Consider the following 72,089-nt stretch of genomic DNA (forward strand, 5'->3'; position numbering starts at 1 on the left):
GATCTCTAGTTCTTTGTACGACTGAGTAAGGCATTTACTAGAATAGTATATTTAATTTACACTGTATCTATACACATTATTCTAACTTTTAGGACTGTACACAGTACACTGATAAATACACCTGTCAGTACACCTGACAAATATTTTGCGATAAGAACAGGGACATCTGGGGAGGAAAGAGGGACTGTCACTCCTAAAGAGGCACACTTGGGAAGTACGTCTTAGATGATCAACTCCATGTACAAGCTGGCAGTTTTAATGTCCAAAGGGTATCCTTGAAAGCAACAGGTAGCAACAGAAGCACAATACTTTCCACTGCAGGACGTGTCACTCTGTAGAAGCAAATAATAACAGGCATGTATTATTTATCGTTTGATTGCTTTCTATAGCAACATTATATTCCACAGTACAAGGGATGACAGGACATAACAAGTAGTGCATCGCACACCAGTTTGGACAAACAGAAGGTTAGGAGGGTCCTGCCAAAAAGAGCTTACAATCAAGCATTTTCTTTTTGTTATATTTGAGGGTTCAAGAGATTCTTGCTGATGTTAAAGAATTTAGACTGCAACAAACAAATAAAAAATGTATAGTGTCTCCTATGAAGACACGTTCTACCTTTTTTTTAAAGTTACAATCATTTGAAATATCTGCACTGCTACTGTAACCCACATCAAGTCAATTCTAACTTGCAATAATCTGATCCACAATAAGTAACTGGAGGCAAGCGTTAGAGTTCCTTATTCTATGGAATACGTGGAAGCCTCGCTATGTTCGGAGGAATTATTGCCCCAACGAATCCCTGCTGTGAGTAATATTCCTAATAACTTTATATATGCTGCATGACGTAATACAAACCCACTCGGCAAGATCCGGAACCATCACGCAGCATCGCTAACATAACATAGAGGACAGGAAGTAGACATGTGACGAGGAAGGGGAGGGCTGGCAGCTGTCAGGGAGGAATAAGTGGAGCCCGGGCTCTCCGGGACTTTTAATGTGAGCAGCACGGGAGGATGGACAGAGGCCGCCGGCTCCCGCTGGATGTATGTAATCGTGCGTGTGTAGTCTGACTGCATAGGGGCCTGCATTATAGAAGAGGCCCCTGCCTGTGTAAACCCTGCATTAGGGGGCCCCCTGCCTGTGTAAACCCTGCATTAGGGGGGCCCCTGCCTGTGTTAACCCTGCATTAGGGGCCCCCTGCCTGTGTAAACCCTGCATTAAGAGACTCCTATCTGCATTCAGAGGGAATGACAGACCTTCCGTCTTTTGAAATCCGTACATCGAGAGGGGGCAGCAAGGCTTCTTGTCTGCTTAAACTGCATTAATTAGCCCAAACCCGAGAGTTAAGTCCCATTGATATTTATCTTGATCACTTATCTGTGATTGTAAGGGTTAATGTGTCTGATAAGACAGCCTAGCCCTCCCTCCCCAATTCTAAAGAAGAAGTTGGTTTCATTTAGGGCCATGTTGACTTAACTAAAAGTGCTCCACTCTTTTCGCCTTTTGTTACATAATACATGTAGAGATCTGCTATTGTACATTATAGTGATCCATGTTTTAGGAGATTATTACAGCGAAAGGGGTTACGTTGTGTAGCTAGCAGTGGGTGTAATGAAGGAGTTAATGGTGATGCAGGTGCTGTAGTATAACTGTCTCCTATTAGGTGAGGAGATGCTTGTTGTGATCACGTGACTAGCTGAGCTCATGTGACTGCTGAACTAGCTGTGTGTGTGCACGCAATGTGGCTGCCCAGCCTGCACTGTGAGGCTGTGTTTGTTCTGCTATGTGTTAATAATACAACCACAACGCGGCGTGTAAAGATGGTTTACGTGTTTTAAGGACCGACGTATGAAGTAGCAGTCATGAAAGCCATCTCTGCTGCAGAACATTTTCAGTAGACCAATGTCTGCTCTTTAAACTGAACAAAAGTTGCCAACACATTATGCAGATTTTTTTTTTATTGAATATTTATTGTTCAATAAACACATTATGCAGATGCTGGAGAGAGATGGCCTTCTTACCATTACTCTGATATGCATCTCTGGTACAGAACCTGGAGAGGATTCACGATAGTTCCCGTAAAAGCGGGGTGTTAATTGCTAACCAACATTAACCTACATACGTGTAACCCCCCTAATGTTTTAATAAATAAAATCTATGTATGTCTAACCTTTCACGGTTATATATATATATGTCACATTTTCTGGTTTAAGCCAACCCAAGATTTGATTGGTCATGTGAATGTAGTGAGCTACTCAAACACGTACATATAGAGCCAACACGCTGTATGTAATAAGTTACTTAATGACTCAATCGCTTTTGTGTTCATATATATATGTGTGTGTTTGTGTTCCATGTACATGAGTTCTACCTATTTGCTTGTTAAACATTAACAAAGATACACCATTTTTTGTGCTGTCAAAGCAATTAATACTTTTATGTACCTCCTGGACAACTGGTTTTCAAGTAAGAACCCTGTTTTTTTTTACTTGCAATGCAGAACTATTAAAATATATATATATTTATATAAAATATACATATAGCCACATTGTGGCTTTCATTGGAAACATACTGTCAATTTGCTGCACTTTTTAATTACTTGCTTGGGAAAAACCTATAGGATTGGTGAAAAAAGTCCATCAAGTTAAACATATCCACAATAGCCTAATAGATCCTGATGAAACAAACAAAAATAGTCATTTTGAAGATTGCCCTTCTCTGTTATAGTTGGAACGCTTCCCCTTTTACAGTAATAAGTGCTTCCTTGCCCTGACCCTAGCAGGAGCGTTTCACCTGCATGGGTGTCGTATGGACCTCATTGTACATTTGTGATGAAGTTTCCACTTACCTGACTGGTAATAATGAGGCGGTTCTGGCATTTTAGGGCCAGTGGCTGCCAAATGATGTAAGTGCAGCCGACTACAACATATGACAACCTGAGCATTATGGCTTTATGCTTACATACTAGCCAGTGGCCACACACATATACTACAGCACTAGATTTGACAATTAACTTTCAACAGACATAATTTAGCTTAGGTACTTCTGTTACCAATTTGTGGAAGTGTAAACCACTAACTTGCTAAGTTATGGAAGGAATTTTTCTCCTGAATACTAAAACTGTTTTTAAATGGACACTGCAGCCATCAAATGCCCTTTAAGGCACATGATAACCAAGTGTCTCCTTTAAATTACTTCCTTCCCATTTCCAATAATTCTTCACAATCCACACCCAACCCAACATGGTGCTATCAGTGGCCTACCAGGCGTATGGCCAGAGAGGGCCTACTTCGGCCAAACACATCTCTTGCTTGTGAGTGTACATTCTCCACCAGCCGGCTCCCTTGTTGGCTTGTGCAAGAGCTCCAAGGGGTTTATAGCTTCGCACCTGTGTCTGTGTCAAAAGTGCGCCCATTGATTTTAATGGGGATAAAACCTTACAGTGGAGAGGTCAGCGCACAGATACTCTTAAAGTGACTCTTATTTTTTTTTTTTATTTTTTTACCTTATGGGTAGAGAATGTTTGTTAAAATACTTTAATACGCCTTTTTCTCATTGACGAGACTACATGGAATGTTACGGGACCGGCCAGTTAAATAATATTCCTGAAATGGGGAATATTTACTGACCTCTTGTGGAATTAATGAGTATTGCATATATAATGCACTGTTCCTTGTGAAAGGTACAGAAAACCTTTCAAATGCCATTGTTTCTAAACATGAACAAGTGCCAGCATGACAGTATAATGAAATTCAGGGTAATAGAACTTCACAATTATTTCATTGCTGAATAAATTGGCCATTGGATATGGGGCAACGTACGTGGACCCGTCACATCATTTGACAATGTTTACCCTACATAACTCCTCTTGTAACGTCCTGTAGTTTGTTTCGAATTTCAGTGGCTTTCTCCATGATTATTTTTTTCCCCCTCTTCTGCAACCTTGACCCCGCTTTACTTTCACCTCCTACTGGCAATAACCTGCTAACCGATAAAGCCCTGGTTCATGAAATGAAGTTGGATTCAGCTCAGGTTCCAATATTATGTCTGCCCTTTATATTCAATATTTATAGCTCTGGGCTTTAATCGCTAAAGTGCTAACTGGAAAGATGGTTGTGTGTTCAACTGCTCAAGTTCTCTATGCATCATATGGCTTATCCATGGCTATTTCTATACAAGAATGGCTAACATGGCCTTTCAGCCAGTGAGAGGACTAAAAAAAAGAAATAAAAAAAAAAGAAATCATTGATTTAAAGGTCCATCCACGCTATATATGCTCACTCGGGTTGAACCTTTATAACCTTTATAATGGATGAAGGTGAAGTTGAACAAATTAAACTGCAACTCCCTGCCATCTTGTTCGTTGAGGAATAAACTCTGCTGAACTAAAATGTTTTCTCTCGCCTACAGCTCATTGCGTTTAGTTAATGATACCCAGAGCTTTAGTGAGTTCTGAGGCCTGTCTTTTAAAGCTTGGTATATGACGTCAGGATTGCCAGTGTCTGTATTTTAATGGGGTAATGTTCTAGCAAGGTGTTGGAAAATCATTTAACCGTAAATCCAGAATCGCCAGTCTGAACTGGTATTCATGTGGTTTGTGTCAGTATATAACTTGCTAGTTTCCTTTTGTTATCAGTAGAAGCGCCACACTTGTAAAACAGGTCTGAACCAGCCATGTGATGGACGTGTTAATCTGATGAAATTTTAATTTCGAAAAAATGTTTAAATTTACTTCGGTCATGAGAATCTGCTCTGAGAGGCAGAAATAAGCCAGTCATTATATAGTGAGTATCTAAAATATTTATTAATAATAATCTTGTATCTATATAGCGGCAACAATTTACGCAGCGCTTCATACCATGCATATATTCAAGGGGTATGACAGGACTAGAATTGACAGACTAAGACAAACCGGTACATAAGGTAGAGAGGGTCCTGCTCGCAAGCCTACACTCGAGAGCAAATGGGATGGGGAAACATAAGGAACAGAGAAAGGTGAGAGGTAGTGCAGTGGTTGTATAAGTGACAGAGAAGGTCTAGTAACTAAGGTGGTGCGGCTACTCTGAAAAAGTGGTCTTTGGGATTTTCCTGAATGTTGGGAGGAGGGTGAAAGCTGAAGGTTCGGTGGAAGAAGTTTCCAGAGATATGGGGCAGCCCGAGTGAAGTCTTGTAGATGTTATAAGTGAAGAGGAGAGTCTTAGCCCATGGGAAGAGCGTAAAGATCGAGTAGGGCAAAAATGTATGGAGGAGCAGTGTTATGAAGGGCCTTATATGTTAGAATGATTTTAAGTTTAATTCTAAAGGTAATGGGGAGCCAGTGGAGGATTTCACAGAGTGGGGAAGCAGGAGACGAGTGGCATGCAAAGAAGATAAGCCTAGCAGCAGCATTTAGGACAGACTGCAGAGAAGAGTTGAGACAGTGGAATGTTGCAATAGTCAAGATGGGAAATAAGAGAATGAACCAGAGTTTTTGTGGATTCTTGGGTGAGGAATGGGCTGATGCAATGCAATGCGTCAGGCCTGGTTAGTAGGAGAGAGATAGTTGTGTTGTTAATGGAGAACTTAGGTAGTGGAGTGGAGATGGAAGGAGGGAAGATAATGTTTTAGAAAGATTAAGTTTCAGGTAGCACTGTGACATCCATGAAGAAATTTCAGAGAAGCAGTTTGTAATACGGGACATGAGAGACAGAGAGAGATCAGGAGAAGACGGGTAGATTTGGATATCTGCATATAGAGGATACTGGATCCTTCCTGTTCTGTATTAAACAGTAACGCTACTCTTGAGAGCCATTCTACTTCAGTTAAAGACCCAGGGAGGAGAGAAGCTTGCTGATTGGTCAGCATGCCGGGGAAAAAATGGAAGGATGAGCTTTTGTGTACTACAACCTCCATCATTGTAGCCAGAATACTAATGAATGGGACTAGAAGCTCACAAAAGTTTATTGTGACCCATATGGGCTTTGTCTGCAATCTGCATGTATGTACATCCATATGTTTACTAAGGGGAGTGGAATCTTTTAAGAAAATGTAACCTTTACTCTGCTGAGAGGGTGAGGGATAAGTGGAATATGTGGTAGACGTGACTATAGTGAGTGATTTTAAACATGCATATGGGTATCCCGAATGGGAAGATAAGGACAAAAACAAGCAGACTAGATTGGCTGAATGGTTCTTATTTCACTTCAAATTTGACTTTGTTTGTATTTTCCTGTTTATTTACTTGTATTATTTGTTTTGGAATTGATATGTAAATATTGGGGGGGGGGGTTACATTTTAGGGTGAATTGTACATCACCTAACTATTAAAACTAAGCAAAGTATTCAGAAATTGGTAGCTATTGATAGCTTAATTTTATACTGAAAAAATTGCTTTGCTAAGTAAAGTGTAAGCAGTTTTTAGGCTATCATGTACTGCAACTAATGTTTAACTATAGAAAAACTCAAACAAAATTGCCTCTGCCTCCCAACCCCTGGCACACAAAGGGTTAAACTATACCCTCCTATCCCAACTTTTCTATCCAGACTCTCCTGAAACCTCTGATGATGCACAGAAATTCTGGGTGTCGTACGGCCGCAAGCACAAGCAACAGTTACTCTATGATGACGGACAATGCCTTAACGGAAGTTTGGATGCTCTCCGCCGGTAGTGTCAGTCTTGACACTGCCTGAAGCTACATTGAAAATGAAAAGTTTCCTAGCGGGACTATCCAGGCCCCCCTGAAGCCTCTGATGTGCGCCCTCTGCTGGCTGATCACAACTGTAGGTCTTAACTGTGATCAGCAATGCTGGGCAATGGAACCCTGCTTACATTGAAACATAGAAAGGATCCGCAGATCAGAACCATTATGCCCATACCGTCTGCCTGATTTCTGAATACTTTGCTTAGACCATGACCTTACCTTAGTCCTAGCCTTATGCCTATCCAATGCGTGCTTAAACATCTTCACTGTATTAACATCTACCCCTTCTGCTGGGTATGCTATTCCATGCATCCACTACCTTCTCGGTAAAGTAACATTTCCTAATATTGCTTTTTAACCTTTGCCCCTCTAATTAAAGACTATGGTAGTTTTTCTTCATTTAAATATACTGTATTTGCTACATTATAAGACTATTTTTTTGAGGAAATGCTCAGAAAAATGAAGATTGTCTTATATTTGAGATCGTCTTCTAATCTAGACCTCAAATAGAGGTCTGACTATAAGACTAAGGTCCAGATCCCCCAGAGCGCTGCAGGGGACCTGGATCCTCCTCTCTGGCAGCCGGTGGAGGTCTGCGCGATGCGTGCAGACAACCTCCGCTGCTGCCGGCCTTTCTATGACAGAGCGCTGGCATCACATGACCTTCCGATGCTCATTCATAGAAGGGCTGGCAGCAGCAGCGGAAGTTGTCTGCGCACATCGCACAGACGTTCACCGGCTGCCCCCACTACACACCAAGGAATATGAAGCACGGGGAACAAGTCTAGGGAAGCACTGGTAAGTCGGGGGAGGGTAAGAATGGCAAATGGGGGGTTAAAAGGAATGTCAGGGAGGCAATGGTATATAGGGGTTAAAAGGCATATCAGGGAGGCAGAGTGGCATATGTGGGGGTATAAGGAATATCTGGGAGGCACAGTGGCACATAGGGGGGTATAAGGCATTTCTGGGGGGCAGATGCACATACCTGGGGGCAGGTTGGCAAATAAAAGGAAATAAAAACAAAAAAATGTTTTATTAAATTAATAATAAAAATTAGTTTACATGTGAATTAATATTTACTAGTAATTTTTTTTTTTTTGTATAGGGTAGTCTTATATTCAGGCTAAATTAATATTCAAATTTTGGGGGGTCATCTTATAATCGAGCAAATGTGGTACTCTCCTCCTTCTATTGTGTTGATTCTCTTTTATGTATCTAAATGTTTCATATACCCCCCTGTCAGGTCTTTCTTCCAAGCTATTTAACCTTTCCTGGTAAGTTTTATTCTGCAATCCATGAACCCTTTTCTGAACTCTCTTGAAAGTATCTTTATCCTTCTGGATATAGGTCTCCTACATTCAAGGCATTGCATCTTTCCACCAGTGCTGAAAATGAATGCACTTTGTTTTGTTTTTGCATAAGCCTCTAGTTGTCCAGCATTTCATTTATTGTTCTTCACTATTGTATACAATACTCCGAGAGGTCTCACCAGTGCTCACCAGTGCTCTGTACGACATAAGCACTTTTTATACTGCCTACCTGCATTGTCTGCCTACCTTGTGAAATAATGACCCCCAAATTTCTTTCCTCAGATGTTCAGGTTAGAAATATATCAAGTGAAGAGCCCAAACAAAACAACCTATGCATAGGGGATGTTCTTCTCAGGGGATGGGTTTTTTTTAAATCACTGACACCTAATTTGTCTAACTCATCCTAAAATTTGATTTTCCTTTCTAAATTTATTATAAAATATTATCGCATTCAAAAATGATTTCAAGTCCATAGACTTGCTTTAGTTCCTTGTGACGCTTTGAGGCTGAATGCAGCATCGATGTGCCGCAAGGAGGCCATGTGGCAGCTGTGATTGAGCTAAGGAGAAAATCATAACTTTTAAAATAATACTATTTAATGCCATTGTCATCTGTTGATGTGGATTTATTGACGTTTGCACTGTTTATAAGGAGTTTTTCATGTTCTTTTTCATAGAGTTCTGGAGAGCTGACGCAGAGCGCCGATGATGAGTGCTTCCTCGATGCTCCTCTTCTGCCCTCACAAAAGCTTCAGCCGGAAATTAGGCCAACGTTTCGTCCTGTCCCTACAGTGACTGTTGCCATTTTGCTAGCTTTTATACAGGTAAGCCATTCTTTTTATTACATTTTGATTAAGATTCTTTTTAAAAGGCAATAATTGCACTTTTCCTGTGCGTGTATACATGTGACTCCTAATAATGTGACTCGGAAGTTAAAACAAATTGTGTAGCTACAGCCAAATGGTACAAAAAGTATCCATTTCAAAATTCTAACAAGCTTGTTACATCTACTTTTTTTATATGTTATAGGCAATAGACTTTAGTGAATTCTTTAAATAATTTTGGTAAATTTGGCGATCCATATGAAGCCATAGAAACGAGACAGGACCCCCATGAACTGGACAAAAACTAAGCAAAAAGCACATTTACTCTCTCCTTCTTGTTCTCTCTCATGTTCTGTAAATGCTTCCCTACCATCTCAGCTGACCGCTTCCGCATCTTTTTTTTCTTCATCTGTTTTCTGCATCTCAGCGGGAAAAAAACCAACGGGAACTTCCGCCAAAATGGTAATGTTTGCAGTAATGTCTTCTCCCAGAACCTCCAATGGGGGAAGGGGACGTCACCGCAAGCACAACCATATTGAAGATCGCTGCATCGTTGGCTACAGCCAATCACTTGCACGGATATAGTCAGATGACAGACAAAGTCCTTACTCCTTCACTCCTGGAGAGAGAATAGAACGCTAGGAAACAGTGATTTTTATTTTAACCTGAACCTAAGGGGTTATATTTTAATTTTTAAAGTGTACTGGGTAGTTTAGTGTGGTGGGGATTAGATAGGGGTTAAAAATGTAAAATGTGAAATAATGGTAAAATTATATAGGAATATATATATATATACCGTATTGGCTCGAATATAGGCCGCACTTTTTTCCCCCACTTTAAGTTTTTAAAGTGGGGGTGCGGCCTATATTCGGGGTCTAGCGCCCGACGCCCGGGACATGCAGTCCCGGGCGCCGGGCAGGCAGCGGGGTTAGGATACAGATCCCCCGCAGCGGTGCAGGGGACCTGTATCCTACTCCCCGATACGCTCAGACAGCCTCCCCTGCCAGCACTTCCCACGGGGGGGGGGGGTGCCGGCACGGGAGGTTGTCTAAGCGTTTTACCTCTGCCCACCCCCGACTTACCGGAGCAGACTCCCGGGTGTCTTGCGGGGCCGGCGGGAGACATCTACGCAATACGCGTATGCAACTTCCGGTACCTGAAGTTGCATACGCGTATTGCGTAGATGTCCCTCGCCGGCCCCGCAAGACACCCGGGAGTCTGCTCCGGTAAGTCGAGGAGGACAGTGGCAGCATATCTCGGGGGGGGGGGAGGAGGAGGACAGTGGTAGCATATGGGGGGGGACAGTGGTAGCATATCGGGGGGGGGGAGGAGGACAGTGGTAGCATATCTCGGGGAGGGAGGACAGTGGCAGCATATCTCGGAGGGAGAGGACAGTGGCAGCATATCTCGGGGGGGGGACAGAGTGGCAGCATGTTTTTTTTGGTGCTTTTTTAAAGAAAAATAACTTTTTCTTTAAAAAAGCACCAAACTTTTAGGGTGCGGCCTAAATACGGGGGCGGCCTATATCCGAGCCAATACGGTATATATATATATATATATATATATATATATATATATATATATATATATATATATATATATATATATATATATATATATATATAATTAATTATTTATTTTTTTAATTCTGGGCAAATTAACAATTATAAACAATAAAAAAAAATTATTAATTTTGGATAATTTGTATACAACTGAATAAATGTTTAATATTTTTGTCACACATATATACATACATATTATGTGTGTGTATACATACATACATACATACATAGATGAATATCACTCTGGTCCTATAGTGTGTGTGTGTGTGTGTGTCAAAAAAAAAAGTGCCTAAGGGGTTAATATATGAACTCCCTCTGTAAAATGCAAACACAGGAGGTAGGTTGATTTTCATGCTGAGGGAACCATGCAGAGGAAACTCATGTCTGCAATAATAGATTATTTTATTGATCATCCCCTTCTGCAAAGCAGATATCCACCAGAGGAAAATAGAAAGTGGAGGGTGAAACATCAGACGCATTTCCCACTTAACAGCGCTTAATCCTAAACTTCCACTGAACATAAATATATTCACCAGACTCGCATAATACAAAAGTTTCGTAATCATTACTATACACATGTTATAAAAATGCACTTGCTGGTAAAATGCATAGACCGGAACGATATGACCCAAAGTGACATCATAATTAAAACACACCTGTGAAAACAAATTATATGCAAATCCAATAAAAATCGGATTGTTATAAATAGATGGCAAATTAATTCAATTAATAATCAATGTATAGTCACTGTGCATATTTATAGCAATATAGGAAACATGCGTGATACACCCTATTTATCTAGCATCAAAATACAAGGTTATCTATGCGCCATCTTGTGGTCAGAAATATACTGCAGGTGACATAACTAAATACCCAAGTATTTTTTAACCCTATTCAAATAATATATAATTGCCAGCTCATAGAATACAATATAGCACTAAAGTTTTGGGTGTCTATTCGGTGGTTTATCACATCCCCTGTAAGATGAGCATTAAAAAAAAATAAATAGGTGTATGATGGCATGTGGTAAGTGTAAAATTAAAAGTACTTCTGTTTATAAAAAAAGTTAGCCTACTCAGAATAAACATGGTGTTATGCTAGTTGGGATATAAGAATGTTTTTGGCTATAAGGTAGCAACTATATACTGTATATTCTGTAGGGGTAAATAGATTTATTTTGTTACCTGCAGTATATATCTGAAATACGCTTGGATTTTTGATGCTAGACAAATTACATTGCATTCGTTTAAATAGCGCCAGCAGATTCCGTAGCGCTGTTAGAACAGAGTCAGTTGAATTACCGTATTTGCTCGATTATAAGACGACCCTGATTATAAGACGACCCCCCAAAATCTGAATATTAACTTAGGGAAAAAAAGAAAAAGCCTGAATATAAGACGACCCCAAAGGAAAAAAGTTTTACCAGTAAATGTTAATTCATGTAAACTATTTTTTTTAATAAAAGCTATGATTGAGAAAAATATTTTTTTTGTTTTTATTTCTTGTATTTTCCAACCTGTCCCCCAGTTACGCACATCGGCCCCCAGGCTTGCCACCCCAATATGGCACTGTGGCCCATGATATGCCTTTTAACCCTCTATGTGCCACTGTGCCCCATGGTATGCCTTTTGACCCCCTATGTGCCACTCTGCCTCCAGAAATGCCTTATACCCCTATATCCCATTCTGGCATTTAGGGGGTTAAAATGCATATTATGGGGCAGAGTGGCATATAGGGAGGTATAAGGCATTTCAGGAGGCAGAGTGGCATTAAGGGAGTTAAAAGGCATTGTATAGAGCACTCTGCCTCCAGAAATGCCTTATACCCCTATATGCCACTCTGGCATTTAGGGGGTTAAAAGGCATATTATGGGGCATAATGGCATATAGGGAGGTATAAGGCATTTCAGGAGGCAGAGTGCTCTATTAAATGCCCCCTTAACGCCACTCCAGAAATGCCCTATGCCCCCATTTAACACACACACACACCCTATACCCCCATTTAACTAACACACACACACACACACACACACACACACACACTCTCTCTCCCCCCCTTCCCCCTCTCTCACCCCTCTCTCCCCCCTCTCTCCCCTCTCAGCCCTCTCTTACCGGTGCTTCCAGCCGGGGCAGCGGGTTGACGTCGCCTTCCGCTGCAGCCGCAAGGAGGTGGAGTTGGCAGCGGGGGTTTGTATGCGTCCGTCGCGTATACTTTCCCCAGCTGTCAGAGGTCAGAGATCAGAGTTCCCCGCACCGGTGCGGGGAACTCTGGTCTCTGACAGTCGGGGAAGGTCTACGCGAAGGACGCAGACAACCCCGCTGCTAGCCACACCTCCTTCCGGCTGCCGCGGGCGTTATACACATATACGCATATACACATACACTGCCCTTACACACACCTGTCCATACACATACACACACACTGCCTATACACGCACACACACACACCAGCTTAAAAACACTGACCTTACACACTTGAAGACCAGTCCAGGGGAGGCGGCTTCTCCACTCGCCCCTCCCCTAGAGATACGTGGCTTCGTGGGGAATCTTCGGCTCGGTAAATTTCAGTACCCGGCGTATAAGACGACCCCCGGCTTTTGAGAAGATTTTCACGGGTTAAAAAGTCATCTTATACGCCGGAAAATACGGTATATTGATTCTCGGCTGGGACGCTGCAGGTTGCTTCTGATCCGGACGCAGAGCAGGGTGATGTTGCTCTTTGGATGTTACGTTTTTCTCCCTCTGTAATACCCATTCTAACCCTCAGTAGTAGACTACAGTCCTGCTCTAAATGTAGCATCTATTGTTGAAATAAATATTAAGACGGTTACCAGTTTCAGACTATTTGTATTATATATAATATAATATCTCACACAAAAGTGAGTACACTTCACATTTTTGTAAATATTATCTTTTCATGTGACAACACTGAAGAAATGACACTCTACTACAATGTAAAGTAGTGAGTGTACAGCCTGCATAACAGTGTAAATTTGCTGTCCCCTCAAAATAACTCAACACAGCCATTAATGTCTAAACCTTGGCAACAAAAGTGAGTACACCCCTAAGTGGAAATGTCCAAATTGGGCCCAATAAGCCATTTCCCCTCCCCGGTGTCACGTGACTCGTTAGTGTTAGAAGGTCTCAGGTGTGAATGGGGAGCAGGTGTGTTAAATTTGGTGTTATCGCTCTCACATTCTCATACTGGTCACTGGAAGTTCAACATGGCACCTCATGGCAAAGAAAACCGAGGATCTGAAAAAGGAATTGTTGCTCTACATAAAGATGGCCTAGGCTGTAAGAAGATTGCCAAGACCCTGAAACTGAGCTGCAGCACGGTGGGCAAGACCATACAGCGATTTCACAGGACAGGTTCCACTCAGAACAGGCTCACTATGGTCGACCAAAGAGTGCACATGCTCAGCGTCATATCCAGATGTTGTCTTTGGGAAATAGACATATGAGTGCTGCCAGCATTGCTGCAGAGGTTGAAGTGGTGGGGAGTCAGCCTGTCGGTGCTCAGACCGCACACTGCAACAAATTGGTCTGCATGGCCGTCGTCCCAGAAGGAAGCCTCTTCTAAAGATGATGCAAAAGAAAGCCCGCAAACAGTTTCATACAGTTCATAAATGTACAGAGGAGCTTTTAGGTTCTAATATTTCTGGTTTATTTTATTATTTGGTGATATAGATATGGAGGAATGGAGAAAATATGCTAATTTCATTTGTACCAAATAAGATGTAAGGAGATGGGGCAGCTCTTATTTATCGAGCACATATGGCACACTTACAAACGGAATCTTACTCTGTCTTAAAGATCCTCTGTCAGAATGTGAAGATTTTGGTAGAAAACATGATCTATTTACTATCAGCGGTAGCTAAGCTTTGATCCCACTTTATCATAATGCAGCCTATTTTCAATATTTCGCTTTCATATTAAGCTCATAATCTATTCTTTCTTCTTCCTAGTTGGCATTCGTAACTCTGGCGGTCGTCTCCGCTTACTTTTGTACGTATGCTGGGGATGAAGTAAAATGCAAGCCGTACATTCAACCTTTTAAACTGAATACGATTGTGGTCATTGCCAAAGTTGTCCTGTGGATACTCCATGTGTTGAACGAGAGGTTTGTTCAGTATCACCACTACAAAATCCGAAACCGCGGCTACCTTAATGTCTATCGGTCCACCCGGCATCTCAAAAGTCTTTCTTTAATGATTCACTCAACAGGTGAGACATTTACCATTGCCGAGTGAATAATGTTCATAATGTGGAATTTGTGGGGTTTCATGATTAGGAAATGTCTAACGATAATGTTAACAGATTTCTGTTTGATGTGGATACCGTAATTTGTCCAGAAAAGTCATGAAAGCCCAAAAGTTGTGTATCCCAGGGACTTCTTTGTGTAGCCACAAGGTGTAGCTGTAGCTTCATACATGGCGTTTTAGCACTCGCTTATATCCTTATCGTTAAATCAGGAAAAATGGGCAGAATACATGGGCCGAATGGTTCCTTTCCTCTTTCAAATTCTGTGTTTAGAAGAGCTTCGCTGGCCCTGTATAATGGCAAATTAATAAGACCTCTCCAAATTCTGCTCACCCATTAAATAATGCATTATACAGGATCAAGTCAGCCCTTTTTTCTGTAGAAACCTGCCCTACGTGATAAATAAATAGTGAAATGAGGGTGTTAAAACCACAACTATCCCTTAAGTGAATAAACCCTTTCTTACAGATGCACAAGTGGGATGAAATATCTCCTGTCAGCCATCTTGGTCTGCATTATAACAGGATATGTGGCCCTTAAACCTTTGGTAGACTAACATTTTTACTGATGGGATCACCAGTGGCTGAAAAACTATTCTTTTTGTTTGTGTTTATTTAAATCATTTTTTGTCCTACATTTCTCTTTAATTTTTTATGAAAGCCCCATTGCACAGTTGTCGGAATGAATGTACCTGGAAGACTTGTGTCTATAACCCAGACCTCCTTTTGTTAATGTGTGTTTTCTTTGAAGTGGCAGTGGTGCAAATGATGAATACAAATGGAAATAAAGTAATTGTCGCTTCCAACGCTGGGTGTAATCCATCAGCTTCACAGATGTATAGTTTTGTTAATTTAGTTTCATTTAGTTTGCTCATAAAAACTTAGTTTGTGCCAATTCAGCACATTGGGATGAAATAACCCCCAATATGTTTAAAATGATTTATTTGGTACATTTACATTTGCTTCTATACTTTTCCAAACATCTCAAGTGTGCCTGTCGAGGAGACAGATCCCTTTAATTGGTTCCTGTATCTCTCTTTCTTTTTTTTTTTTCTTTCTTCCATCCATCCATCCTTCCTTTTTTTTTTTTTTTTTTTTTTTCTTTCTAGGAGCTCAGAATGTTCGCTGGGTATAAGTGTGTATCACAGTGTTCTGCACAATGTATGAATGCATCAGAAAATGGGTTTACATAAAATATTATATTTGGATCTATTCACTAAAGGGAGAGTTGAGACGAGAATTTTCAGGAGACCCGTGGTATCAGCTCTTTGATGTTGGTGTTCATTTTGAAGATCTGACACTGCCGAGTTTAACCAGCAACAAGGCTCGAGCTGGCTCTGAATAATGCAAATTAATGGGTGAGAAGACTTTTGAAGAAACCTCACTGATTTAATATGCATTTATACAGGACAAACCAAGTGCATCCTGGAAAGATCCATGGGGTTGGACCGTCATGGAACTACAGCTCAAACCTCAGTAGTTTTCTTCCCTGGACGGTTTATTTTTATAGGCAGCACCGATCACCTTTATGCAGAAAAAAACAAGCAATTGGGACCTACATAGACAGCTGCTTCCCTGACCGCCATTTATCCTGACTTGCTTGCATTGTAATTACATTTCCCGTCAAAGTAACATCCAAGCATGTTTGGATTTTTTGGGCTGCTTGGTTAGTCTCCAATCCTAAATAAATGGTGATGTTTTCTTTTTCTTACGTTCAGAGCATTTGCTTGCATGATAAAACCAGGGTTATTTTAGTAATGGGCAAAAAAAAAACCCCACTCCGGCAGCCACCTTAAAAGGAAATGGAATACGGATGCAATCTCAGAATGGTTTCTTCAGATTATAAAACATACAGCGTCTGGAGAATGAAGAGATATTTCTTTATACTCTGTCGTACGTTATGACTGAGAGTTATTCTATTTAGTTACAGGTATTTTGTGTGTAAGGTGAAAATCTTACATGACAACAAAAAACAAACTTGAAAAGTTTTTCCTGTGAAAAGTTGCTAGTTTTACGAGTTCATACTATACTTAAGGGGTGGTAGATAAGTGGAACAGCTTCCCTGCAGAAGCAGTAGAGGCTAATCCAGTAAGGTAATTTAAACACTCATGGGATAGACATGCGGCTATTCTGAATACAAGTTCAGTTCTTGCAGCAGGAAAAATGGACAGACTCTGTGGCCTGAGTGGTTCTTATCTTTGGTCAAATTCTATGTTTTTAGGTGCTTCAAAAGTTTGTTGTTTTTTTTTTCTCTTCGTTATACTTTTGATATGCTTAATGGGGTGGGGGGTTTATTTTCCTATCCCAGAAACCTTGGTTTGACAACAATCTGTGCCCTTTGTTCCATTCTCTTAGGCAATGCAGCTATACTTGTGATAATCTCTGCACAGGACTCCTTTAAAAGCAGTGCTCACCTGTATCTCCATTTAATTCTGAGTGTCCTGATACTGGAGTTGATCCTATCTCTGGCCTGTCTTCTTATGTATGCAGGTGAGAAGTACCATCATTGCCCTGCTGGGAAACTTACTAACCTACTATGTTTTCTTTCTTCTATTTCTTTACAATGTGTCACAATACCAGAGAACGAATTTTACTGCTCTTACAAATGTACGGGGGGTTTTTTTTCTTAGCCTCAACAATAATAATTGGCAATCTTTAAAGTTTTAGTAAAGAAAAACAGGAAATGTTAACAATTGAAAGTACATCATTAAAGTTACATTGTTTGCCTGGAACTCAAAATACCCAGAAGCATGCAAAGGAGGAATTCTCCAGGAATGCCAATCACCTTTAGAATTCTCCCTCTTCCCTTTGAAGTAATGCAGCGTCGAGATATGCCCTGCTAGGCAACTTACAAAAAAAGATATTCGAAAAATCTTCCATATTAACGTTGTAGCTGCTGGTGTTCAGTTTCTTTCACTTTTTTGGGGTGTGGGTTTCCTTTTGTTCTTTCTACTCTGTTCTACTGAAACAATGTAGTTTTTTTCCCCAGTGGGTTTTATCTGCTAGGAAGGTCAGACCATTCTTTGCAATCCATGGAATGAGAAGTGTTTCCTCCCTTGTGACCCTGTGTGCCTTTGATGTTCTGTTTGCCCTCTCGATGGTGTTATCTGTACAGACCAAGCTTTCTTGCCCTTTTCTCCTATTACCTGCATATTATGTGTCCCTCAGGCTTATTTAACCCCTTCAGGACCGGGATTTTTAAGCTAGGGTGTCGCTAAAGGACCGGAGCCGTTTTTGTGTTTTTGCAATGTCTTTCTTCAACTGTAATTTTTCTCTTATCAAGTGGTGCACCCACACAAATCATATATTGTTTTTTTCAGCACAAGTAGGGCTTTCATTTGAAACCATATTAAGCTGGGTAGTACATTGTTTTATTTGAAATAAACTGGAAAAAGTGGGGAAAAAATGAAAAAAAAGCATTTTTTTACAGTTTTGTATACATACAAATTGTACACACATTGAACCAATGGGAAAAAATTATCCCAAATATATTCATTAAGTTGTCCTGATTTGGAAACCACCCAACATGGCCAGGATTTTTATCTATTTTGACCAGTATAGGGGAAAATATTGCAAGGCATGCATTACGTTTTTGAAATGTAATTTTTTTCAAATTTGGCATGGTAGTCTAATAACTGCAATAGTTGTCACAGATACTGATTATCCCCCCAAAATTATATGTTTATGAACAGTAGATAAATCAAGGTGTACAACTAGGGTCATTTTGACACTTTTCAAACAGGGATTTTATCGCCAATTGCTGCCAAATTTTGAGGTATTTTTATATTTTTATTTTTTTTTTTGCATATGTTGCAATGTTGCTTTAGATTTTATATTATATTTTGTATAGAATATGTGCAACTGCAGAAAAAAACACCAAATTGTGTTCACCAACATCCCCCGGTTCCAACAAGGCCTCACATGCATGGTTCATGCAATTTTTGAGGAAGCTATGAGGGCAAAACTGGAACATGCGCATTTTCGTTTTCACATTTGGAATTTTCAGAAATTGGTTTCCTGGGCCCATATCCCATTTGGGAGATTTTGGAAGCCCCCCCACTGTAAATTACCCCATAAAAGTATACATTTATGAACAGTAGACGAGTCAAGGTGTTCAACTAGGGTAGTTTTGACAGTTTTCAGTTAGCCATTTCTTCACTGATGTCTGCCAAACTTCACAGGGAAATTATTTTATTGCGTTTTTAACGCATACATTTCAATGTTGCACTGAATTTCTTGGACACCATAAGTGCAACAGTGGAAGAAAGCACCACATTTTGTTCACCAACATCCCATGAGTCCAACAAAGCCTCACATGCATGGTTCATGCATTATTTGAGGAAGCTATGAGGGCAAAACTGGAACATGTGCATTTACATTTTTTTAAATATTTTTTATCAGATTACTTGTGACAGGTTTAGGCCGCTGACATCAATCAGGGAGACCGATCAATAATCAGCGACTTAAAATGTCACCGACAAGTGATCAGGTAATAATTATGATTTTTTCATTTATTAATAATTTGTTTTTTCATAATTACCCTAGATGACCCCTCTCTCTTTGTAGAGCAGGGTCATCCGTGGGCTGCCATAATGATCCGATCACTCCTATTGGCCAGGAGCGATCTGATCAGCCCAGCATTTTACCTGGAAGCACTCTGGACTTTCAGGTCAGTGCTGTTATTTTTTTTATTATTATTATTATTTTATTAATTTTTTTAAATTAATTTATTTTTTTAATTTTTTTTATTATTATTTTTTACATTTTTTTTTTTTTAACTCTTTCAATGCTGATGCTCCATTGAAGCACAGCATTGACTGGTATTTAGTCCCCACAAGCTTGTGGGGACTAATATTAACCCTTGCAATGCTGCGATGGGGGTCATACACAATCGCAGCATTGAAGGGGTTAATTGAGGAAGAGGAGGGTAGGGGTTAACTGAGGAAGGGTGAGGGTGGGGGGGCTGGTCTCCACACTCATGTGGAGACCAAAGAACCCTGTCTCCCTGTCCCTGAAGCTGCCTCTGGCAGCTGGGACACAATCTCCAACAGACTGGAGATTGTAGGGGAGGAGTCTCTCTGATCAGTCCTACAGGACTGATCAGAGGACTTCTGGGGGCTCGTTTTTGCTGTTGCTGGTCTGCCTGGGTTTCCAGGCAGACCACCAGCAGCAGAGCCCCCTACAAAACGGGAATTAACCCCTTCAATGCCGCGATCGCGGCATTCAATGCCGCGATTGCGGCATTGAAGGGGTTAACGCTGCACTGACGCTCTCATGGAGCGATCAGGCAGCAGGGGGGTGTTGGGTCAGGTCCCCACACTTGTGTGGGGACCCATTCAACACCCCCACCCCTTCCCTGAAGCTGCCTGTGGCAGCTGAAACCGCGATTGCAGATCTTTCTGCAATCGCTGTTTCTGCCTACAAAATCACTCCGTGGGAGTGATCGTAGGCATGGGGGCGGGCTTAGACAGGCTGTGCTGTCTGCCCAGGAGTCCTGGGCAGACAGTAGCAGCAGCGCCTCCACGATCACCGCGATCGTGGTGATGTGGGGGCGTTTTTTGGAGGAGACGTACCTGGTACGTCCCGGTCTACCGGTGACCAGTAACCAGGAAGTACCAGGTACGTCCCGGTGCTGAAGGGGTTAAGTGGCCCAGAAGCAAGTTCTCCGAAACGTGATGACAGATGCCCTACAATGATTGTACTGCTCATGTAATCATATCACTGTCACCCTCTCATTTCATTTATGAACTTGTTCCCATACTTGAGACCTTAAAAAAAGGGCTAGCTACTGGCTTCCATTTTATGGGTTCATAAAAGTGACTCTATTACTAAAATTAGATACACTGGGTTTCAAGACTCTATTTAAGGAATTGAATGTTAAAAGTTTGGAACCAAATGTTGATTGTCAAGGGTCCTTGGAAGCCTGTTTTGTGAGGTTGTGGAAGACAGTTTCTGTGTCTGCAGGGGGGTCCTGAGACTTAGCACGTCAACATGTAGGACTTGACACTTCACTTCATGTAATGCCAGGGTTCTAGTTTCACAGGTCTAATTCTATTTTCCTTAAATGGGAAGATGTCAGGGTTTTAATTTATGTCACCTTCACTTTCTTGCCATTTACTGATATACTGAAACACTTAAAACAAGAAAAAAGGTTTTACTTTAAGGCTTAAATATATTTTTAATATGATGAGTATGAACACGGTTTGCTCAGTCTCTTAGAATTGCAAGGACTGCAGGTAAGTCAGTGGAAACATAAAAAGAGCCCCTTGCAGTTCAGATGTATCATCCAATTATTTTTTTTCCTTGCTGGAATCCAATTGAACCTATAACTTAAAACATTTGTGAATCCAAAGTCTCATTAACAACTATAGCAAACCATAAACCCTATTGAATTATTAAACTGATTAATTTGTCTGCATCAAAGATTTAACTTGCTTACGATTTTTTTAATGTCTTGCTCGTTTTGAAAGAGGAATGCAAGGTTTGTATGCTTACAGACTATGCTGACAAATAGTCATAAACAGGCTTGTTTATGACTGCGTAGCTTGGTGATATATTAATGGAAGTTCAGTTGCACAATTCAGTGGGATAACCGGAGGGGATACAGATCATCAGCGGTGCAACCAGTGTTATGGTCGCCCAGGCCAGAATAAAATGTTGCGCCCCTCCCATGTACCACTCCCTCATCCACCCTGTCCCTGTCCATCTGATTGTAAGGCTACAGCCTGACCCCCATATATACGCCTATACATACACACACATGCCTGCCCACACTTGCGTTTGCAGCACCCCTTTCTCCCAATTTCTTACCTTTCTCCTCTTCCATAATCTCCATTCCATTCTGTCGTGGGAGCACAAGATCTGTCACTCTAGAACCCTGCTTTGGTGCTCCCTAATCACTATGCACAGGTGACAGACTCATCGTGCAGCGGGTGCCCCTGTGAGTGCCTCCTACCTAGACTATCGATTGTGGTGCCAGTGTGCACACCGCAATATCCCTTGTAGGCCAGTCTGGTGCTGGCCCCCTGCTTTGTGCGTCTGGAGCAGCCTCACCACTTGCCCCTCTATAGATGCGCTACTGCAGATCATGCTGCTGTGACCAGGTCTCCAGTATCAGAGGGCCCTGCTGCACTGTGCGCCCTTTTGGAGCGGTAGGCAGCATTAAGATTTCTACCTCTGTTGGCATCGATATTTCTCTAGCTCCAAGAGTAATATTCATGCTAATGCCATACTGTAACACACTTATGAACAACATATACACACTAACACTATACTTGTATTAATATGCACACATACACACTGAATATGGCACTACAATGCAGTGGGCATACTGACTCTTATCAGTATACATATGCACACTGAGTCTGATAACAGTATACACTCACATACACTAGCCTCTCTCATGGTGGAGACCTTGCACGTCGCTGCCTATCTTATGCCATCCTGAACAAGTCACCCTACGCTTTCCTGCTTCCTACTATACCACACCCTTGCAATAAAGTGTAGGGTGCTGGATTCACGGTTGTAGCCCTGGACAGTTTTTACACCTTGTCCCGCAAAGCCCTTGGCCTAGAAAGTGGTTTTCTCGACACCCTAGTGACCTGGCACCCGGGGTTTGTCAAGCCCTGGGTTGTATGGTGTTGTAAGAACAACCCTCCTGCCACCAAGGTAATATGCTTTCAGAAGTTCCTTCAAAGATAAGGAAAATTCTGTAATTGGTCTTTCTGACTCAGAAACCTACCTTGTTCAATACTGTCTTACAGTTTTTGCAAATTATTTCTTGTCTAGCCTGTTGAGTCAATTAGGATGAAAGGATATTTCCACAGACTAGATCAAAACACTTTAGTCAAGCTTTGCAGAGTCTAGTGGGGATAGAACAAGAGTGTTTCAATCAAACTTTTCACAAAATCTTGGTTAAACATCCTTGTAAATTATTAAGGACTCTAAAGTGTATTTTAGGCTAGATAATAAATACTCATTTTGTTTATATCAGATTGCTTAGAAATGTAAGTTGCTATCCTGTGCAATTGGCTGCTTCCTATAAACCAATACACCTACCTGGGGATTTGCCAAGGTAGTTTACCTGGGGCTCTTCCTCTTCTAGGCGAGAGGCTTCATGAAGAGGCGGAGCCAGCTGCATATAGAGCACCACCTCAGATAGGCAGTTGCAGTGAAGTGGGTGCAATTTGGGCGTGGCCAAATGCCACACCCTTGCTTGGAAGAAAAAGAAGCTGACATGGGGAAGGAAGTCTACAACCCAGAGAGTTCCCATGTATTCTAATCCACTTCAACCAAATTTGTGGAATAATTTACTTGGAAAAGGGATTGTTGAGATTCTAGCTTTCACGACATACACACAAAAAAAATCTATTATACATATATTGTGATCTGCACACTTCATAACATTACACGAGATGACCAAACGTATGTACCGGACCATCATGCCAATATCAGTTTGTTGGACATCTCGTTCTAAATGCCTATAGATTTTAGTATAGAGTTACCCCCAACCCTTGGCAGCTATAACAGTGTCCACACTTCTGGGAAGGCTTTCCGCAATATTTTTGTATGTGTCTGTGGGAATTTCTGCCCATTCAGCCAAAAGAGCATTTATGAATGCAGGCATTGATGTTGAACTAGAAGACATGGCTTGTAATCTGTGTTCCAATTCATTCCAAAGGTGTTCAAAAGTCAGGACTCAAGTTCCCCCACACCAAGCTTGTCAAACAATGAGCTTTGTGCCCAGGGGAACAGTCATTATGTTACAGGAAAGGGCGTTCCCTAAACCAGTGCCACAAAGTTGGAAGCATGCCGTTTTCTAAAGGTCTTAGTTCCAGTGAGAGCTAATGTTAATTCTACAGCATACACAGGGCTCCAGCCCTAATCCTGAAAAACAGCCCTAGCCAATTATCCCTCCTCCACCCAACATTACAGTAGGCTCTGTGCAATCCGGTAGGCATGATTCATCACCCAAGAGAACATGTTTTCACTGCTTCAGAGGTGATGTGCTTTACACCAATGGAACTCTGTGTTGAGTGATGCTACAGAGAACAGGCACTGTTCCCTCGCGACTCACATAAGCAGTGTGCCGGCCCACCCTGTGAATGTGCGTTGGTTTACAGCTTTTGTGGTTGAGCTGATGTTACTCCTCGATGCTTCCACTTCACAATAGTACACTGGGGCATACCTAGCAGGGCAGACATTTTACAAACTGACTTGTGGCGAAGTTAGCATGCCTTGTTTAAAGTCACTGTCTCTCCAATACGACCCAATCTACTGGCAATGTTTTTGTCTATGATCTGCTTGATCTTATACACCTGTTAACAATAGGTGTAGTGGAAACACGAACTTTGTATTTGGGAGGGGAGTCCACGTACTTTTGGTCATATAGTGTATATTTATAAAGTGGTAGGGTTTCAGTGACTTGCTACAAATTGAAAACAAGTTGGCCTTTTGACCATTTTGTTTGAGAGCAGTGCACTGGGTCTGCTGAAATAGCATCCTTTATCTTTTGGCTTCATCCTTTTGATAATCTTTTGTTAGTGCAGCAATTTTCTTCTTCAGCACAGTGGTACATGTTGAATCCTCTTAAAAGAGAATAAAGGCAAAGAACAATAACTACTATTTTGTCTTAAATTATATATTTATATAATGGATAGCTTTTTTATATACACCTTATTGGCAATGTTACCCTAAGTATAAAGAGGCAGCACAGAAATGTAGTCAATAGATGAAAGTCATTATCCCATCTAAACATGTAAATACTGGAACAGAAAAATATTCTCAGGTGTGAGGTTTATCAATATGTGCGGACTTTTGGATATGATGTAATTGGTAAAAAGCAGCCATCACTGCAGGTTTTGTAACAGTTATACTTCCTTTAGGTGCTGCATTCAAATGTGCTAAATGTTTATATTTTCACCTGCTTTGCAAATTTAGTCTTACGAAAGGCTAGTAAAAATGGTGGATTATGACACCTTATATATGCAAAATATATTTCACCATCAACAAAGTGAGAATAAGATTTGCAAATGTGTAAATGAGCCGTGGAAGCAAAACTGGGTCTAAAGTTTAGTTATGTTTTCATGAAACTTTCCCTCTTATTTTTTGTATTTTTTTGCTCTCCCAACACAGGTCAGGAAGAAGCCGAGCCCTGGGATGATATTATCCCATGGTTTTACTACAAGTGAGCACTGACGCTGAATCTCGTGGGGTGTTCCCAACTGTGTGGCTCAAGTTGGGAGCCCTGCTTGCCCCTGCGTAAAAGAGACCATAGTTGACTTGAACATACATTATTCACTGATTCAAAAATGTGTTAAGTGCCCACTCATGCTTGTTGTCATTTGACAGCAGCAAGACACCACACCAAGGCCACAATCCCCCCCTGTTAATGTCAAATGCAAGTCCTGCAGGCTAGTTACTCAGAGTGTATGAGAATGCTGTGTGTTTATTTACCAAGGGGAACAAACATCACTAATTTTCATCATTTTGATTTTCCTACCCTAGCCTTATTTTTGTAAAAGGGATTCTGCCAGTATAATGTGAATTTTCAGTGGAACAGTGAGAACATACAAAAATAGAAACAGAATTTAATGGCATATAAGGACATATAACAGTTTGTCCTACCTAGACTTCCCATTTGTTACCGTAAAACCACTTATACGGTCCTTGCTCTTCCATTCAGGCTAAAAGTTTCTCTCGCTGTACTTACCGCTATTACTTCAACTGGTAGGTTGTTCTACTTATCTATCATCTTCCGGTGAAGTAAAGCTTCCTAACATTACAGCTTGACACCTTAGTTTTCGGTTATGACCCCTTGTCCTAACGTGCTCCTCCATTTTGAAAAAATAAATCCCTTGTCTACTTTGTTTAATCCCATTATATAATTTAAACGTTTCTATCGCACTCCCTCTCTGACTATAGATTGAGATCCTTTACTCTTTTATGATAGAAATATATAAATCTTTGTGTGTGTGTGTGAACTCTATTTAACATGGCTATGGGGTCTAGGTGAGATCTGACCAGCTACCGGCCATAAGTACCTCCTTTCTGCTAGTAATGTGTCTAGCTATACAACATAATGCAAATGCATAGATTGAATCAGTTAAAGGGAACACCCAGCTATCCTATACGTTACGGCACACATAATAGCTGGGGTGTCCCTTTTTACGGCATCGTATTAAGAAATGCCTCACAGTACTTCCTGCTGGCCAGCAGCCTGGCTACTCTGTTGTCTTTTCACATGTACAAATTAACTTTAAGGTACTCGACATAATAAAAGTAAATTGTCCCAACTGCCCTCATTTTTTTTTTAACACTGCTCTCCATTCTCTAGAGCACAGTTTAAAATTGTGTTGTTTTTTTTTGTTTTTTTTTATTCTCCTTGTGCAGTAAAGGCTGATAAAGACAACAAGTGGTACTTGGAAATCCTGGCTTTTTGGGTCGCCTTTTTGTTTTCAAAATGTCCCTAATATGTAGCATGGCAGGCACAGTAGGTTCACTTGTAATGTAAAAATGCATTAGGGACGTAATATATAACCTTCATGTTTAGCATCGATGTGAACTTTATTTTTTTTTTCTCCCTAATTATCATAGCTTATCTTTTTGTATGTTTATTACCCTTTTTTATTTATTTATTTTTTTGTCCCCCCCCACGTTTTCCTTGAATCTCCATGATTTACTTTGATGTGTATTTTACTCATTATGAACTTGTGTCTATAGTATTTGACTTGTAAAGGTTTTAGTTTGTTGTTTTGCAACTGAAAACCAAGTCAAAAGATTTTTCATTTTATTCCGTGTAATCCCTGACATCAAAGAGTTATAGCTCTTTTATTTTGGTTTTGTGTCCTCACATCCTCGGTGCTCAGAGTGCAGATGTCATTGTGTCTTTTCTTCTGTGGCCCTGGCACCTTTCCTCCTTCTACATTTAATTTGGATAAACAGCCCACTAAGTAGTTGTTGGCTTTTGTGATTTTTATGGTGTTTGAAGTACAGCCTCCCTTTTTTTAGATTTGCCTTGCTTGATGCTAATATGCATTTAAAACCTGATTCTTCACACCTGCTTCAGATAGGAATTCTTTCCTCAAGTGTAGGTTATGTATGTAGGCCCAAGCTGTTCTGCAATGTAAGGATTAAACATAGAATTAAAGAAAAAAAAAACATCTAACAGAGATGACTGGTATCCCCTTTGCTGTCCGACAGAACGCATTGATCAATGTGGACACTTCTGATTCTGATCTGAATTGTTCTATGTCCTGAAAGCATGGATTTAGAGATTTGTTTTTGTTTAAGAAATCCCTTTTGTAAACTTCTTTTGTTGTTGTGTGTCCACTTTAATTTTATATATACTTACACACACATTTGTGTCTGTAGGAACATTGATTACACATTGGCAAGTGCACCACTGGTCTTTTGAGAAATATGACAGCGTTTCTATAATTCTCATTCATAAATGCTGCCGTTTCCATGCTTACTGGTTAAGGGAAGTTCACTTCTTTCTAGCACCAAGCAAGAATGGGCAGACTAGATAGGCCTGATGGTTCTTATCTGCTCTCAAATTTGTGTGTTTCTTTTGAGTCTGTTGGTGTGGAAGTTTTTGACTAGCTAGGGCGTTGGAGGATTTGAGCCTTTTCACTCATGACCTCCTGACTATAATACAGTAAGAACACCAGATAGGAAGTGTTAAGGAGTATAGAGGGTGTATTCCCTAATCCAGGAGACAATTATGCAGGATCAGCTCAATGCTTCTTGCAAGAGAAGCTCCCCACCATTGGTCCTTCATATTTCAAAATGAAGTAATTTAAATTGGCCTTATCACCTGAAAACTCCCTGTTCAATGAATAGACCAAGATTGTAAGCTTGCGAGCAGGGCTCTCTCCACCTAATGTATCGGTTTGTCTTAGTCTATCATTTCTCGTCTTGTCAGACCCCTTGAATATATGTATTGTATTAAGCGCTGCGTAAATTGTTGGCACTATATAAATAAAAGATAATAATAATAGACCACTGAGTGATATAATAAGTTCTTTCCAGAATCCTTGTCAAAATGATTGCTGTTTTTATTACAGTAACTGTAATGATATGTAAACTTTGTTTAACAGTATTTGTTTTTAAAACCATTGCCATTATATTATAAAAGTTTCTTGAATAAATTTGTAGTCATTTACCAATGGCATGACAATGAGCATCCGATTTTGTCTCATCTCTTAGAGACTTCTTTCAGCTTCTTAGTGAATGGGCTAATAGAAAGTCATCCACCTGTTCTTACTCTGCACTGCACCAGGCTTATAATTACCCCTTCTGCTCAAAGCAAAATGCATTAGGCATGTGGCACATGATGACAGGTGTTAACAGCTTGTAGCTGCGGTGCACGTTACTACACCCATTTAAGCTGTCACAGATAGCTCCTTATAGTTTTAGGTTTTCACATAGCCCATTGATTAAAGGAACATTCCCGACCTTGTATGCACTTTCATTCCTATGATGGTGTTATCTTCTCTTATAATTAACTTTTGCTTCTCCAAGATTCATTAGGTTCATCTCTATGTATTTTGTTTTGTTTCTATACCCCTCAGCTGCTTAGCAGAAGATATGTTCAACTGAAAAAAAAAATCTGATCCTCAGCATTGCGGAAGCGCATCATATTCTATCCGTAACTCTATCCGGTTAAAGATTCTGCAGAATGCTTTAAACATCCGCTTTGTGTGTATTCAATATCCCCTTTAAATCTGGATTAGACTGCAGTGCTTTTGGAAATTTTAGTGTTTAACTACTTTAAATTAATAAAGGAAAACCGACCCCTTAGAGATAACATGCTAGAGATCTCAGTGTTTTTGCCCTTTTCACTTTTCTTGCTTATCTTGTATTTAAAATGTAACTGGTTAATCGCATGTTGACGTGTTCAAAAATATTGTCTGTTTAAAGTGTGCTACGGTTGGATTAAGATAATATTATTCCACACAGTCCAAGTAAATCTCATCCAATCACTTGGGGATTGTCTATTCACGTAAGGTGTCAATTGTTTGTAAATGTAGGTTCTTTATACTGTTTATTATATTTGTTTCTTTATATTGAAGTCTTCTAACTACATTGCTTTGGATGGCGGAGGCTTTCTCACATAATACTGTATGGTGTGTCCTGTACACTTTATAGTGTGCCATGTGTAAACGTCATTATTGACACTTATTGGAATGTCGGCTAATTCCGCTTCATAGATAACATTTTCTAATTAAAGGGATTGCGCTTTTATTATTACCACCAAATGAACAGCTTCCCAAACGTATGTGGCTTTGTCCTGGTTTATGGCTGCGTTTGGTTTGTTTTCATTTTCTTCCTTGAATGGCTCTGAAGTACCCTGCCATCCTGCTCTAAAACGCAATGTTGAATGAAGGAGGTTGGGATGGACCACCAACAACCTATCTGATGGTGGCCTGTCTGATTACTTTACAACCCGCTGTTTGATATTCGTGTGCTTCTGTGGGGTACCATTGTGGCTGGAATTGGTAAAGCCATATACTCTGTCCTTAAGCTAGCAGGTGGTCTTTAGAAACAAAAGAGGGAGAACCTTGCCTTTTGTATGCAGTGGGACAATAGTACAATTTAATGGGGGCGTTGTGTATGGGCAGCTATGTAGTTGCGTGATCGCTTGGAAGACTAGGACAACCAATAATATGGATATTTTTATAGATTGGTGTTTTTGTTTACTGCAATATCTGCTTTTTTTCTATTGGGAAAATACCAATGCAAAGTATTTAAATTTAAGAATCAGAGGAGAAAAAAAGATTTAATTGGGACCATCTAATCTAGAGCTACAGGCTCTGAGGACAGTACGTTATGTGGCAATAATTAACTAATTAAATGTTTATCGGCTAAATCCTAGCTAGTTCTAAAAGTCCGCAAGCAATAGCCACTTCAGTCCCTGCTTGCCTACCCTTAAGAGAGGAGAACTAAAGGCTTCCTCTGCTATTTTGGTTGCACGGCCCTATGACAACCTTTTTATTTATTTCTTTTTTTTTTTCACATTTTTGTATAGTTCCTAACCCTACTTAAGACACACTTGTTAAATACTTACATGGTTTAATAATCTTTTATTTAATCCCACTAAAATAGTGTTAGTGAGTCTATGAAACAATTCATTTAAAACAAACATATCTGTATGATTTGGTGCAGTAAACATGATATAAATGCCCCAGTTAACAACTATCTGTTATGTTTTAGTGCAGAGGATTAAGACTGATTTTATTTCACACGTGTCCTTTGCAGATGAAATTTGCCACTTTTTGAATGTAGCTTCTAAACCTTCACTACACAATGCATTATTAGTGGCCAGCCCTGCAACTTTCTGCTGCTAGAAGCACTGAGCTGGCCCTGAATAATGCATACTTCAGTTAGGGTGGTTGCTTTCAACAAGTGTACTTTATATTAGGCCAATCAAACACTTCTAGTTGGACAAGCTTACTGGAGTTGGACCTTCATTATACATTGTGAAGTTAGTGTTGAAAGTGACACCATACAGCAATGTTTTTGTTTCATGAATAAACCCCTTTCAACAATCTGTTTTTATAGTTTATTTGAAATGCATATAAATGGGGCAGGACCTGCGTTAGACTTGGAAATACCAAGGTGCTGCTCGCCCAGGATTTAAGTCCCTAAAAGTACAGCTAAACTTCCCTCCATGGCATGGTTTTACACAGACATTTAATTTCTTTATTTCACTCTCCTAAAATTGCTAGTGCACTACATTCACTACAGAGACGCGTCTTGAGTAGGTTGCCTGTCTTCTGAAACTCAACAGCGTTGCAGCCATTGTGCCTGACTCTCCTACAGGCTGTCGATATGGCTGTCAACCATTATCGGAGTTTATGTATAAAAAGTCGTAATGTCAAAAATGGAGCAATCATCAGAGATGCTCCACTGTGTCTAACGCTTTGGTTTTTGTAGACTGGGGGCCTTAACCCCTTAACGACAATCCACGTACATGTACGGGGTTGCCGTGCAACGGGTTAACGACAATGCCCGTACATGTTTTCGCCGCGATCGGCGGCTTTGCAGCATCCACGGAAGCCTCCCAAGTGAGGCTGACCGTGGATCCGGGGAGGGCAGCCCTTGGCAGCCCTCCCCGGAAGAAAAATGGCCGCCGCCGCACCGATCATGAAAGATCTCGGCGGCGCCCGGCTAAAACAGCTTAGGAAGCGATCTGAATCGCTTCCTAAGCATAAATGGTGTTACTGACATGCCTCGATATCGAGGCATGTAGCAACACAACCCCCCGACCCCCGATCGCCTTGTGATTGCTCCGAGGAGCAACCACAAGTGCCATCCTGTAAATGACGTTGCCGTCATTCACAGGATGGCATCAACAATAGAAATGAGTTCATAGAGGGTCTATCCAGACCCTCTTGTGAACTCTCGAGCTCCTCCTGCAGGTTGAATGCAGGTACTGCATCCAACCATGCAAGGTCAATGGAGCCCAGCTCACTAATGAGTGATTAGTAAAAAAAAAAAAAAAAAAAAAAAATTAAAAAATTTTTTAAAAAAAGAAATTTAAAAAAATGTTTAAAAAAATAAAAATAATATGGTAACATATAAAAATCCCCACTGTCACCAAAAAAAAAAAAAAATTAATAAGCAAGTCCTAAAATTCTTTATCTTTACAAAAATTCCAGCATGGAAAGAGTTAAAATATTGGCATTACAAATGCCCATAGGGTGTCTCGTATTACAAAATGCATGAGTGGATGGGATAAATTGAATTGGCCGGGTTCAAAGATGTCCCAAATATGGGACATGGGGGCAGTAGGATCAGATGTCTAAATGGCCAAAAAATACACACCTCACAAAGGCGGCCTTTTACCTCCCAAATAACCCAACAAACCCATGCATGTGGGGTATCACTGCGCTCAGGAGATGTTACTGAACACATATTGGGGTGTTGTTTGACACGGACATATACCAGGAGCGATAAATTTATACCTGAAGTACAACGTGTGTGAAAAAAATACAAAAAAATTTACTACCATAAAGTTTCACAAAGGCTGGTGGTAAAATTAGTGCATGGAAAGGGTTAAATTACCAGCATGTGAAATACTTTGGGGTGTCTAGTTTTTAAAAATATATGACTTGATGGGGTAAATTGCATTGGCCGGCTTCAAAGATACCCGAAATGGCACATGGGGGGAAGAATTACCAGATTTGGAAAAAAAGGTTTTGAAATAGCAAAACGCTACCTGTACTTATTGCCCCATAACGTGCAGAAAAAAGCAAAAAAACATAAAAACATTGGGTATTTCTAAACTCAGGACAAATAGTAGAATCTATTTAGTAGGTTTTTTCATTAGTTTTTGCAGATGAGTAAAAGTTTTTTGTTTAAAAAGTGAGAAAAAGTAATTTTTTAACAAAAAATCCCCATATTTTATCATTTTTTTATAGTAAATTAGATGATATGATAAAATTAATGGTATCTAAAGAAAGCCCTGTTTGTCCTGAAAAAAACAATGTATAATATGTGTGGGAGCGCGAAATGAGAAAGAAGAAAATCACAGCTAAACAGTAACACCGAAAAATGTTAAAATAGCCATTGTCCCACAATATACTACGAGTAATAACCCCTATTGTCCTTAAGGGGTTAAGAAACCTGCTCCTTCGTAACTCGTGATCACATGTAGCGCTCATACATGAGTCACATAAGGACTTAAATGTTTTGGTTTTATTTTTTAGGCATAAGGTCATAAGTCCAAAAACCTAATCCAATTTTTTTTTTTTTTTTTTTTTTTTTAGTGAAAATATATAGATTCAACAGCAGTATGCCTCGGCCAGATATCATTGAAGAGGAGAAGATTCATGCATATCAAAGTCATTTAAATCCAGAAATTGGATTCAGGTAACAAGCTGGAAATATGTAATAATGGCATCCCCCGCCCCCCCCACACACACACACCAAAACATGCTTCGTTTTCATGGCGCTCCAGTGCTCCATGCAGCCCCACCAATAAAAGAATACATATTAAATCACTATTTTGATATATTTTTTTTTTTTTTGGATGGTCAGTGCCTGTGGCATGTATGTTCTCTGTTGCTAGTTGCCTCCATAACCTAGATGTTGGTTTTTAACCAGTGGCTTAGTAGATCAGCCACCCTTCAAAATTGCTCTGAATCTAAACAGCCCAGCCAACTTGCTCTCTTTATTAGACTTCTCCTTGATGTTCTTAAAAGTTGTTAGAATTCTGCAGAAGTAAAAAAGGAATACCATGAGTCAAGAGTTGTGTGGCGTTCTTCCAACATGCTGTCTTGTTAACTGCTCATTTTTATTTGCACTTGCATATACTTTTTTTTTTAGTAATTAGTTACAAAGCTATTCTAGGATCTAAAGGGAATACTGTAAATTTTCTATTACCAGTTTATCTAGAAGGGATGTTTTAGACAATTGATAGATTATATTCGAGGTGATGTGTGAAATGCAGCATGATGAAGATATTTTCCAACGATTTTTGGATAGCAAGGTAGACTTATTTGCATAATAGTGATTTAAAAAAAAAATACTGAACTACCTTTTTTTTTCTTTTTACAGGGAAGGGACAAGCTTGGAAGAAGTAATTGAAAAACAGGGCGATACTATTGAGTATCTGCAGCGGCACAATGCTGTACTGAGTAAGCAGTTACTTGCTCTGACGTCACATCAAAGTTAGGATGTGCAATACGGTCACATGCCATTCTTGTTGACTGATGAAGCTCTGCACTTTACAAAATGTTGGTAACAGTTCATTCTGTTTCGATGATCTATTTCCAATAACGAATAACTAGCCTTTGGATGACTTAAATATATATTTAAATATATATATATTTAAAAAAGAATGTCCTCTGATTAAAAAAAGAAATCCTTAATAAAAATGATTTGGTGTAGACTTTTTCTGGTAATATCTCCAGATATTTATATGAAGATTTCAGGATGAGTATACAGCGATCTGAGTTTAGTTTCCACATGTAAATATAAATGGAGAACTGCAAAATTTAACCGATTTTTCATTGGGCAAAAAACGTCATACTGATTTTCAAATTGTTTACTAAACCATTTTAAGACATCCTGTATCATATATTTTTTATCTATTTTTATTCACTAAATTAGCGTACCTAAAGCTTTTAAAGCCAGTGTATATATTTTATTTTAAATCTAGGTAAAAATCTGAGATATATTGTTCATGGACCATAGATATACTTAATAATATGAAGGATGCACAAAAGCCATAAATATTGATGGTAATCTCTACTGACCAGCATTCCTTGAACATTAACAGCTTATACAGTCATATCTGAGGCTTTTTTTTATTAAATATTTTTAATAAAAAACTCCCAATCATGCCCTTGAAATGTTAGGATTTCATTGCTAGTGGTTTTTGCAAGTGGCAAGTTCTCTGTTTTTTTTGCTTTGATGTGCCAATATCCTACTGTAGTGTTGAAAAACTGAACACTTTTCAGTTCTTTGGTTTCTTTTAAGAAGCTACTTGGATTGTTTAAGTGTGGCTCAAGTCTTTAGTTGAAGTTGATACTTTAAGAAAAAAAATGGAAGTTAATAAAGTTTCTGGGACCTCAGCGGTCTCTTCTGCAGATGGAAACCATGGAAGTCACAACCTCTGAGCTCCTGAAAGCTTTGTAACTCTACATTTAGTATTCTCGTCAAATAAAGGGTATCAACTTAACCTATCAATTTATTATTTACGGCTATATTATATTAATGTGAGATGTCCTGCAACTGTAGTGAGATTTTGGACTTAAAGTAATTAAAAGTACTAAAAAAAAAATAAAAAAATAGTCCTGGTCCAGTAATAGGGGATATTCCATGAAGTCTTGGCGTCAATGTTGTTGACTGATGACATGTGGTTGATTGAAATTTTATCACATGATGAGGTATAATGAAGCATTTCTACTTTTTTCTTTCCATGAAGCCCATATGTAACCTGCAGGACTCCAGTACTACACCACATGAACTAAGACACTGCCTGTGTTTGTACTTTCCCATTCCTCTTTAGTTAAAAATTAACATGTACTGTCTGCACCTTTTGTGAAAAGGTCTCACCATGTCTACCAAGCAGACAAAGATCTCAAAGGTCTCACAAAGACTCCTCTAACTGATGAACCTACTGAAAGGTAGATTTAGGAAGTGATAGTTATCAAAAGATCTTAAATACTCGAGGTTTGTATAATAATGGATAGGTATAGTATGGGGAGGACCCATTGGTGGGGTGTAGGTTTCAAGCAGGGGAACATCATATGCTAAATGCAAAGTGCGTTGTTGCAATATTTACCAATGTCTTTTTCTGTTTTGATGTGAATCTACGTGCATTTGACGTGATGTTTGACTTTGATTATTTCTTTGTTTAATTTGGACCGGTATCCACATAAGTATTGTCTTGCAGTTCACTAAGCTATAAATAGGGTTTATATAACCTTTTTTATTTTATTTTTTTAAGGTGTTAAGATCTAAAGTGGTTTTGTAATTATTTGCCGTCTTTTACACTCTGGGGTGAATTAATAATGGCAGCTTCAGGCGTTAATCAACCTAAAACTGTGACTACTTAAGGTGTCTTTGACCTTTTTAACAAAACAGTTGTATGGAGTTGTATCTCAAAATGTAAAAACTTTAAGGAGAGAAGGAAAAAATGATTGGCAAGGGCCTGGCTCTTAACTAGGCATACTGCATGTAGTGATATACTTCTGATATTTTCTTTTGTTCTATGTATTTTTTTTTAAATAGTATATAATGAATTACAGTGGAAAATACTGGCATGTTTGTGTGTGCCCCCCCAGGAGTCACCCTATATTTAATGAATTCTTAAAGTATTATTCAAGGTTAAATATTGACACTTGACCTCTCTTTATACGACATATTTTTTTTTTACTCGTTATTAAATGAATACCTTTTGCAGTTAGTAATAAAGGATTTATAAATACATGTTTTCTATTGTATTTTTTTTTTAATAGAACAAGCAAATTGCCTATTTAAGGTTATAACGTATTTCCAAAAACCTGCCAAACTTGGTGGTCACTCCATTAGTGATCAGCTTCAAAATCACGCTTTCTCTCTTACGTGGCAGTGTGATGTGATCTGTTCTGGACACTTTTCCCAAATCCTATTTTTTACAGCTCGGACACTAAATAGATCTATGTAATTGTTCGCAGCGGCAGATTAACCGCTAGACACATGCTTAGAGATCTAATGATAATCTGCTGAGACACCACCACTGAATATTATTAGCAACATTATCCTCCCTCTGGTATGATAGTTGCTTGAAAAGGAGATTTCTTTTTTGTGTGTGGGTATGGACACCCTGGGTGCCCAGAGGGTCTTAAAATGCCGCTAATGCTGGCCCTGGCATTTAAAAACACAATACTGGCTCTCTGCATCAACAAGGTGAACCTTATAATCTAAATTTATAATGGGACAATGCGCACACCACCTCACATTTTCCCATACTTGCCCAGTCTGCTCCAGGTTGGGCGCTGCATTGTGCGACCGCTGGCTGCATGTGTCTGGCCGCACGCTATGCGAGCATAAAAACGTAACGTACTTCACCCTGTAACATCCCTTAAACCACCAGGGTCGCCTTATTATCCTCAATCCAGTCCTGATGAACATAATAAAATGTCATGTCTTCCCCCATTAAAAATGTGTTCTGATTAGGATTATATATTCAATAACTATACAGTTTATTAAAAAAGAGAATGTTTATTACCATAATAGGTTTTCGGAAGTGCATAGTTTAAGAAATATACATACATAAACTCAAATAAAACGGCTCCATAGGACACAAAACTTACAAAGAATAAAATGTATGCAAAACGGTTAATCTCAAAACTATACTATAAACAGATCAATTTTCATATGTACACATTGTAATGTATCCAAGTCTAGAGATTGTTGGCTAAACACACTACTATAGTTCATGGATGATGGGAGACGTTGAAATATGTCTCACCGATGTAACACTGAATTGAGTATTATGAAGGGCCAACACTGCAAGTTTCTCCTGCAAGGCCTGAGTTGGCCCAATATGATTCCATAGATACATTTCTGAAGATCTGATAACTATGAGTTATGTACACACATTCACACAGGAACCTCTTTTAGAGGTTGTTCGTTCATGACGAAACGGTACTCCCCAATTTATCTATAAGTGACAGTTTACTGAATAAACCCTTACATGTGTTCCTTTATCCAGGGCAAATACTATGATATGTACAAAATTGTATATCCTCATATTGTGTATACATTTCAAAATTTGCCAATGGCTAATTGGTGTTAAAGATCCAAGAGGTGGTGTGGGGTGTTCCTACACCTCCTTTACATAACAATTTGACTTTTCCTATTCTCTCCTCTCAATAAGGTGTTTATAGGGACTGTGCAAGATAAACATGGTTAAAACTCAAGGCTCTGTTCCACCTGCTAACATCTAGGATTCTTCTTCCAGGAAATACATTTACAGGGTAACTGATACATTTTTCATTCTTGCTTGGCAATCAGTGTAATTCATAGGATGGGTTTGCATTAAACACAAGAGGCTACTTTACTTTACGCTAACTGGGCCACATGTCAATACTAGCATATTAAATAGTCAATAGATTAGTAGATCTGGTTTCATTGTATACAATATTATATACATTTGTAAACAACATCACAAGGGTTAATTTAGTGATTTGAACTTTAATATAAAAAAAAATATGTCCGCTTTAATATAAAAAAAATCATGGAGGGTGCATAGATGGAACAGACTAAACTTTTAAATCGTGGTAACTCGGCTCCTGAATCTACCTAGTGGGCGGCTTAGTTGAAGCTTATTTAGACATCCTTTACTAATGTTATACGTGATGTTTTAATGAACTTACATTTTTGTAGTTTAAAAAGTGTTTTCTAGAAAAAATATGTACTTATCTACAAAGACAGTTTTCAAAACATGTACCTTGCAGTTTGCTACATGCTTGCATAAACATTTTTTATACATACATTAATATATACATAAAATATTATTTACAAATTTTTTCCCCTGAATACTGAAAAGTACCGGCAGGGTGAAGTTTAGCATTTGGATGATCAAAGTTTTATAAGCTATAGTCCTCTGTTTAACAAGAATGTAAAATTGGGGTACAAAGTAGCCAATCCTCCCTGGGTGAACCCATTCTGTCCTACCATGGTAAACTGTTTAATACTGAAAAATATAAAAAAAAATTATTTCATGCAATCCTATATTTTTGTTGTCCAGGCACTTGTTTTATGCTCTCTCCATTGGGTATTTAGGCAGTCTGCATTACTGCCCAATTTGCATTTTTGCTTTTTCTTGTCCAAGTCTCCAAAATAATTATTCAGGTCAAGCCTGGTCCTTGGCAATGTTCCTGAATGTCGTACAGTTTCTCCCAGACAGTGGGCGAGTTAAGGGAAGCACGGTGTTGGCCCATGTAGTCAATATCAGCGGTTTGGATCACCGATGGAAGAAAGACGTTTTCTGCAGATGTTGCACCTTGCAGAATCCTGGCACACATTCTGTAAAAACAAGATAGCAAATTTGAATATTAGGTAAAGCTTGTCAGGGTTTGTATTCAGGGAAAAGGCAGTGCCTATTTATGGTCAAACGCCCAATAAAAAATGCCAGCGACAACTCATCCTTAGTGACAAACAATCCTCATTGCACACATACATACAAGGTGCCCATCGGGTGCAAACTTGTTTAGTTTTCTGGGAAAAGAAAAAATGTCGGTGCGCTAAGCTAGTCACAGGCTCAAATAATACAAATGTGTAATATGAGGCCTACCAAACAGGTGTAAGCATGCTGCAAAAACAGTGTATTGGCTGTACAATGTATACAAGAAACAAAAACTGTCTGCGCTTCTTACCCTAATAAAGTTGGCAACAAATATATAAACATAATATAACCTCTCATTTATATTATGTTTATATATTTGTTGCCAACTTTATTAGGGTAAGAAGCGCAGACAGTTTTTGTTTCTTGTTTAGTTTTCTCTTCAAACACTGTGTACAAGCAAGTTTGAACTAAAATGGAAAGCTGGAGAAGAGTTACATTTCGGTTGGCTTTGGCAACGGCCTGGGTTAAACCTGGTTTCCTTTGTCTTGATAAAAAATGGTGATTGGTTTGAACAAACATTCAAATGACTATGTAAATGTTTTATTTCTTTCAAGGAGCACACCAGCCTTGGTTTCATATTAAATGCATAGCGGAATCCTCTGGTGCTACAGAGCATGTGCAAGAAGTGTATATGCTAATGGTTTAGGTACAGGCAACCAGGGGAGGACATAAATGAACCTCGTTTTCTACCTTTAGTAACTAAACAATGTGTAAACCAAGTTGTGTGCAGTAAAATGCTTGGGAACGTGGGCTCTAACATTCATGAAAAATATAAATACTGCTAAGGGAACTAGATTGTCCCTTAGCAATTCATTAATTTGGTGTTTCATGGTAATGTAATACATTCTATTTTGTTTTTTTTATTTAAACTGCCTTTTTTAAATCAGCTCAGATCGTGAAATTCTATGTTTTTAAACAATTTCCTTTGATTCTTAAAAGACATATAATAATGTGAATATAAAACTGCATTCCTTTGCTGCATTCCTCAAGCTGCTTTTTTTTCTTCTTTTTTTTTTTCTCCAATACCTGATAATGGCAGACAATGGTGTTTATTTAAACAATGATTTCTTACTGCGGGCTATTTTATTTGGACTAATGGGGTGGGACGTTTACAGTGGAAGTTAAATGCCCTCATATGCATTTGATATGGGTTATTTCTACTTCACTTCAATGAGGGCCAATGGTAAATACGTTCTGTTACTCTCAGATAAATTATCAGACCACTCATTCATCATCGCTTTCAGGTTTTCAATAGGATTGCGGAAGCCCTTGAGATAGTAGTGTTTTAATAGGCACAGTATCAGTCAATTAGTGATCGTGATATTTAACAAACAGAGCCCTATCTTTTCAATCCAGTGCAATAATGTATCACTTGATCTGGCGGCTAAAGTGCTGTAAGGAGACACTGTGTAAATCTAACGCCAATTTTATGTTCTTCTGCTATTAAGGACAATGTAGATAGCGGATTTCTGCTGGTAAGTGATTTTCATACCATACAGAGCAAGCAATCTATTGTAGTAATAATAACTGCTCGTGTATATCTGCAGCAGTGGCAAAAGAAACAAAAAAAGATCTAAAGTTATAACACGACATTACATTAACAAATTGATATTAATCTTCCTTATCCAGAGTGTGAATGAAGTAAATGTAATTATTCTAATCATATTCTTATTTAGCCGTGCAACTAGATACCATGTTAATTTCATAATTCCCACAATTTTGTACTATTATGCTTTATGTACCTACTGTATATGTTTATGTATGGTGTACTATATTATGGTATGCTCAGTTCTCTACAAGTAGGTTGTATGTGTGGGAGTGTAAATAAGTATGTTAGTGTGTGAAAGTTTGTTGCTGTATGTGTGTGTTAGTGTATGTGTGTAAGTATGTTTGTGTGAAAGTTTGTTGCTGTATGTGTGTGTTAGTGTATGCGTGTAAGTATGTTGCTGTATGTGTGTCTGTTAGTGTGTGTGTGTGTCCGTACTGTTATGTTAGTCAGGAAAAAGGAGAAAGAATGTAAGTGTACAGTGTTACAGTGAGTTTGCATGATAGTATATATGCGTTTTCATTATAGGGGGCATTGAAGAAATGCTGCACCCAGAAGCCACTAACCCTATGCTTTCCCCTGTTCTTATAAGATGTGTTTAAGGTGGAGTGATTGGTGGAGCAATGTGTGGAACAGTGGGATGGACATGGGGTAGGCTGATGGGATGGGGCATAGGGACCCAGGCGTTAAGCAAATCCTGGGCCCCAAGATTTCTGATGGTGGCCCTGCATGCCTTCAATGCAAAATTAATATTTGGTGGTCGCCTCGAGGCTACTAGTCCTGCTCTAAGGGCTACCACTAACCAAATTGTGATAGCTGACAACTATATATTATATATAGATTGCCATCTTAATAGTAGAAATATGTCTGCTTTTTCAAATTAGCCTAGTCTAAATTAATGAATTTCTACATTCTCGTTTTCCATTATAATTGCATAATCTTGATTTTGTGTTAATTTCTTTGTGCATAATAGAAAAATAACTACATTCTGTGCTGTCTTCCTTTTCTTTTGGCTATTAAGCCCCAGATGACAGCATTCAGGGTGCCTATTTCCCATGGGGACAGATAACATCTGATTTATATGACAACAATTATTTTTCCATTACTCCTTAGCCAAATAGCATATTTCACATTGAGTAATGGTTCTGCCTTAAAGAAGCAGTTACATATGGCAGTGACAAGGAGAAAACATTCCTGAAAGGTCAAATACACATATCACTTTACTGAACAGCAGGCTAAGAAAAAGAGAATTCTGTGCACAATAAAAAGTATGTTTTATATCCTTTCACCATTCAAGCAGAGTAGTCTTTGTCATCCCGTACAATACTCTGCATGGAAAAGAGTAAAAGGAATGTTACTGGTCGTCGGATATCTAACTTTTAGTTATCTGATGTCTATGCACCCTTGAAAAATTATTGACAGCAAAACCTGATTCAGTTTTGGGATTTCAAGGTGCATCCCCAGGGTCCATAGGGTACTGAAGTACATCTTGTATAAGATACACTGTTCTTCTAGTATAGATGTATTTTGTATTAGCTAATGAAGTCTAAATTTATTGCTAACTTGCCCAGGATGTGTTCTCAAAATATTCTGTTCTGTAGAAATCTGTAATATTACGGTAATAAAAAAAATGTCTCATTAATTCTTGTATAAGTGAGTGATCACTGCAATTTAAGGACCAAACACACTATAAGGTAGTTTTGGATCTCTATGCGTCTTTTCCATAGCCATATATTTACTGGTCTGGGAGAAATACAGAAGCTTTATGAAGCTTGAAAAATGGAATAGTGTCCCTAAGTGACTCTTAACTAAGTGTTTGCTTGTATTATGTGAATGGTTCGTTAAGATGTTTATATAATTTGTGTGCCGGTAGCTGGCAAATGTGTAAATGTGTGTGTAATAAAAGTGCCCACCATAACACAGGCTCTTTCCAGCTCCCCTGACAATGTGTCGGTATTTATGTGTTCTGACCTGCCCACATATATCATTCTAAAACCTTTATGGTGTCCAGACGCTGCTAACTCGAGCTTAATTAATCATATGGCTCTATTGTGAAGTGGACATGTTCTAATTAGGAATCAGAATTAAGCCAACAACGTTCATTTAGGAGCTTAGCCACTTTGAGGTGTAGATTTCCAGGGCTGAGAAATTGATGCTACACGGTATCTTGAATTGCCAGGGATAAGTCTCATAGGACACTTATGTTTAAAAAAAAAAAAAAAAAAAAAAAGTTGTTTTAGAGAACAAGCAATTTGAATAACTGAGAGGCAGACACTTCAGGATTAATGGTGTATTATGCCTGTTTCAGACAGGCAATCGGGTCTGTGTGTCCCTACATACTTGCTAAAGAGAGAATTCACTGATTTAAATGTTAATGAGATTGGCTGTTCTGTGTTTAGATCTGCATCACTCTTATTCTTTTGTAAATAGAGTAAAAAAAAAAAAGAAGCTTTTTATGTGACCTGCTCCATCAATGAGCCAGAGTAGGGAGTCAGTTGACATTCAAAGAATTCACCCATGTCTGTTAAAAGTTTGGTGTCTCATATAGTCAATTATCAAATCAGTGCAGAGAATGACTTAGCTTTGTATACGTACATTAGACTAACATTCAAACATCCGTAAAAGTGGGTGTATAATGTATCTGAAAGGGCCACCTTTAAGCAGGCCACATCATTTGGTTACTACTCAATATATAGATCAAAAGAAATGCAAGCCACTGTGTGGGTCGTAAATGGTACATTGAGCGTATGCATATTAAAATCTACCTGCAGTACATAATAGAAATATGTTTACAGCTAAATGGCGACATCTCTTTGCTGTAATGTGTAGGCCATACACCGAACAATGTCGTTTCTTAACTATAAACGGACTTTAGGTGAACAAGGTTTCATCGTCATAGTACTTAGTTTACTGGTTCCAGCTTTAAAATGTCTAAAAGCATCGCACCACCAGGCTCCAATACAGAGCTTCTTGTTATGTTCTACCCTTGTCAACTAACCTGATTGAAATTGAGGTCAAACCCATTGTTATATAAAGTGACAAGAAATATTGTGGGTTTTAAAATGCTGTTATATGTTAAAAGAAAGCAGTTAGCTGCTCTATTCTTCACAAAAGCAGTTTCCCAGGATAATGGTGATATATCAAGCCTACAACAAAGAAACCAGGCTTAAGTGATTTCACTGAGAAAGGGTCTAAATTGTTATGAAGTATTTTAATTGAGGTCTGTTCGGTTTATCCAGACAGCTTTTGACATAAGATCTTAATTCTATACTAGTGATGACCGGCTGCACCAACTATGCATACAGTTCCAGAACTCTCATTATACAATCTTGCATTTCCACTCTCCAAATGCCATAAAAGCTGCATATGTTGGAAGAAACATTTAGGGCAATTTTCAACATCAGTTTAAGGAACTCTATGGGGGACAAGTAGTCCACAGTTTGGTCAAAGGTACTCATGTTCTACTGTGTATATTGGCTACATGATGTGCCAAGGAAGGTGACCAGGTAAGCCATTTTAGCCATGGCACATACAGAGAATAATGGCCGACATGGTCATCCCAATGTCAAGATATAAGAGACTTCTGCATGATGTCTTGAGTCTACCATCGTAACAGACCTTTTTAAAGAGCAGAAGCTCATATTATTAAAATATACATACCTCAAGGGAAAGGCACTCTTGAATGCAGGGGCATACACCTCTTCAGGAAACAGTTGTGTCTGTGTATTCGCCTGCGCTGACCATTATTTACTAAAATTAAAAAAGAAGAGATTTGTTAAAATATAAGTCATAGACACTAACTTTTTAAAACCTTTCCTGTATTGACCAGGACTTAAATTACTGATCTGATTTCATATCGAAATAACAAGTTTACAGTACAGGCATATGTTGCCTCCTAAAACGGCAAGATGGCTGCTCTCATAAATCTTACTTTTCTGAGAATCAGGTTCTTGGAAAATAACCATTTGAATACATGTTACCAATATAATTTTGTTTTGAGGGACTCTGGGTATAAATTCTTTTACTTTGGGCACACTGTATAAAGTGAAGGTACAGTATCAGCTCAAAGTGCACACTGTAATTGAGCTATTATGCATGGAGACCCCAGGCCAGCCCCCAACCTAAGAAGACGATAGCTGTGTAAATGTCTGTGTCCCAGCCAGGTGGACTGATAAAAAAATTCACAAAGGAAAAAGACAATAGAACTCTTCTTTACTAGAAAGCTACCAAGATCCAACACTTTGACAATCAAGAAACAGTCCTTTCTAGAAGTTGTCTTCATTTACATTCTGTTGGGAGATTGCATGCAGACAAAAGATCTCCAGGATTTTGGCCTCTGCAAACTATAGGTGCAGTCGAAGGGGAAAACTAAGTCTCTGCTTCGTCTGAATGCATACGAGTGGCTCTTGGTTCTTTTAGATCAGAATAAAATAAATTCTGAAGACAGCTTTTATGTCCGTATATTATGGGATGATGACATTTCTTAACCTTCACAAAATATTTAAGAAAATGTGTGCTTTAAAGTAAGGACACTTGTAAAATCCTTTTGTGCATGGCAGGCATGATGTTAGTGAATCCCAGCAGGATGCATTTTCCATGATCTTTCTTGGTTTAGGTGAACCTGCCTTCACCCTACTATGTATGGTTACCTAACCTCTGCCTCTGGAAGGTGCAGTTGACCTTTACTGGCCAGGTGCGTGGCTGATGGAAGCTGGTTCTTTTAGCAGCTGATTAAATCTATGCTCTTTGTTTTGTGCACCTCACCCATCACCTTTTGATATGCATTTGCTGCTGAAAAAAAGCTTTGTTAAGCAAAGATCAGAAAATCCACCCATCACAGAGAACATTGTGTCCCACCATAAAATGCTTCTTCTTCCATGTCCACTATAATTTATGCAGAGTGGGGCAATTTTGTTAACCTTTTAACTGCAAGCAGGGCCATCATTTACAGCCAATCCTTGTGCCAAAAAAGGTAACTCACAGAACATTTATCAAGAGTGGATAATTTAGTATTTTGTGAAAGGTCTGATTTTTTATTGAGATGCCCATGTTCAAGCTGGCACATCCAAAAACTACGGCCTATGTACAATCCTCAAGGACTTGAGTTGCACCTAAAGGGTGGTTTTCAATATTGAAAAGACTTTTGCTTAAGACAATCTTTTTATTTCATGGCAAAGCTCTAAAAAAAATGTTAACTCCAGTAATCGAATACCATTTATCCTACAGATTACAAAAAAATTAGAAGAAATAAGTTCTCCAGGGCCACACACAACCAAGCACGTACACATATGGGTAATACCCTGCATACCAGGTCAGTGGTAAGCACAGTGCACATTGTCAGTGTGTGGAATGTCTCCACAGTATTACATCAAACACACATAAAAGAAACTGTAGTTCTAGTGACATCATATCAACATATTAATTACATCGAGTTACTACCAAAACTATATTTGTAACAATCTCTTTAATAATATTCAATGTACACTGGTATCAGCTCAAAGCCCATTAAGATATGATTTTCCCTGTTTATTAAGGTTACCTCTGCTGCTATAAGATAACCAAATGTCATTATTTCTTGCAAGAATACAATATTTACACCACTAATAAAGAATGCCCCTTTAATGTACAGTAATGTATACATTATGTTGTCTGTACACCAATATTTTGTCAGCCTTATCGATTTATAACTACCCATAGATAAAGTTTTATAATGCTGAAAGTTATATAATAATAAGTTATTCATTCCTCTGACAACGAAGGTTATGGGAATATTTTCTACCAAAGTTCATTGATGGCAGACCCCACGGTACTGAAATGGTAACATGAATTTATCATTAATTAATATCAAATTTGGTTTTCTTTGACAGTGATTACACGCCGTGAAAAAAAAGTTTTTAAAGTGCCTGTATGTATGTGAAGACTGACTTTATTGAACACATATAGCTATTAAGTAGAAGGGCCATGTGTACAGTATGTGGCTGGCATCCTTGACCAGTCCACAGGCTGCAGCTAACAGAAGTAAATATTTAACCTTTTATTTGGAGTATAAGATACTGCAATCTTTTAAATCCCTGGAGTTGTTTGAAAGCTCTGTCAACATCCCTAACCATATCTAATGTACAAATGCGGTCACTGACCTGCTCAGGTAACAGCTTATACAAATAACAGCTTCGACACAATTAGCAAAAAAAAGTGAACCCTGCCCTTGGAATTTAGATAGGAAAATGACATCATTGGTTACTTACGTATCCGTTCAAAACATTATTTTCATTGAACAATTACAACTTAAATACAATTGACCTCAATGCTGTAGTGATCTTGTGACACAGAACGTGCTAACCTTTTTTTTGTTATCAAACACTAAAGCATGATTATCCCCATCAAAGCAATCTATTAGATACTATTCTGGGATACTAAGCATTAAATATACACCGTACACCGCAGATATGTTTAAATTGAGAATATAATGGCCATTTCGTACCTGGTCTCTGTCCATTAATAAGCAGGAGGCTCATCAGAATGAAAAATAAAGCGAAAAATAGTTTCTGAAAATCCATTCTTGTTCTTTAGGTGGAACGAAATCCTGACAAGCCGCAGAACAATGTTTATCAGTCCTCTGCAAGGTCCTCTTTGAATCAGCCTTCTAAGTAAGTCCACTCAGTGAAGAGATCACTGCATATCCTAGCAAGGTTAATGATCACAGCAAGCAAGGTTATATAGTGCCCCCTCCCCAAACCCCTCCTTCCTTCTCCCTTTCCCTCTCAATAAGACTCACTACTTTTTTTTTTCTTAGTCTTTCTTAGTTTCCCTAGATAAATACTGATTGCCGAAAACCAAATCATGCAAACAGTAGCTCCTAGTATATAGAGAATGGGAAACAAAGAGTGACCCCCTTTAAATACTGCCCAGGCTCAGAGATCAGTTTAAGGCAGCATCTCGTGGTTTTACATTTGCAACTGTTTAAGTTTGCCAATATTGGCCTCAAATGTGGTAAAGCAAATGGAAATTACAGGAAGTCCAACCATTGTCCTCGCCGTGAAAGAATATTGAAGCACCTACTTAAATCCCCAAATGGCTTTGTAACAATACTTGCTGCTCCAATTCTCTTGTGTCTCTTAAACTGGTTGCGAAGTGGCGTTCAGCAAAAAAATTGCAGGCTCTTAAGCCCAAGTTGGAATCTTGGCACCACACCGAAAGGACATGGAAACATGGCATATCGGGGGGTGTATGGAACGTTTAAGTAAAACAAAATCAATTGTAGGCGCCGACTTCTAGCTAAAACAAAATATCCTCAAGGATGATGCATTCAAGGAAAGTGGCATTTATTTGTAATCTTCTTAGCAATACATATAGCTATTACCTATTACACCAACTGCAGTGGGATGTGTGCCTCATACTTACAGTACAGTTTGGTAACTTTTCGACTTCTACAGCTTAAGTTTAAATACATTTTCCTTCCAGGTGTACACACACTATACTTCTCTGGGTGTCTGAAGTATAGAACACAATGCAGAAACCCGTATACCAAGGTCAGCCAACAGATAACCCCAGCCCTGACTACTCATCAGGCAAACCCAACAAATGTCTAATAGGTCAGTGCCCGATGGTGCCAACCACGTACCTTTATTGGTGCTACTGCTGTGGATCATGTATGGTAGTGTGTGGCTGCTTGGTGGATACATGAGGCCACATGCTAAACAAAGGGTAAAGTGAAGTGTGGAGCTGCATTAACTTCATTTATAGACCATTAGTCTTGGACCGATTTTAATTCTGCAATGAGTTATACAGGGTCTACATCAAATCAGAGTTTAGCAAATAAACCCCACAGAGGCAAAGTTGTTTGACAACTAAGGTGTTTCCATCTACACAGGTGACCGTGAGATTAAACACATAGATACATAAATACCTAGAATTTGCCAGCAGATAAGAAGTGTTCAGCTCATCTAGTCTGCCCATTTTTTCCTAATGTAAGGGATTCAAACCTCTATCAGTTCTTGGTCTCGTCCCATAGTTAGGATATCTTTATGTCTATCCCATGGCTGTTTAAATTCACTCACTGTATTAGCCTCTACCATGTCTGCTGGGAGACTGTTCCATTACTACTACTCGCTCTGTAAAGTAGGACTTTCTTACATCATCTCTAAGCCTAAGACCCTTTAAGTCATCAGAAATAATTACTCTCAAGTCCCTCTTCTGTTGCTATATTCTAATTTGGGATTTTAAGTCCCAAGTCCATTATTTTACATTTATCAAGATTAAACTGCAGCTGCCACACTCATGACTATTCTTCTAATTTGCTTAAGTCATTTGCTATTTGACTTGTTCCACCTGGAATGTCTACCCTGTTGCAGACCTTTGAACAAACACAAGATCTTCTGTATCTCACTAATAAAAATATTTAACAGCACTGGTACCAATATTGATCCCTGAGGTACCCCAATAGTAACAAGACCTTCCTCTTAATATACACACCATTAACTACAACCTTCTACCTCCTGTCTCTCAAAAATTGCCTCAAATGTCTTACTGAAACCTAGCTCCTACTTGGTACTATCATAGTTACACAGTCCAAATAATAAATTATGTTGGTTTGACAGGATCCACCTGTCTCCATGCTGCTTCTGTTCATTCAAACCATTTACTTCCAGATATTTAATAACAACCCTATCATTTTGCACGTTTTCCACTAATTTGCCAGCTACCGACGTAAGGCTTACAGGTCTGTAGTTGGCTACCTTTTTGTGCAGTGGTACTACGGTTTCTAACTTTCAGTCTTCTGGAACTACCCCTGCCAATAGTGACTGGTTAAATAAGTCTGCTAACAGTTTTGTCAGGAGACATAGAAGCTCTTTTAATAACTTTCGGTGTATCCCATCAACTCCAATTGATTTTTCTGTTTTTACTTTGGAGAGTTCGTGTAAAACTTCTTCCTCTCTAAACACAGCTGTGTCACATGTCACCTTATTGCTTTTTGATAACAAGGGTTCCCACCTTCATCTTCCTCTGTAAAAACAGAAATATTTATTTAAGCAGTTGTCTAGATCTTTTTCCTCATTTATACAATTCCCTTCATTTGTCTAATTATTCCTGGTTTATGTTTTTTTTTTTCTAACGCTTGTATAAATGTAAAAAAGGTTTATCACCCAATTAGCAATTTTCTCCTCAGTGTGTGCTTTAGTGCCTCTAATAATGTGTTTTGCCTCCCTAAGCTTAACTTTATATTTGCTATCATCATCCTCATTTTGAGTCTGTTTATAGTTCCTAAATGCTAGTTTCTTCTCCTTCAGTATATTTGTCACCCACCATTCGATGCCTCAATATAAAAGTCATTCGTGTTTTCTCACACCATAGAAAGTTAAACTTACCACTATTTTTGGTTGTGTGAGTCCTTGAATAGCAGAAAAAATGAGGTTTGCAGTCGTCATTTACAAGTTGGAATAAGTCAAATTTAGAAAAAATACGAAAAACTTTTATTCATGGTCCGTGGACTCCTTAAAAACATCCATATAAAGCATGACAGAAAAAAAACCACTTAGTTCAGAAAACATATAGTCTCCCTCAGCACGGCTAATGCTTCGCACCTCTGTGACAATCTAATTTTGATTTATTGCAACTTGTGAGTGCTGACTGCAAACCTAGGTTGGAAGACCGGCAAGCAGTTTGGGCACCCTAGATATTCAATAACTACAGACGGAGCCCGCATACCAAAAGCTGAGCATTGTGTGAGCCCTTGGCCCTGGAGAATACATATGCATGGCAAATAAGAAAAAAGCGCAGCATCTCTGGGTCGCCAGGTTGCCAGAAAAATCTGGAGTATGTTCACTGAATTTCTATATTTCACTGCAGTTCTATATAGTGTTAATGGGCTGGTTGGGGAGATTTTAACTGGCTCATTGGGCGGTGGAGTTACAAGAAGTTTAAACCCCCAAATCTGCTACTGGTTCCCTTTTATGTGGCAAAGGATCTGATGGACCTGCAGCCCTATGCCTAGATGGCATAGATCAGAAAACTCCACTGGTAATGAAATATGGAAGATCATGCTCATTGAGGTTATCTCAAATTCAGAAATTGTGGACAGGTGACGAGCCAAAAGTCTGTTTAATAACTATTATAATACCTGTGACATTTAGTAGTTATTGACATTACAGATTTGACACATTTGTCCTGCTGTAAAGACGGTCCTGGTCAGTTCACAAGGCTTCTGGTACAGATCTGGTCATGCCACAGTAATAATCTACCATAAACACAACATGGAAAGACCCATTGGCTGGCCAAACTAAAATAAAGCAGCAATAGGAATGCATCTTTTCAAACAATAACAAAAAAAAAACCTGATTTACATCCTTTATTTGAGGACTCCCACATGCTATTACATTAAAGTCTTTGCTCATGAAGATGACTAGCCTAGAATGAATCTTAGTTACATGCACTTCTTTGTGGTATAATGTATTACAAACGTAACCACTGAATAGATAAAAAAAGACCTACATAAATCTTTTTCCAAGAAAAAAATGGTTTATCTTAAAAATATATTGTTTCTTACCATAGCAGTAAAAATTAACATTGAGGTCTTAGCCAAATAAATACAAGTCAGGAAATGGGCAATTTATTGAAACCGGGAAGCAATTTGTTCTTGTTAAAGAGATAAATTGTTGAACTTTAGTAAAGATGAAAATTCTATGCTGATAAATGGGAGAAAAAAAATGTGAAGTAATTACTTCCTGTTATATTCATGTCTATAAGTTATGTATTAAGAGTGCCATATGATGTATGTTTAGAGCATTGTCCCTTTAAGAGAGGCCATAAGCAACATAAATTCTAGATTTTCATTCAGGAAAATCAAGATTATTTCAGAATTTTACTTTGTTTAGTAATCAAATCAGAAATGCAAAGTAACAGCATTAAATTGTGTGTGAAATACTATATGAACACTTAGGTAGGCAGGACAGTCTTCTCCTTCTATACTATAATATATGTGTGTTAAAATTGTTAATTTAAAATTGTCTTTGTTAAATATTTTCTCTGTACCCTATTGCAACAGCGCTACGGAATCTGCAGGCGCTATACAAATAACCGTAATGTATTGGATTTGATCTGTTTGTCATTTTGAGATTGTCATGGTCCATCCATTGTGTAAAGCTCTGCATAGATCACTGAGGGTATATAAATGAATGATAATAATAATTAAGTAGTGTCTTAGTGGATGATATCAACAAGTTATATTTGAGTACCTGTATGTAAACATTAGCAAAGGGACAGCATTTTAGAAGCAACAAAGCTCCTGAATACTAAGAACTTAAGCAAAAATGAAACAAACAAATGCAAAAACCTTTAAGTTACAGAGTCACATCCTGGCACTCTGCAGTGAGGATGGCGGCATGCCAGTGTCCAAGGTAAATTGTACCCACTTCCCCAAGAACAGAACCTCTTCTAATGTCAGGGCCTATTGTCAGTAGGCATGAGGCTAGCCATCAGTCCCATCCAAAAGCCCCAGTGACAGAAGGTTCCATCACATATGCCTCTACCTATGTCTCTAAATATAATATGATGATAGTAGTATAGTGTGATCACAACTTTATACGCATGCTTTTGTTCCTAGAAGACCTGATGCTTCCCCTCATCATATGAAAAATGTCACAAAGAGGTAGGGCTACAGTGAGCACCAGATCCTCGTTCTTCCTCTTCTGAGGTTGCATTCCCCACATAGCCCCTTCCTCCCTCCATGGTAGAAGCCTTAGGCGGGCTGGATATTCTTGGTCCACAAAAAAATTGAGTCACTGTAGCTTTTTCAGTGCAAAACTAAAACCAGTGATCCCATATCAGCAAAAATAAAGCTCATATGCACAAAACATACAAAAGGCAGATGTGTGATCAGCAGCGCCATACCAGACCATGGCTGGTGTTATAGGAAAGGTCTCCTTCCACCCACCAGCTGTACACTAGGGCATTTAACTGATGATAAAATAAAAACAAGGTCTATGGAAGGTTCCAAAGTGCTTTACTCCCAGTTTGCACAAGAAGGGACTTAGTTAACAACTCCCTTAAGCCACTGATTTACTGCATTCAGAAATGCTAACCCTGGAGTTACATTTTCTCCTATTTACAATAACCCCCAGTCCTTTTGTTAGATCCCTACTAAATACATGTAAATGCAATGAGAAGGGCGGGTATGCACCTTATCTGCATAAATACTAACAAAGCAGGACTGAAGGATACAATCTATGGGTTTCTCCACTCCTTGTATTTTATCGGAGTTATTTTTTGTGATGGCTAGGAAAAGGAAAGTAGATTAAAAGGAAAATAATATTTACACACCTTTTTGTTTTTCCTTTTTCGCTGAAAATTTGCTTCTCTAACTTTTTGGCTAAGAGCAAGTGTAGGATTGTTCTCTGCTGAAAATGTGTCAATTTTAATGCTTATGAAAATGTAGGATTATACCAAATCATTTAAAATGGAGACGCTCTCTAAGCACTCCAATGATATATTGCATTTTCGTCACTAAGCAAAATACATACAAATGTCCATTTGGTATCTTGAATTTGGTGAATTGTATTGATTCACTGTCCCTTTTTTGGCTATGCCATGCCATGCTGCATATCATAATGTGCTCTTTTACAATGAAGAATCAGTAATAGAATTGAAAGATAAAGATAAGATCAATGGTAATGTCTGTCAAATTAGGGAAACTATATATATATATATATATATATATATATATATATATATATATATATATTATATACAGTAAATTCTGATTTCAGTAAAGTGAAGAGGCTTGTACTGGCAATTTCTTGAGTCTACCGAATATAACTGTCTACATATGTAATATGTCCTGCAATATGTAGCCAGCTGAATTGCATCTTGCACTGGTAACAAGTAAAGAAACTGTGTTCACTAGGGTTTTTTCAATAAACAATTTGCAGTCAATTAAAATAAGAAAGCACTTACGGACAAATGTTGTTTACAAAACAGTTTCAAAGAAACATCTACATTTACACTGCATTAAAATGATCCCAATTGTGATTATCCGATAGAATAATTTATTATAGGATATTTAGCAGCCTGGCCAGATAATAAAAATGAAAACCAGAGAAATGTTTTATTTTTTCTCATATGATTCCAACTAGTTCAAAGGAAAGGGACCTATACATTATATTTGGTGGAACAAAAAAGAAATGTTTCCAAGATGGGTAATCAGAAATAAGTATACGTATTGATATGTAAACTTAAATCATTTGTATCACACTCGGTATAACGGAAGCTATTTTTAAGAGTAATATTCCATTAAGCAAATTGGTTGTTGCAGGTTTTATAATGACACTGACTGTGGTAAATATCTTTAATGGCATTTAAAGAAAAAAAAATACTTTGGAAATACAATTTGCCAGTAGTCTCAGGAGGCTGCCGTCGGTCACTTCCAGAAACAAGTAGAAACCGAAGATAGAAGTCTCAATCAGGGGCTGTCCAATGGGATCATCTGCTCACCCTAACATTTAAGTCATTTTTAAACTTAAGTAACTTTTGAATATTGGCTTAGATCCCATTTCAGAAGTTTGGTTCTGAGTATTTATGAAATACTTTGCTTTATCCGCAACCTGCAGTTCTGACCACTAAGAAAACAATGCCTTTCTTCCTTCTAGTTACCCCGTAGAAATATTTTGGATTTAGGGTATGTATAAATATATATATTTTTTTTATATATAAACAGGTGCATATGTATCCCGCAAAATATTGACTTGGTCATATGGCACCACCAAAATTCTGTAAACTTTTTTAAAAAAAATGTCTAATAGAATTTACTAGGTAAATCTGTATGTAATAGGTGCAAGCATAAAAATGTAACAGTAAAAAAAAAAAGTCCAGAAAGCAGTGCCTTTTCTCTAGATTATCATGTATAATAGGCAAAGGTTCCAGTCTTTTGGATTGAACCGCAGGGTGTAAATGCTAATTACCTGCATTTCAGGCTGCCGTAAAACGAGCAGCAGCTGATTCATATGGAGCACGCTCCTGAAGCATATTCATGCAAACCTGAATAAATAAAATCAATATTTAAATTTTGGGGAGAAGGAGAAAAGCAATACCCCCATCTGAAATCAACATGACCATAGAACCCGTATATAAATGGTGTTTACAGAGTTACAGCACTTCACCTTTTGTGATGCCTTACATAGGTAGGGGGGTTGGTAGCTGTTTGAGAAAAGGATAAGGTATTAAGGTGCAGTGCAATTTACGTTGTGTAAATATAAAATAAATGTATACATGTGTAATGTATCCTTTTGTGTAGCTGTATTTGCTAGTTATGAAATTATTAAAATATTTCTCATTGCTGAGAAACCCCCCCACAAAATTAGTGCCCGTCGTGTAAGCTTCTATTAAAGTGGCAGTGAGGTTTTTCAAACCTTTAAGAAAACAATTACAAGCCTTACTTATAGTAAATATATTTGCAGATGAGAAATGAGAAAAAACACCTACCCGACACCGAAGAGGCAGCCCTGCATCATAGCTGCCCTCCTCCTTCATGCTCCGACTACTCTTGCCGTTGATTGGCTCCATATAACAAAACATACAACATGAAAACGTAAAGGGAATTTGCTAGAGTATCAGTTTAATGAATGCCTGATGACTGTATGACCGCTCAATGAAGAAAATTACTTTATTACAAGTGTGTTAAATTTTGTTGAATCTTGATTTAAATCATATTTTATGTAAGGTAAATTTTTTCAATATTGTTACTTACATGGGAGGTCTACTTGTGTTTTGGCACAAAAGTGACGGTATTGGCACATCTGTCAAAGACTAAATTACTGCTCAGGCTAGCAAATTAAACCTTCAAATGCCACTGGTATAGTAAGGTGACCCAACATGCTCAATTTCTAAAGTTCAGTTGGAATCCTAGCAATAAACTCACCCCACAAAATGAACTCACCTGGCACAGCCAAAAGTGCAACCTAGCAATATCCCTTTTAGAAACATTTGTGTATTGTTATAGTGTATGGGTACCTTTCATCAGTTAAAGTACAGCGCAACTACTCTGAGTTAGCCTCCCTTGGTCAGTTCCCAGGATTTTATTGATATGGGAATAACTTGGTCATCATTCTATTTGTGCTCTACAGGATATTCTTTTGAGCTCGGATATAAAAGCTAACGTTATTACCACCATCAGGCTCAGTATATAATGGTGGGAATTATGCTGTACTACCCTCAGTGCCTGGCTTACTAATTAATAATGGGATTTATGCTGTACCATTGTCAATGTCGGGCTTGTATATAATGATGGGAGTTATGCAGTACAACTATTATTGTATTGTAGAAATTTGTTTTACTATTATTTTTTAAATTATCTGCAGTTTTAATATTAATTTCCATGCTATTTATTTATCTACTTTCCTTGAAAGTTTGCGCGACAGATGTCACTGACACATGATGGGTAGCAAATATGTCAGTTTCGGCACAAAGAAAACCATGGAACCGTGGAAAATAAGTGTGGCTAGAAGTGTTTATTAAGGGGAGGAGTAAGCAACATAGCCACACCCACCAGGGGCATCTAAAAAATGTTGCACTCAGGCATCAGTGACCCTAGGTTTGGCCCTGTTTCCTGGAATTCGATTTAAGAGATTTCTGCATCACTATTCCAGACAATGGATTTATCAACCAGCTTACACTTAACTGGGGGTGGTCAAAATATATTTAGCAAGTTAAGAGTTATTAAAATACTAAGCCAGCAGTATATTTTTTAATACCTACCTCCCATGGGTACCCTCTTGGCATTTGTAAATGCTAAAATACAAGTAGGAACATTGCATCTTCCACAAAACTCATAGTCCATACAATCCAAAGAAGCAACATACACACTTATTCATAACCTATGTACTCATATCAGTGCTTTTATGCATAACAAGTGGAAACTGAAGTAGAAAATTAAAAACAGATGAAAATAGAGAAAACTTTACCCAGGAAAAGTTTTTTTCCAGGTCCAAGAAGATTAGGGAATGATTTGCCCAGGAGATACTTGTGTAACTATGTGATGTAGGGTATGTTTGACTGATAAGAGTATTTCTCCATCATGTCTGGACATGCACTGCCCACGCAGAACTGTAAAACAGGTGGATGACAAATAAAGCACCAGTGGTGAATTATATGCACTGATGAGTAATCTTCTCTTCACCTATATGCACACCTTAGAACATAACTAACACTCAGAGACTTGTAGTTACTCACACATAGGTTGTAACCCAGAATGCCACTTCTGGGTTATTTCCCCTGCAAACCTTTGGTCCTCCTGGGCAGCATATTCTGCTATATGCACAGGCTCCAACCCTTATACTACTGCCCTTGAACCAGTATCAGAACAACAATCTAAACCTTTAGTAGAATCAGACTTAGGATCAGACCAAGCAGACAAGTGAAAATGACCAAGGAATGGTAAGAATAAAGAATAACACACTCACCATTGATGTTTCCTGGAGATTTTGAAATGTTCTGATCCCAGAATGCGGGTGTAATGCAGGGGTGGGCAGCAACAAGCTTTGGGCTGGAGATTTCACCCAATGCCCCATAGGCTGCATTGAGTTCTATAAGACTTTTCTGTATGTAAAAAGGGTGTGTCTTAATGACATCATCCACCAACAAGTCTGGACATGCTCTGCCCATGCAGAGCAGCATAATCCACTTTCTAGGAACCAATGAAATAAACCAAAAATGAATTGTATGCACTAAAGTAACCAGACCTGCCACAACCTACAATCCTGGGATACTATCTGTAAATCATTCATCTCATATCCTGAACACAAGTTTCTACACAGTGGAAACCTTATCTAATCATTAACTTTATTGTACGCGTAATAATAAATTTTATGCCATTATTGAGAACTGTACATTTCTTACAAAAATGAAGATGTATATGAAATGTAGTCCATCGCCTAACATTATGCATGACCAGACAAAAGTTTGAAATCTCTATATATGTTTTTCCAGTTTGAGGAAGTGACGTTGCAATATAAATTCAGAGTTAAATATCTAATAGACAAACACAGACCATTTACTACTCATATCCGTCTTCTACCAAGATATGTAAGCTTTCAATATTTGAAAACCTATTAAAACTCTTTGGGGAGTACCTGCAGGTGACATCATTATGTTGCTCTCAAACAATGAGATGTAGTCATTTTAACATTATAGGCCAATGGTAGGCAAAAATGTATTTAACCTATGAGGTATTTTGAGAAATGTCTGCCACAGAACCTGTTTCTGCCTATAGCTGCTGAAGCCATCAGTGATGCCGTCCTCAGATGTACACCTGCATGCAGCCTGAACATTTGGCTTGTTGAACCATAACAGGCCAGGGTCTGATGTCTGATATGGCCCAGCAGGACAGGGAGCTTTAATGATTCCTCATCTGCTCTCAGTGGGTCTTAAAGCCTTAATTACCAACATGTGCAATAAGCTTTGCTCAAGAGACAATTTACCTTAACATCTTCCACTCTATCAATGTAAATCAATCAATACAAAATAATCTAAAAGCATTTATTAATAATATACACCATGTTATCAATGTTCTACAAATGGAGGATAAAGGACTATACAATTTCTGACTATTTTATTTCAAAGCATGCAGACAATTCAGACTATTGTGTGTAACAACTGCTGTTCACTAAAAATACGTGTCTTAAAAGGTAATATGTAAATAATATATTTATTAGCAGTGATGTGGGATTGACTCCAAATCCCTTGTTTTCCAAAGGTTACTGAGAACTTCACACATCAAGTAAACGACAAATGATATGAATAAAATAGGTTATGTTGTAGATTATCTGAACTTAAATCACTTGGTAATTGTTCTCAGTGGCCTTTGATGAGAGATAATACTGACACTAACAACTATTCTTTCAATGCGTGTACAGATACCCACCTTTGGGTCTCATTCATACCATCTGCTGATCCCGCTATGGTTTATTTGCTTCTGTATTTGTCTATGTTAATATAGAGGTAAGACTTTCTTCCTTTGCTTTGAAAAGACAATACTTCTATTGTTTGTTAGTGCTCCATATTACGCTTTCATGAGTGTGATAACAACCCAAACTGTCATCACATTAGGTTCAAATGCTATTAATCCTTACTATGGTTTATTTAAGGATTATTCAAAGCATTTAGCAAGAACATAGTGGCACAGGACATCTGTGTGACACTTCAGTGGATTAATGGATTTTGATGCATTTTAGTCATATCACTTTTTCAGGAGGACATTATACATCAAGTTATTGCGTACCCACGCAGTGTGAAATGGTTAGCACATCTGGAAATATCAAGTCAAATAGTGCTAAAGCCAGTCTTTTTACTTTTTAAACTCATGTATGCCTTTGAACAAAAAACATAAAACCTTTATTGCTCTTAAAAGTCTTACACACCACTTCTTGGCAGATGGACCAGCAGGTGTATTGTCCATGGTTGAGCATTGGAGCAGCTAGATCACGTGGTCCTAATACTTTGTTGAAAATTGTAATGAGGCCAAACGACTTGGCAGTGTTTTATCAGAACATATTGAGAATATTGAGGACTCTTGTGTATATGGATGTTTATGCATCAATTCAGTACATTTCAAATTACCTTGAACTGTAAGACATTAATGTGTATTATCTCGCCCTTCACCTGTAAACTATTTTCTCAGGCTGTATATTCATCTTCTTCTTTCCAATGTCATTAATACAGTTTGTATTTTGATTTTTATGCTCTGATTTGACAACTTGACTTATAGCTTTACAAAGGTTTCACATTTTATCATTATGTTCAGGAACATTCCACTCCATATAAAAGACAATATTTAGAAAAGTTGAGATTCAGATGCAGTGCAATGGGGAGAAGGTGTTCTTGTTTTATGACTCCTTTACTTAGCATCAAGGAAGCCTAAAGATTATTTTTTTCTGATCTATACAATTTCAGTGATCATCTTCAATTTAGATTTCTGAAAACTCCAAGACACCTTCAAGTGCGTCAGTTCTGTCTTTCCTGTGTTGTGGTCACTCTTAATAATGTTTAATCTGTAAAGCAAGGCTTCTGACAGCAATAACAGTAGAACGGGTAGCTTTTACAAAGAGAGGATGTAAAAGTGAAGTTTACGTGAAAAATGAAAGTAAAAGCGGTAGGATAAGATGAGTCTGACAAATAGAGGGGTATAAAATAACAAGAAAATGTAAGAGAAGGTTAAGGCGAGGACACTAAAGACTTCCAGGATCCTATGCAGGACAATTTCATTGGTTTGAACATTTCTGGTGATTTTCTCTGTTTAATGATACACAGTACCATTAGGCACAGAGTATTATGTAAGAGAGTAAGGATAGGGGTGGCAGAGAGGACAGGCCCATTTTGGAATGTGTAGTATTACTTCCCCTCTCTTGACGAATGCCAATGGGTGAAGGTCAGGTCTGTATGGAAATGTAAGGTTTAACATAACATTCAGCCCTCAAGCAGATCCACTCCCCCTTTAGTCTATCACCCCAAACATCCGATATGTAATGGACAGTCTGGCAAGGGGCATGCACCCCAAGACTATACATGTTAGTAGATGAGCATCAGGTATAATTTGTTATATTGGTTATTATTTCCAAGACACATCTAATCTTCACATGTTGCTGAGCACATATATGCTACATATATCATGTGATGATTGCGAACATGATGAAATGTTGATACGGGAACCCTAATGAAATACACAACAAAATAAACAATATTTGGGGCAGGGCAGAGCATGATATGGTAGAATGCTAGAATCATAAAAATGTATCCCCTGGAAATAGTCTATGAGAATCTATGCCTTAAGGGGTATCTGGCTGTGAATGTAATGCCAGTGTTTTGCATACTCCTCCAACTCTCATAGGGTTAATAAATACCCATCACCTTAGTTTCATTTCATACATTGTAACTTCTGGTGCCGACTCATGGTGAGTGCCCAGTTTAACAGTAGCCAAAGGGGAAAATGTTGAACATCAGAGAGAGTGAGAGAGTTAATAAGACAAATGCTACCATCTAAACAACATGCAAGATCCCATTTAACACTATTGCTGTAGCTCCGAATGGTATATCCCCTCCCCCGCTAGAGAGACAATTAGACAATCACTCCACCGAGGTTTTTGTTTGTCTTGTTTTGAACGAACATGGTAGAGGCCCAACAAAGGTTGACCTTGATAGGCTCGTATCTTTTTTTTTTAAGCGCATCAATTATGGGGGAAGGGGATGCATGGAAACAAATGCTGATTTCACAGTAGAACACCTTTAACAACAGAATTTTAAACCCCTAGGCTACGTACTAGATCAGCAGGATTTCTCAGAGACTGAGCTGTCTTAACAAGTGCAGCTAGATCGGATTGACTCGTATGTAAAATAAAATGGCAGCACAACATTGCCAAGTACAGGCAAAATCTGGTACTCCAGAATCTGTGGCATTATGGCATAGTGCTCTCAAGATGCTCAGACATCCCAATATCGGACCTCATAAACAAGAAGTTTTTGCAACAACACAGTCTTCTTTGATTTTTTTTTACACTTTATTGTACCATGAATTGCAGGCAGGCAATGTTTCAATCCTAAGGGTATTGGCCCATGGAAAAAACCTAACTGGCCTAGTTGTACTGAGAACTTAGTAGCTATAATGCTAGATCCATGTCAGGGAAGGTGTCTTAACCTATTTTATCTATATGTGTCCTTATTTGCAGTAATATTTTTACTATAAAGATTGTAAGCTTGGGAGCAGGGCTCTCTCCACCTAATGTATCAGTTTGTCTTAGTCTGTCAATTCTAGTCTTCTCATACCCCTTGAATCTATGTATTGTATTAAGCAATGCGTAAACTGTTGGCGCTATATGAATAAAAGATAATAATAATAATATAAAAATAATCATTTGTGCTTAAATGGGTTATTTATCTTTTTATCAATTTCCCTCCTAAGTCAAGACCATACTAAAGGGGATCCTAGGTCAAGTCAGTGATTTATACAAATCCAAGAAAAGATTTGTTTGAGGAAGACCAGATCAGCATTCCTTACTGAATTGGGTGCACTATGTGTCCTTTGATAAGGAGGCTCCCTGTAACTGATACTGCTTGTGACTCCCGCCCCGGATGAGTGCTTACTGATTTAGAGTGAAAAGGGGCATAGGGTTTATTTTTATTTCTCTGTACTGTTTTTTCCATATTTTCAGCTTTGGGTAATTTTAATTACAGATCTCACACAGTAACGAATATATATTTTCTTGTGTATTGCTTGTTTCACCTTGAACTGTGTGTTTACCTTCATTGAACACCTACATTAATAAAGATGTCATGTGCCATTTATCTTAAAGTAAGCAGGTTTTTAACTCCATGTTTCTCTATATCTCATTCCCTGTAGAGTGTAAGCTTGCGAGCTGGGTCCTTTTGACCTAATGTGTCAGCTTGTGATATTCTGGCAGTGCTAGTGTTTCCATACCCCTTGAAAATTAGTATTGCAAGTAGCACTGAGTAAATTGTGCTATATAAATAAACGATAATAATATATGCCTTGTATTATACAATTATACAAAATTCAGGCCATGACTAGAGTGAAATAGAGTGAAAGGCATTTGATGACCACCCCCCATATTGTGAGCATTTATCCACAAAATAAATATGAGTCTCTTCAGTACAAATACTGTATACATCCTGAGTCAATTAATTGTTGTTTTTGATGGAAATTACTATTCACTATAGTGCCTATAAATCCAAAATGTGGTTTTATCCATGCAAAAGTAGGTGAATTCTTTGGGTGGAAAGACTTACATACTGGTTCACTTATAAAACATAAGTAATAGATGTTATCAGTAATTGTTTTAATTATGACTCCATCTCAGATGTGGCAGCTCCACTTAAAACTCAAGCACATACTAGAACTCTTATATACTGATTGCATGGTCAACACTGCACATAAATCTTGAAGATTCCCCAGGAGGGCTATTACTATAATACTATAATAACCCAAAACACTTGATGGCTTTCAAAGTTATCTAGCCTTGGAGGCTCTGAATCTAAGACTACAACAAACACTGATTACAGTCTCTATCTCTACATCAGAAAAAAGGGGAAGGCTAAATAAGCTGAACATAGACGTCAGAAGCCAAGCTTTTTAGGGACAAAGATAGCACAGACAAGCGGTTTGGGGTTAAAGATGGTACTTACAAGCTGTTTAGGGTACTGAGAAGCTGTCTGTGGACAAAGATAACACTGACCAACTGTTTAGGGGCTAAATAGGCACCAGAGTCTGATTACAAATTCATTCTGGATATCCTATGTGCTACAGTCATTCTGGCCATGTACACTTGTCTGGAAAAACATTATCAGTTTCTAATGTGTGGCCATATAGTCCTATGCTTTAATTTCCATGTGGTAGCTGATGTTCGTTATTGTTGTCCACTATTTTAGTTAATATCGTAACCTTCACTGCAAACCAAACACAAATACATTTTCATGTATAATTATGCTTTTCCTGTTTATTGGCTAGAGGTGGGATAACCCGTGGTGGCACAGCATGAGCCAAGTCATGATGAACCAGACCTAGGACTCAGCTCATTGTAAAACCCTTACAAACATCTGCACCTTAATGCTAAGTGAAGAAAGTTTAAACATGCTCGGCTCTGGCTTGTACTCCTTCAATCTTAACATTTGCTGGATAATTATATTTGACTACAGGGATCACAAACTATAGGCTTACCTTAACCTTTGTTATACGAATTATGTGATAATTCTAAAGCTGCTGAAAGTCATATTTTTGTTTTCACCAGTTGATAATAATACACTGTTTATTAGATGGAAAAAATGCCTGGATTCTTGGTCATGAAATTTTACAATATTTTGTACAAATAATCTAAAAATGAATTAGAAGACCTTTACAAACCTATTTAAATTTACATTGGAATTGCGATAATGTAATTTCTACCTTCCATTAGTGTTCAACCCGCATTATGTGTCGACTGCTGCAGTCACTTAAAAGGTATTGGGGTTGTAAATGGACTGATGATCAAAATGGCTGTGACCACTTCACTAATGTTCACTAGCCTATTAAATCTGACAGCTAATATTCTGTTAGATTCTTTGTTAAGTATATGATAAGCTGCTCCTCCAGTTTGTTAGTGGTTCAAATGCAAAGCCATACCCTCAATTTAAAACAAATAGGCCTCAGCTCGGCAGAGCTAAAAGCAGCAGAGGACAGTGGCACCATTTGCATTCAGATAACACCAGAATTGTCCACAAAGAATGAGATTTAGTCAACTTAAAATGAGAGTTACCATATACATATACCCAGGACGACGTCTGTATATAATTGTTTTTGGGGACAAATCCAAAATCAAATCCAAAAAGTGGTTCATGTTCCCCTATGTTCAGACCCTTCTTATTTCATCCACTTCTCTCACATTTTGTGCTGTTATCTATTTCATATCAGGGCACTTTTTTCCTTGTTTCAATTGCCTATAATTGTTTTATGCATCATCAAATTGTCCTGCAGGTTCCTGTGGTCAAAATTGCAGGACTGGCAGGTGGCCCTCTTGTCTCTTTCTTTATGAACCCATCTAAGCTCTAAAAATCATTGTATTATACAACAAAGTTAATCTTCTAGTATGTTGTCAGCATGTGAGTGCAATATACATTTATATTATATTCATTCAACTAGTCCCTGACAGGAAAAAAACATCTAATGAGCATCAGAGGCAACAGATTGATAGCATAGGTAGAAAGGTCAACGACATGTAGGATGAGGGTTAGGAAGAAGTCATGCAGAGAGATAATGGCAGAAGGGAAGGTTAAGAAAATTTGAAAGACTGAAAAGGAATATCAAAGAGGAAACAAGTCAAAAGTAACAAGAAGAAGAATGTTAAGAGTCAAGGAAAGTGACAATGAGTAGGATTCAAAATACAGGGTGATTGTGGAAAAAAACAATTATTTGTTATTTTAATCTGTATTCATAAAAGACGGAAGCACTTTTAAGTGATGTTTACCTACTAGTCACCCATAACAACCTTTGCTAAATATAGACTACGGGTTAAATTTTTTTAAAGCAAGAACAATATGCATGTTTTTGGCATAGAAGTCTTAATATATATATAATATCTATATCAAGCAGCGTCTGGCTTTGGGTTAGAAAGTTTCATGCATCAGGGCCAGAATGGCGATGACGAGGCGTCCCTGGCACATTAAAGTGTAAATGTGGCCAGCGGCTGGATATGCGGGGCCGGTAGCTGTTTTTGTGCTCATGCAGTGTGTGGCTGCCATATCCAGCTGGAGCGGCTTATCGAGTGAGTGTGTGGCGCTGTCAGCTGACGTTGTGTCAGATGGCCAGTCTGGACCTGTCATGATTGTTTCAGCTTTTGTATGGTTGTTTATGTTTTCTTATGAGATGGATATTGTTGCTCTCTGAAATCAAGTGCTAGCTGAATACATTACTTATTTCTGTATTGTATAAATCTATATATATATATATATATATATATATATATACATATATACAGTATATATGTATTTATATACACAAATTAAACATTTCTTGGGCCCTTGTATGGATCTGTAAACTAGGCCGCTGATTAAAAAAAGAGGTATTCATGGCCAATTCATTTTATATGTTTATTAATGTAAGGCTAAAACATACACAGACATAGTTATACTAACTGGCTAGTGTTGTTCCTGGCCAGATTGAGTTAATTTGTATTATAAGATAACCAACTGGCTAATGTATTTTTAACATAGCTTATATATCACACCATCCTTCCAACAAACTGACCACAGATAAATATTTATTGGGAACAAATGGATATAAGTTTATTCTAACAATTGTCACCTACAGTATATGACAAGATATCTTGTGAGCCTTATATAGGAGTGAGCCTAGGGTTAGTGGTGCCTGGGTTCACCCTTGTAACTTACACATAAATTTGCTGTAACACCCTAACACCATACAACATAACAATCACCCAAATACCATACACATACATACATGCATATACACACTATTTCTTTCTTCAGCTACTCCTTTTTCCCTGCGCCACTAGCCCTAGGTACAACCCTGACACTCTAACACCATACACTAACACACATGCTAATACCACACACACTCAAAACACTATGTGCTGACACACAAACACTCAAATTCTACACTAATACACATGCACACACACTCTAACACCATACACATACAGGCATGCTCTCCAACACCATATGCACTATATACAAACTATAATTACAAACTGTAATTCAAGTACTAGAGGTGAGGCTTCAACATGAGGTACATACACATTCTCCCTACTCATATATCCGTATACATAAAATATCACTGTCACAAACTCAACTTTGCAGTAGGTACCCAAATGCCTGCTACACACTGACGCTTTCTCCTGCAGCATGGAGAGAGGCTTCTGGCTCAGCCAGTAATGCTGCTGGCACGTGAGTGCATCTTATGCATATTTAAGTAATCAAGATTTCATACAATATTTCACTATTGTGTTGCTCTTTGTCCTTTTTTCTGCTCTTACCTTGTTATGAGCAAATACTAGAGATCCCAAAAGTCTCCTCTACATAAGGAAGTTCCTACAGGATCCCCTGAAGTGTCTGATTTCTTTTGGGCAAATGTGAGTGCATTTGATGCATAATTATCACTAATAAGGACTTCTACATTACTACACTATATGGTTTTTTTTCTTGTTTTATTTTCTCTCCTTTTTATGAGCCGGTTTATCAAAAGCAATTTGGGCTGTGCATGCCCAAAGGCAAGGTTTTCACTATACACCAATAGACAGGTGCTCAGTTCTATAGTATTGCCTCTCAGTATAACTTGGAGTGTTATTCTCCCAGATTGCTCCTGTGGCTTGACCTTATCTTCCTGATCCTGTTCCTGCCTCTTGTGTATGTGGCTGCTCCCTTTCCCCTGTTGTTGACTACCCGGTTACAACTTTGTGTTCTCTGGATTATCTGTTTGTTACTACCCTCTTGCTTGACCTCTGTTTCTGATATTTTGTCCTGTATTTCACCCTGCATTTTGTATTGTCCTTCGTGCTCCTATGGCTGGCTCCGGTAATTTGCTTCCCACTCCTGCTCTCCAGGAACCGACCTTTACGTTTGGTGCCTACTGTGGATATCGCAGCTCGTGGCCAGTTCTTTAAATCTACGGTTCCTCCCTCTGAGCTGGGTCCTTATAACCACAATATACTTTTTTGGATGTCCTTCCCTTCTGCAATGTGTATTGGAGTCATCCCATCATTTTTAATTACAATTGTCACAAACTAAACTTACCTTTGCAGTAGGTACCCAAATGGCTGCTACACACTGGGTCTCCCTCCCCTGATGCTTTCTCCTGCAGCATGGAGAGAGTCTTCTGGCTCCCAGGGGTCTGTCCTCGGTCCTCTTCTTTTTAATTTATTTATAAATGATCTCCCAAGCTGCATTGAGAGCCATGTCACAGTTTTTGCTGATGACACAAAATTAGGCCGAGTAATTCAGACTAATCTTGATGTTTCTTCTTTGCAAGAAGATTTAGACAGAGTTGGGGACTGGGCGTGCAAGTGGCAGATGAGGTTCAATATAGAGAAATGCAAAGTTATGCATTATGGTAAAAATAATAAAAATGTGACCTATTCTTTAAATGGAATATCCTTGGGGGAAACTACCAGTGAGAAGGATTTAGGAATAACGGTTGAAAACAGACTTGACAACAGTGCGCAATGCCAGCAAGCAGCTGCGAGGGCCAATAAGGTTTTGACATGCATAAAAAGAGGTATTGATTCAAGGGAGGAGGATATCATCTTGCCTCCTTACAGATCATTGGTAAGACCTCACCTTGAATATGCTGTACAATTCTGGGCACCGGTCCTCAAAAAGGACATTATGGAATTAGAAAAGGTGCAAAGGAGGGATACGAAATTAATAAGGAGATTGGGTGATACTAGTTATGAAGAGAGACTAAAAAAGTTAATTATATACACTAGAAAAACGGCGTCTTAGAGGGGATATGATAACATTATATAAATATATGCAGGGCCAATATAAAGAGCTCTTCAGTGGCCTGTTCATTAACAGAAATATACAAAGAACAAGAGGTCACCCTCTGAGACTGGAAGAGCGCAGGTTTCATAGACGACAAAGGAAGGGATTCATACCATAAAGGTATGGAATTCACTTCCAAGGGAGGTGGTGTTATCCAATACATTAAAGGCATGACATACAGGGCTATAAATAGAATAACATTAATATTTAAGAGCTTCTTGATCCAAGGAGAAATCCGATTGTCAAGAAGGAATTTTTCCCCCTGATGGCAGAATTCGAAATAGCTTAATTAGGGTTTTGTTTGCCTTCTTTTGGATCAAGAATAGGAAGGTTAGGTAGAAGGGTTGAACTTGATGGACTTAGGTCTTTTTTAACTATGTTAATTAATGGTAAATTGTTCTAAAATTAAATGAAGATTCTGCATGATGCTTATCCTTGAAAGTGTTAAACAGGGAATGTAAAGGCTCTAACAGCACTAAAAGTTGTTAAGCTGACCTCACATCCTGCTTTAATGCCCCCCTTTTCACTTAGACCACAGTGGAATCTTCATTAGCAAGATGTGTTCATGTTAGTGAATCTGTCTTCCCTTACTTCTTGTAGATGCAGGATGCAAATAACAGCATGCACTACCTTGGACTCTGAAGCACCAGAACGCTGAGACAATGCATTGTACAAAAAAGTACGAGGCAGGCACGGAGTAAAGTGCCCTGAACAAAATTACACTTCTGCCTAGCATTCATTGGAAGCCAAACACTTCCGCAGGGCCTAGATTTCCAGTGGAGGAGGGCACTCAGCTGCCTAAGCATTCTAAACTTTCATGCATAAAAATTATACCCACGCACTCCCTGCTTTTCTCCCAGAGTGTCCAGGTGAAGCACTGCTCTCAAGGCCAGTTTCTTCTTTCTCTGGGCAGAGGTGTAGTCATGCTCACTTCCTCCACATTCCACTTTTTATGTGTCCCCAGTTCCCTCGCATGAAAGGCTAGCTCAGCCCTTACATGCAGCTAGCCCACCCTCACCTCCCATTCCACCCAAAGAAGAAGAGCTTTAAGAATCTCTCCAAACAGCTTCTTAACAGCTTTTAGTATGACTAAATGCATTACTTAAAGTATGTAGGATGTGGTCAGGTACTGTACAAGCAGAGGAACCCAATAGTTTCTATATTTAAAACTCCTTGTCCTACCCAAGGTTAAAACTGGCACCATTATAGTGTGATGGAATCCCCAATATTTATGCCTTAGATAGGTGCTTTAAATTGTATTTGCTTGGTATGCTCTGATATTTTGCTTTGTTGTGTGTACCATTTGCGGCTTAATAGTTCTTTTTGATCCCAGAAAGTAGATGTAGTTACATGTAGGAAAGATAGAGAGAGGTGAAGGTGACAGTAGCTGGAGAGACATGAAGCAGAGCTACTTAAGAAGGGCTCTGATCTCTGTTTGGCATTCAATGCCCAAACTGATGAAAGATGGGTAAAATAAAAATATATAGGTATCCAACAGTACAAATAGGTTCTGTAGAAATGTTGTTTAGTAAATACCTAATATTGAGCTACATTTCAAATGGACAGAGTTTATAAATTAGGCTTGAATGTGTATTGGTAATAACTTATTGGTTTTTTGAATGACCTGCAAAAATATTTGGCACAGATGAAGCTCTTTGAGATCCCAAAGTGCTTTTGTATATGCCAAACCAGGTGGCTTGCTAGGGTTTGAGCTGTAAGCAAGTACACACAAGACAGGAACAGAGACATAGTTAGTGTAGGGTGCCAGAAACCCTAGGCCTAGCATTGGAACATCTCTATCTCAGCAGATGGAGTTGGAATACAAACAAAAACAATTTAAGTGGTACATCAACCTTAAATCCATTCTTCAGCGTCTACTAAGACACAATCTGCTGAACACATTGGTGGCAACTTTGCTAACCAAGGCTAATCTAAGGGAGGTAGTGAACGCTTATAGCGGAACAACATTCTTACAGTCAGAATTTTTAAGGTCATCAAAGCTTGTGTGACCCAACATCTCACTGGCCCATTAAAAGTTATAGCAAACTCCTTGCTACTGTTTACTATAGGACCAATGCTATGATATCCATTTCGTCTTAGAAATCCTACAAGTTTATAGCATGTTAGCTGACTAGAAGGCTCACTTTTTATAAAACTAGGGTAAGTTTCAAAATGTGCTATAAATCATTTTTTCCCCAATAAATAATAAACTAAGGACATAAAACAAGTACATGAAGTTCAACTTATATCCTCATAATGCAGTTTCTGTAATTTTAGATCTTGGTACATATGCTCTCATAAATTAAAAGGTTGTTAGATAACGTCAACATTCCTTCCAGAGCGGAAGATGGATTGTCTAGCACATATACATATTTCCCTGTTCACTGAAAATTGTTCTTTTTTTTCTCCTGTCTACTTGTGAAAGTGATAATAATCCCCCTTTAATTTCTACATTCCCACAGCTTGATTTTATTAGATCTGTAACTGACCAGGGCATGATCTTCTGCCACACATCCTCCAAAGCGCTATTGATCACTGTTCACATTTATCATAATGACATGGCCCTGGTTTTACAAAGAGATTATATCAAAATAATTAATGGGCCATCTTAATTGAACAAAAAAATCTACACACCGATAATGACTTAATTGAAATATGTGTAAAAACTCTTACTGACACCCTGAATTACACTCCCTGTAGTGCCTACTATTTCCCAGTTGGGTTGGGAATTCTCTATCGGTATTTTAAACCATGAAAACATGAGGCAGATGTTTAACTTTTTAACTACAATAAAAATAATCAATGCATGTTTCCAAACAGTGAAAAACACTGGAATCCATGCAAAATCCAATACGCATTCATATACTGTATATGTAACACATTTATATAGACCATTTTTATAAACATTGTGCTAGTAAATTTAGAAATACATTAAAAAGATTAGCAGTATATTGCTACTTTGAAATTCAATGAAAATTCAATTTGAGTGTGCTCTTGTTTATTTTAAGTTTAATTCCCATTTAATTGAAATTTTCTTCACATTGTTTAAAACCACAGAATAATCGCATACACTTTAATGTCCCGCTTTTGCAGAATTATTATGTTAAAAAGTTTACAATAAAGAGAAATTGAAGGACATAATGATATTTCATACATAGGATTTTCTGAAAGACCTACGTTTAGATATAGCAAAAATAGGGGCGCATGTACATATAAGGGAAGAAAATAAATATAATAGTGTAATACTATTAATTAAATCATATGAATATATAAGTGGTCTTTTATCTATTTATAGATTTTATCGAAGAAATAAAGATCCTTTTATCGCTGATATTCTGAATAGCCTCTTACATCGGCACCGTTTGTGAGTGCATTCACACCACTTATATATCCATATGATTGAATTAATAGTATTACACTATTATATTTATTTTATTCCCTTCTATGTACATGCGCCCCTATTTTTGCTATATCTATTTGTGAACACTGAGAGGAGTGGATATCGGGTTGCTGCAGTGCTATCTTGCGGAAGTATTTATTCATTTATTTCTTGCCAACGTCTCATGGGTAGTAACTTTAGCATTTATTTGTGTTTTTCTCCTATCCATGATTTCTGCTATTTGTTAGGCTGGTCTTTTGGAGATCGGAACAGTGTACCAAAGTGTCAAACTTACTTATATAAGCCATGTACTGTCACAAAAATAGCAAAATGCGCCTTTATTTGCAACAATACTCTGGCTTCACTTACGGCGCCCCTTAGTGTTCAAAGTCTGGCTAAGAAAGGTAACACTTAGCAGTAGCAAACAATAATGCCCATTCAATACTATTTTATCATTTTCCTGCTTTAAGTAACAGAACCCTACTTAGCATATGTTGCTAGGTACCTTACTGGCAATATAAATATGCTACATACTGGGGAGAAGAAAGGTGTGAGTACCCGTTAATAATTGGCTTTTGATAAGATTTCTTCCCATAATGCTCAATGATAACAGTTTTAAATAAATCAAAGGTAATAATAATAATTAATATTAAAAGGTATACATACACTATATAGACAAAAGTATTGGGATGCCTGACCATTATACCAACAGGGATTTTGATAACATCGCATTCCAAATACATAGACATTTATAGGTAGTTGCCCCCCCAACTGTAACAGTTTCCATTCTTCTGGGTAGGCTTTCTATACCTATTCTGTAGGTATATTTACCCATTCATCCAGTAGAGGATTTGTGAGGTCAGGCACTGCTTGGGTCGCAATCTCCATTCCAGTTCATCCCAAAAGTGTTCGATGGGGTTGAGGTCAGGGCTCTGTGTGAACCAGTAAAGTTCTTCCACACCAAACCCATCAAACCATGTCTTTATGGTTGACTTTACAGTCATGCTGGAATAGAAAAGGGTCTTTCCCAAAATGTTCCAACATAGCATTGTCCAAAATGTCTTGGTATGCTGAAGGGGATATATGTCTAGAGCTATAATGCCACTTTGCTCTGTTTGCTCAAAACACTCATGGTTAAAGAAATAATACACTGAATAACAATGAATTGTTTATAATGTATTATGTAAAACAGTAATAATGCACTTTAATTAATGTAGTATTACAATTATGCCTTCTGTTTCAGTATATCATAAATATCTATAATCTCAATTGTCACACCTGGGAAATCTCAATTTGCCCCTAAAACTTGTGTCTTACATGGGTCATTAATATTAACCTTTATATTTTCAAGCACTAAAATGTTCCGCAACACTGTATAATTTAAATATGGGGTGCATAATGAGTAACAAAAAATATACATACAGATACATGAATGATCTTAAACATTACATCTTTAAAGCCTATGATAATGTAAATGTATGTTTCAATTAGGGTAGGGTTTCAATTTTTTGTTTTTTTTTCTCTAGTATAACATCATTTAATCCATTGATTACATAGAAGTTTCTAAATTAAGAATATATTTAACTTCTTACAAATTGCATCATTGTTAGAAAAAGTTGGTTACCATTATTAAGGAGTAACCACAAAAGTATTCTTGTGGTTACATGAGAATTATGTAGCTAAAATCATGGGAGCACAAAATGTTGACACTTGGAATATCCAGTGCTAAATAAAGTACTCCTGTCAACACCACGATTCATATTCTTACGCTTCCCAGATTCTGATCTTGTTTGCGTATCTTGTTTGGGTGTAACTGAAATGTTATCAACTTGCTATAAAACCTGACAATTCTTAAACTGCTTCTACTGCTTT

At 38.3% G+C, this 72,089-nt stretch overlaps 2 protein-coding genes across 2 annotated transcripts; one reads left to right on the forward strand and one right to left on the reverse strand.

Moving 5' to 3' along the window:
* Window positions 1-923: 923 nt before the first annotated feature.
* Window positions 924-33,579, forward strand: TMEM192 (transmembrane protein 192). The gene is made up of 6 exons (XM_053460076.1): window positions 924-1,046; window positions 8,670-8,816; window positions 14,346-14,604; window positions 16,995-17,129; window positions 32,414-32,516; window positions 33,204-33,579. Exons 1-6 carry the CDS (start codon window positions 1,017-1,019, stop codon window positions 33,319-33,321), a joined length of 792 nt encoding a protein of 263 aa, XP_053316051.1. The 5' UTR covers window positions 924-1,016; the 3' UTR covers window positions 33,322-33,579.
* Window positions 33,580-37,873: 4,294 nt separating this feature from the next.
* Window positions 37,874-46,479, reverse strand: APELA (apelin receptor early endogenous ligand). The gene is made up of 3 exons (XM_053460099.1): window positions 46,293-46,479; window positions 43,472-43,561; window positions 37,874-38,165 (listed from the first exon to the last, which is right to left on the reverse strand). Exons 1-2 carry the CDS (start codon window positions 46,366-46,368, stop codon window positions 43,473-43,475), a joined length of 165 nt encoding a protein of 54 aa, XP_053316074.1. The 5' UTR covers window positions 46,369-46,479; the 3' UTR covers window positions 37,874-38,165; window position 43,472.
* Window positions 46,480-72,089: the final 25,610 nt, after the last annotated feature.

The sequence above is a fragment of the Spea bombifrons genome, chromosome 1 (genome assembly GCF_027358695.1).
Source record: "Spea bombifrons isolate aSpeBom1 chromosome 1, aSpeBom1.2.pri, whole genome shotgun sequence".
Classification (NCBI taxonomy): domain Eukaryota; kingdom Metazoa; phylum Chordata; class Amphibia; order Anura; family Pelobatidae; genus Spea; species Spea bombifrons.

What these genes read in the sequence shown, in the direction of transcription:
- TMEM192 (XM_053460076.1), top strand. Translation starts at nt 1,017, where the DNA reads ATGGACAGAGGCCGCCGGCTCCCGCTGGAT. An exon ending in GCCGCCGGCTCCCGCTGGAT is followed by an intron (nt 1,047 to 8,669) that starts GTATGTAATCGT and finishes TCTTTTTCATAG; the next exon opens with AGTTCTGGAGAGCTGACGCA. An exon ending in CTGTCTTCTTATGTATGCAG is followed by an intron (nt 17,130 to 32,413) that starts GTGAGAAGTACC and finishes TTTTTTTTTTAG; the next exon opens with TGAAAATATATAGATTCAAC.
- APELA (XM_053460099.1), bottom strand. Translation starts at nt 46,368, where the DNA reads ATGGATTTTCAGAAACTATTTTTCGCTTTATTTTTCATTCTGATGAGC. An exon ending in TATTAATGGACAGAGACCAG is followed by an intron (nt 43,562 to 46,292) that starts GTACGAAATGGC and finishes TTTTAATTTTAG; the next exon opens with TAAATAATGGTCAGCGCAGG.